The following is a 69389-nucleotide window of genomic DNA, read 5'->3' on the forward strand; positions in this document are numbered from 1 at the left end:
GATGGGGTGAGGGAAGTTGCAAATAGTTCAAGGCAAAATCAGATGTAAGCAAAGTCAAATCAAATGAGCTTGGATATAGCTAGGCAAAACAAAATGTAAAGCCAATGTAAAAAAAATAAATGATAGCGCCCAATGATCTCATGACTTGGGGCTCTATTCAGTCTGTATGGCTGAAGTGTTGCAGATTCCTCAATAGAAATGTAAAGGTTGTTTCAGATTGAGCCAACATATGCAACTTTTACCGTGAATGTAGTCTCCACTAAAGCGAGAACATTGCCTTAAAATTTGAATCACGCTGTAAAGCAGAAATCCTGCAATGCAGATTGAATAGAGCCCCTGGTCTCTTCACATGACGCAGACTTGTATGAATGACAAGCTCAGGAATATTGGCCAGTAGCATATTGTCCTGCAATAAGGTTAGAGCACAGCATCTTTTGCAGGTGTCATGGCGTATGAATCATCACAAACTTTTGCCAGTTGTAGTATTCCAGAGATATAGTGTCACGCTGATATAAATGATTTGGGAGACAGGCGCAGGAATGCGTAATAGTTTTTTTTATTACGCACCAAATTACGGCGTGCTGTGTAAAGGCACGGAACGAAGACCAAACAAGCAAGTAACAAAACCACAAGGTTGAAACCCAAACAAAAGAGAGAGGAGCACCTTGAATAGATAACACTGGCGCACAATGATTATCACACGGGACGAGACCTGTAATCATCTGCGCAATCCACAATGGCACGAAAGCCCAAACACACAGCACAGGTACTCACACGCACCAACGGACATTGTAACAATAATTGACAGCACCATGGTAAACAAAGGACATATATAAACTCAGCAAAAAAAGAAGCTTCCTCTCACTGTCAACTGCGTTTATTTTCAGCAAACTTAACATGTGTAAACATTTGTATGAACATAACAAGATTCAACAACTGAGACATAAACTGAACAAGTTCCATAGACATGTGACTAACAGAAATTGAATAATGTGTCCCTGAACAAAGGGGGGGGGGGTCAAAATCAAAAGTAACAGTCGGTATCTGGTGTGGCCACCAGCTGCATTAAGTACTGCAGTGATTCTCCTCCTCATGGACTGCACCAGATTTGCCAGTTCTTGCTGTGAGATGTTACCCCACTCTTCCACCAAGGCACCAGCAAGATCCGGTACATTTCTGGGGGGAATGGCCCTAGCCCTCACCCTCCGATCCGCCAGATCCCAGAGATCCAGGCTCTTCGCTGGCCATGGCAGAACACTGACATTCCTGTCTTGCAGGAAATCAAGCACAGAATGAGCAGTATAGCTGGTGGCATTCTCATGCTGGAGGGTCATGTCAGGATCAGCCTGCAGGGAGGGTACCACATGAGGGAGGAGGATTTCTTCCCTGTAACGTACAGCATTGAGATTGACTGCAATGACAACAAGCTCAGTCCAACGAAGCTGTGACACACCGCCCCAGACCATGATGGACCCTCCACCTCCAAATTGATCCCGCTCCCAGAGTACAGGCCTCGGTGTCACGCTCAGTCCTTGACGATAAAACCAGAATCTGACCATCGCCCCTGGTGAGACAAAACCGCGACTTGTCAGTGAAGAGCACACCTGCCTTACAACAGGCCTACAAGCCCTCAGTACAGCCTCTCTAAACCTATTGCGGACAGTCTGAGCACTGACGGAGGGATTGTGCGATCCTGGTGTAACTCGGGCAGTTCTTGTTGCCATCCTGTGCCTGTCCCACAGGTGTCATGTCTCCTTGCAGCATGCCTAAGGCATGTTCATGCAGATAAGCAGGGACCCTGGGCATCAGTCAGTAGAAAGGCCTCTTTAGTGTCCTAAGTTTTCATAACTGTGACCTTAATTGCCTACCGTCTCTAAGCTGTTAGTGTCTTAATGACCGTTCCATAGGTGCATGTTCATTAATTGTTTATGATTCATTGAACAAACATGGGAAACAGGGTTTAAACCCTTTACAATGAAGATCTGTGATGTTATTTGGATTTATTTGGAAAACAAGGTCCTGAAAAAAGGTATGTTTATTTTTTTCCTGAGTTTACAAATACAATCAGTGGGAATAAGGGCAAGGTGTGCGCAATGAAAGTTCCAGAGGATCCGTGACATGTAGGCTCTCCCATGAAGCATCTCTTCACTCCTAAGGCACAACACCTTGTTGTGGTCCTTCCAATTCTGGAAGGCAAATATATGCAAATCAAAGGCAGACCCAGAGAGCAGGAGCTTTGCATGGTTCCCACAACATGAGCTCTTTACCCAGAATGCCTGTTGGCAGGACATCTGTCTCACTCCCATCATGCAGTGTGGTAAAATGAAATAGCTTGAGTTGGACTGGAGCACCAATGTGGAAACAGCATTAGAGTATAATTTAAAAGGAGAAATGTGCAACATATGCTGCAGTATTCTTTGAGGTGGTATAAGTCAATATGGCTACATGGCAAGGAGAGGTCTCTGGCAGAACATAGATGGAGTCGTATATTGGGTTTGGACACACGTTGTTAGCACCAGATAAAGATTTGTTGCTATGTAATACTTTATTACATTATATAGCATGGATTGCTTAAATGTTTTGACAATTCTGACTCTTCATGTTTGAGAAAACACATGAAAGACAGAGTTCTTGGAACATCAGTCACAAGGAGATCACAGACACCAGTTGGATAAACCCCCACGTTTTTCAGATTGTTTTTCACCCCAAGAAAATGTAATGTTTGAGTGAAAATGATGGAACTGAGCCAAGAACGCTACATTTAAGTTCTTAGGCTGCTCTGAACAGAACCATAACACCGTCTGAGACAGACAGACCAGACCACCGTGTGTGTGTTGCTGAGAGGGCGTGATCGGCTCTGCCTCTGTTATTTCTAGACACAGTCCGTGACTAACTGTTCACAGCCGAGTGGAATCAGGAAGAGGCACTTGTGTTGTAGACATTCTTCATCTTCCTTTTTCTGGCTCATAATTTATATTCACTGAACCCTAATGTTAATTGGGGGTAACACCAGCCTGATCTCATAGACTAAACGTAAAATAGTAAATGTAAATTTGGGTTACTCAAATTAATATGATATGTTATGTTTGGTATTGTAACATAATACAGAAGGTTACTTAAGGCAAAAACAAAAGGAGATTGGTCATGGTGGATGGTTGGGCGTATAACGCGAATGTCTAGCAACCCAAAGGTTGCATATTCGAATCTCATCACAGACAACTTTAGCTAGTTAACAACTTTGCAACTACTTACTAATTTTTACCTACTTTGCAACTACTTAGCTAACCCTTCCCTAATGATAACCTTAACCCTTTAACGTAACTCCTACCCTAATCTTAATTCTAACCTTAAAGGGTAGTATGAATGACATCAATGTAACAACACAGTGTGCTCAAAGACTTAGTAACTTAGTTGTAGCCATGATCTGGTTACCTATACAAACATAGTTACATTTTTGGGTTATTACATATTTATTAATTTGTTTCTGGATATCTTCTTAAATACCCACAATTAACTATTTCTCAACGTCATATGGAGGATCTACTCAGTGCTACCGTTTGTATGCTAAGCGGTAGCTAGCTCAAGCTCGCTAACGTTACCCACATCTCATGCTGTTCACAGACTTTGTGGATGTTTTATCTAGTGGGAACCCGTTAGCACGGCAGGCTCTGGTGTCATCTTGCTGTGGGCTCAAAACGAAATAGAAAATCATACATGCTGGCTCTATTTGTGTGGTACCGTGCCTGTTCTCCTTTTTGTTTTGTCAACTTTTCGGCATGTTCTCTGTGAAGTAGGCTATGGGAGTTTTGTAACTTTTTCCACCTTAGCAGAATCTATTTGCTTTTGATTTTTCTCTTTATATAGCTATTGGATGTCCCTGATTCTCCTCGGCCTGGTGAAGCGCCAACCTCCCCTCGCTTGATATCTAACTCAGCCTGCACTCTTTTAAACATTTTACCATCGAATGGGCCTGAGCCATCAATCTGTAAATCTCTGCTCTCTCTTCGCTTTTAATCTGCGATTATATTTTAGTTGTGTTGTGTTAGTTGTGTTCAAGCTGGTCTACTGTAGTTGGGCTCTAGCTTGCAGACCATAACCGTGGTTGGCTAGGCTGGCTAGGCTAATAGCAAGTTGGCTAAATAGCTAACATTGGCTAGCTTTCTGGTTAAGATAACTGCATGTAGCTAATATTCTTTGATAACTGGTTAGTATCAGGTATCAAGGTAAGACCCAAGTGCAGACTTTGTGAAGTAACCATGTTTATTGTAACCACAGGGGCAGGCAAACGACAGGACGGCAGGTAGGCTCAGGGTCAGGGACAGACAAGGGTGAAAAACCAGGAGGATGAGAAAATGAGAGACTGGGAAAAACAGGAGTAGACAGAAAAAACGCTGATAAGCTTGACAAACAAGACGAACTGGCAACGAACAGACAGAGAACACAGGTGTAAATACACAGGGAATAATTGGGAAGATGGGCGACATGTGGAGGGAAGTGGAGACAAGCACAAGGACAGATGAAACAGCTCCGGGTGTGACAGTTAGATGGCACTATATATTTACAAAACGTTGGTTTACTTTAATGTAGCTGCAAGCTAGGTGTTGAAAGCAACTGGGTGACTCATTCAGTGCTAATGTAACATTTGCAGGCTAGTAGGACTAATGTTAGCAGGCTGGTAGGTCTAATGTTAGCAGCCTGGTAGTGCTAATGTTAGCAGGCTAGTAGGACTAATGTTAGCAGGCTGGTAGGGCTAATGTTAGCAGGCCAGTAGGACAAATGTTAGCAGGCTGGTAGGGCTAATGTTAGCAGGCTAGTAGGACTAATGTTAGCAGGCTGGTAGGGCTAATGTTAGCAGGCTAGTAGGACAAATGTTAGCAGGCTAGTGGGTTAGTAACCTTGCAAGTTGATTCAGTGTAAACGTAACATTAGCACGCTGGTAGGTCTAAAGTTAGCAGGCTAGTTGGCTTGTAACCTTGCAAGTTGATTTGTCAAAATAAATTAATAAACTATTTGCTTGTAAATTGGCTGAAGATTTTATTGAAACGAGTAGGTAGTCATGAGTGCAAACTATTTGGTTTAATTTGAAGTTGTATAGTTGAAGTTATTTCTGTTTATATTATAGGGAATAGGCCTGCTTGCCAGATCCTCCATATTACATCACACCCCAGAAAAACCATTTCCGACATGACTACGGCATTTTTCGGAATTCTGAACGGTTTTATGTAATAACTGTTTTTACAGTGATGCGTAACTTGGCATTGGAACTTTTGATGTGTATACTAATGCAAATCCACATGTTACATGTGGTTACGTTTATGCTACCTACCCTTTAACCGTAACCGCAAGACTAGCTAACGACAGCCACCTAGGTTAGCCACAATAAATTGGAATTTGTAACATATCATATAAAATCGATTATTGACATCCACAAATGAATACATACCATACGAAATGTAACATATCATACTTAATGGAGGGAGACAGATTTACCTTTACTATGTTACGTCTACCCATGAACAAAGAAACTTCCCTTTAAAGGACCCTGTCTTTCAAAGATAATTCATAAAAAGCCAAATAACTTCACAGATCTTCTTTGTAAAGGGTTTAAACCCTGTTTCCCATGCTTGTTCAATGAACCATAAACAATTAATGAACATGCACCTGTGGAACGGTTGTTAAGAAACTAACAGCTTACAGACGGAAGGCAATTAAGGTAACAGTTCTGAAAAGTTAGGACACTAAAGAGGCCTTTCTACTGACACCAAAAGAAAGATGCCCAGGGTCCCTGCTCATCTGCATGAACGTGCCTTAAGCATGCTGCAAGGAGGCATGAGGACTGCAGATGTGGCCAAGGCAATAAATTGCAATGTCCGTACTGTGAGACGCCTAAGACAGCGCTACAGGGAGACAGGATGGACAGCTGACCATCCTCACAGTGGCAGACCATGTATAACAACACCTGCACAGGATCGGTACATCCGAACATCACACCTGTGGGACAGGTACAGGATGGCAACAACAACTGCCGAGTTACATCAGGAACGCACAATCCCTCCGTCAGTGCTCAGACTGTCCGCAATAGGCTGAGAGAGGCTGGACTGAGGGCTTGTAGGCCTGTTGTAAGGCAGGTCCTCACCAGACATCACCGGCAACAATGTCGCCTATGGGCACAAACCCACCGTCGCTGGACCAGACAGCACTGACAAGTCGCGGTTTTGTCTCACCGGGTGTGATGGTCGGATTCGCGTTTATCGTCAAAGGAATGAGCATTACACTGAGGCCTGTACTCTGGAGCGGGATCGATTTGGAGGTGGAGGGTCGGTTATGGTTTGTGGCGATGTGTCACAGCTTCATCGGACTGAGCTTGTCATCATTACAGGCAATCTCAATGCTGTGCGTTACAGGGAAGAAATCCTCTTCCCTCATGTGGTACCCTCGCTGAAGGCTCATCCTGACATGACCCTCCAGCATGACAATGCCACCAGCCATACTGCTCGTTTTGTGTGTGATTTCCTGCAAGACAGGAATGTCAGTGTTCTGCCATGGCCAGCGAAGAGCCCGGACCTCAATTCTATTGAGCACATCTGGGACCTGTTGGATCGGAGGTTGAGGGCTAGGGCCATTCTCCCTGAAATGTCCGGGAACTTGCTGGTGCCTTGGTGGAAGAGTGGGGTAACATCTCACAGCAAGAACGGGCAAATCTGGTGCGGAGAATCTTGAGGAGGAGAATCACTGCAGTACTTAATGCAGCTGGTGGCCACACCAGATAATGACTGTTACTTTGGATTTTGACCCCCGCTTTGTTCGGGGACACATTATTCAATTTCTGTTAGTCACATGTCTGTGGAACTTGTTCAGTTTATGTCTCAGTTGTTGAATCTGGTTATGTTCATACAAATATTTACACATGTTAAGTTTGCTGAAAATAAACACAGTTGACAGTGAGAGGACGTTTCTTTTTTTTTGCTGAGTTGATATATATTTTTTCAATATATATATATTTTTTATTGAACTTTTATTTAACTAGGCAAGTCAGTTAATTAACTTCTTGGTGACTGGGGGGCAGTATTGAGTAGCTTGGATGAATAAGGTGCCCAGAGTAAACTGCCTGCTACTCAGCCATAAAAGCAAGAATATGCATATAATATAATATATATGCATATATATTTGGATAGGAAACACTGAAGTTTCTAAAACTGTTTGAATGATGTCTATGAGTATAACAGAACTCATATGGCAGGGGAAAACCTGAGAAAAATCCAACCAGGAAGTGGGAAATCTGAGGTTTGTAGGTTTTCAACTCATAGCCTATCGAAGATACAGTGGGATATCGGTCATATTGCACTTCCTCAGGCTTCCACTAAATGCCAACTATCTTTAGAACTTTGTTTGATGCTTCTACTGTGAAGGGGGGCCGAATGAGAGGGGATTGAGCCAGGTGTCTGGCAGATTGCCACAAGCTCGTGACGCACAGTCATGTGAAAGTTAGCTTGCTTTTCTACAGACAAAGGAATTTTCCGGTTGGACCATTATTGAAGATTTCTGATAAAAACATCCTAAAGATTGATTCTATACTTTGTTTGACATGTTTCTACGACCTGTAATATAACTTTTTGGATTTTTCGTCCGACCTTTCGGCTGGATTTGCATGCGCGTTTGGATTTGATATGAACTTTATCGAACAAATCAAACATTTATTGTGGAACTGGGATTCCTGGGAGTGCATTCTGATGAAGATCATCAACGGTAAGTGAATATTTATAATGCTATTTCTGACTAATGTTGACTCCACAACATGGCGGATATCTCTTTGGCTGTTTTGGTCTCTGAGCGCCGTACTCAGATTATTGCATGGTATGTTTATTTGAAATCTGACACAGCGATTGCATTAAGGAGTAGTGTATCTATAATTTCATGCATGATAGTTGTATCTTTTATCAATGTTTATTATGAGTATTTCTGTAAATTGATGTGGCTCTCTGCAAAATCACCGCATGTTTTGGAACTACTGAACATTACACGCCAATGTAAAATGAGATTTTTGGATATAAATATGCACTTTATCGAACAAAACATACATGTATTGTGTAACATGAAGTTCTATGAGTGTCATCTGATGAAGATCATCAAAGGTTAGTGATTCATTTTATCTATATTTCTGCTTTTTGTGACTCCTCTCTTTGGCTGGATAAATGGCTGTGCTTTTCTGTGACTTGGTGGTGACCTAACATAATCATTTGTGGTGCTTTCGCTGTAAAACCTTTTGAAATCAGACACTGTGGCTGGATTAACGAGAATTTTATCTTTAAAATGGTGTAAAATACTTGTATGCTTGAGGAATTTTAATTCTGAGATTTTTGTTGTTTTGAATTTGGCGCCCTGCACTTTCACAGGCTGTTGGCGGGGTGGGACGCTACCCTCCCGAATATCCCAGAGAGGTTAAGAACAAATTCTTATTTACAATGACGGCCTACAATGACGGTAACACGTGTGCTCAACAAATACCTCAATGATGCTTGAGGTGACCATGAGATGCTTTTCTTCCTCAATGTGTAAGTCAATGCAGAGTGTCGCTTATAAAATCATATACACCCATTAGACTCATGGTGACAGCAAGCTTCTTCTTGTCTGTTGCGCTGTTGGATGAAGTGTTGACATCTGAAGTGTGACTGTAGTTAGTCATGGAGCAGAGCAGCGTCAGTCCTAATTTGAGGTGGCAGAGGGACCTCTCTCATGTGTTTAATGAGCAGGGCTTGGCGTGGAGGCCACAGGGGCCTGCTGCCCTCTGGGAGGGATTCTGCCCGATGGAGTGTCAGGATCTCCACAGACCGAGAGAGAGAGAGAGAGAGAGAGAGAGACAGAGACAGAGAGAGAAAGAGAGAGACAGCGAGGGAGAGAGAGAGAGAGAGAGAGAGAGAGAGAGAGAGAGACAGAGACAGAGAGAGAGAGACAGAGAGAAAGAGAGAGACAGAGAGAGAAAGAGAGAGAGACAGCGAGAGAGAGAGAGAGAGAGAGACAGAGACAGAGAGAGAAAGAGAGAGACAGCGAGGGAGAGACAGAGAGAAAGAGAGAGACAGCGAGAGAAAGAGAGAGAGACAGCGAGAGAGAGAGACAGAGAGAAAGAGAGAGACAGCGAGAGAGAGAGCATGAGAGACAGAGAGTGCGCGAGTGTTGAGAAAGAGAGACAGAGAGAGAGCAAGAGAATGAGAGAGAGAGAACAAAATACAGAAAGAGAGAGAGAGAGAGGCAGAGCGAGAGAAAGACGGTAATATTTATGCATATTTAAGTGTGCATTGGATGTATTCTATTCTCACAGTAGACTTCTCTCAGCTGTGTTCTGGCTTCTTCATTTCTGTGGTGTATTTTTGTGTCTCATTGAAAATCACTGTCAGGATCTCTCACCCAGTTTTAAGGAGGTGTCATCATCTCTGTACTGTCTTTAGTAGTGACAACACAGGAGGATGATAACACACAGTCCATTATGCTGTAGGCCCAGCTCTCTGTCTGTGTCGGACTAGCAGGCAGCTCCCGCCACATGGTGTGAGGTACACACATGCATGGAATCATTCCTGTTTGTGTGTGTGTGTGTGTGCGTGTGTGTGTGTGTGTGTGTGTGTGTGTGTGCATGTACATACAGTTTCTACAGACTGGCAGAGAGTGTGAGTGAAGTTTCAAATGCTCTTGAACAGATTTGGTCAAAAATGAATAGAAAGTCAATCCTCCATTTCTTTTGTTTAGCACAATTTATTAAAATGGAACCCTGAGGGAGCAGGATTTAAACCTCTTGAGTCTGTACAATGCCTTCTCCATTCCCATCTAGTAATCCACCTAGCTCATACTCTGCTATTGTATTCCTATGGTACAATCTTCATCTCATCCATAATGCACAAGAATTATGGTGTTGTAAATAGCTGGGGGACAATCATTGTAGTTGCTGAGTAACTTTCCTCTATTCCTCTTGGTATTTAAGGCTGTTTTGGTGCCAGACCCACATTTGGTGAACAAAATTGGAATGGAAACTGAAAATATGACAACATAACATGTCATACATAAAACGAAGGAAGACATTTCACCTTACAGAAATAAGAAAACAGTCATGATTGAATGTTATGCGTTTGTGTGTGACCATGTGTTGCCAATATTGGCTGGATTTCACAACTTGTGGCCACAGATCCTGTATCCTGGTCCTGTATGGCTCAGGTGGTAGAGCATGCTGCTTGTACTGCCATACCTGAGGGTTCGATTCCAGGGGCCACCCATACATAAAAACTGTCTGCCAAATGGCATATATTATATTATTATTATATCCCAGAATGCATTGCCAGCTGTAGAAGAGGGTAAATTGACTTGGTGTTTGATGGATTATTAAGGTTGGAGTTGGTGTGACCAAGCATTTCACACAACATGTGGTATGGTTGTCAGAACAAGTAGGCTGACATTCACATTGTCAACTAGAAAATATGAAACATCCTTATTTACATTATCAAAGTATTTCAATGGGAATAGTTTTATTTCCTTGTACAGCCATATTATCTTTGGCATAGCTTGAAGATGGTATTATTGCTGCCATAAAAACAATGCTTGGATCAATCACTTCCTACCTCAGCATTTCCTATGAAAACCAGCCCTATATTCCAGTAGGGTATTCTTCTGAATGGACATACAAAAATCATTTTATTACAATTCTCAGGCTAGGTTTTGACTTTAAAAAGCAAACATTCAATGTGGAACACTGGTTGTCTGAATTAGGCTGATTGTTATAATTGCACAAGTGGTTATGTCTCAAGTACTTTGACAGTCCAGAAGTGATGAACTTCAGTGCAAAGCAAAGCCACTTCCGTCTCCATCATAATGCAACGCAATAAGAAAATACAGCAACATCCTTTGAGATGATTCAAACTGCTCCGAGTATGTACAGTGCATCGGCGGTCATATCAATGTTTTCAGGATTGCACATAGTCAGGTTTTGTGTTCAGCCTCACACAATATAGTACTTCATCCCAGATAAAACGAAATAACAACAACAATAATAGACGTACTAGTAAAAATATTGTTTATGGCCTACTCAGTTAAATGTTTCCTGTTGTGTTCTTTCTAACATACCTTTCTCACCTCACCCTCTTTTATGTCCATATCCAACTTCAACGTTAATGATTTTTGACTTCTGTTATTGGGTTGTGGTTGTTGGTTGAACAAACAGAGTAACACTACAATATGCAGAGTTTCCAGTTGAGCATTCTAAGAGCCTGAACGTTCTAGAATGCCCCGGCCATTTCTTCTCTAAAGCGTGCCTTAAATCATCCTACAAAAGCATTTTAAACAAATAAAAAACACAAACAATGATAACAACATAATCATAACACTGTTTTTGTTGTCTGTCTGACAGTCCAGAGCGAACCATTTCCACAGCACTGTGCAAACACATAACATATGTAGCTACTGACTATAAAACAAGGCGGGGTGCTCTGGAGAGACGCACTGGATGTTTGATCAGGCGAGTCCATCGGCCGCTTCTCTCTCTCTCTCTCTCTCATTGTGGTTGTGTGTGTTCGTGCTACGTTGCATAGCTCTCTTCTCTGCCATAAACCCCATAAGTCCTTAAGTAGGACAGGGAGGTCAGAGGTCAAGCATTAGCATCACTGTTAGCTAGCCGGAGGGATGCATTCATCAACAGCATTGTTTACACACATTGTACCTTTGAGAAGCTCAGATTTTCATAGAGTAGCGAGTTGAGTGACTGTCTTAGGTATCAAGGCGTTGGAACGATGCAGCCTGTATGTTTCTAGAAACACTAGATTGTCCTCACAAATATGTAGAACAGAATGAAAAGCCACATTAGACACATCTGTTCTCTCCAGTTTCCACCAGTTTCATCCTCTTGTTTTACATATTTACAGCCTTATAGTGCAATTCTGTTATTATTACTATTTTAGCAAATCACTTACAAGTGGTTCCTCTCCTCAATACTGCATCTGACCTCTATGTCATGCCTCCCACTCATACCAGACACACACAGACGCCATCCCGGCTCCATGGCTCTACGGTAGCATGATCATCACCACTCACACCAGACACACACAGACGCCATCCCGGCTCCATGGCTCTACAGTAGCATGATAATCACCACTCACACCAGACACACACAGACGCCATCCCGGCTCCATGGCTCTACAGTAGTATGATAATCACCACTCACACCAGACACACACAGACGCCATCCCGGCTCCATGGCTCTACAGTAGCATGATAAACACCACTCACACCAGACACACACAGACGCCATCCCGGCTCCATGGCTCTACAGTAGCATGATAATCACCACTCCCACCAGACACACACAGACGCCATCCCGGCTCCATGGCTCTACAGTAGCATGATAATCACCACTCACACCAGACACACACAGACGCCATCCCGGCTCCATGGCTCTACAGTAGCATGATCATCACCACTCACACCAGACACACACAGACGCCATCCCGGCTCCATGGCTCTAGAGCAGCATGAGAATCAATGGCTGCAGTGGCAACTGGCTGAAGACAACTGGCTGTCGGCCTACAGGAAAGGAACAGCCCTTTCCTAGTATGTACCATCTAGTAACAACACAACCCAGACAGACGTCCTCCATTTTGACTGTATCATATGGCTCATGGAACAGACAGAAACACCCTATGGAACGCCAGTGAGTTCTGACTATGTGAACTGGTTCCCCTCGTCCCTGTGAATCATAATGGACCAGCAGAGATGAGGAGTCCACTGAGCTCCATTCCCAGAGCAGCAGAGGGAGGAGGGAGAATGCTGTACTGTACGGTGGGCTGCTGTTGGTTTTAGAGTGGTGGTCGTTGGGAATCTGGCTCAGACCAACCTTCCAGTGTGTTGTGTAACAGAAAAAGGAAAACATTGACATTCCCAACATACGGGCTGGTCTGGACACCATGTTTCCCTTCCTGTAATCTGAGTCATCCTCAACCACTGTGTGTCTGTCCCTGGAGAGCAGAGCCCTTCTGATTCCCCGCCCAAACCTTGCAACATTCCCTCTTTGACAACCAACGCAGAGGAAAACAACACCCGACACTGCAGTATCACAAGGTCTTTCATCAGCATGTCAATACAGAGAGACTCCCTGGCCAACATGTACCTGAGTCCCTAGATTGGCCCCTTCCCTTTGCCCCTCACACCCTTCATCAAGCAGACATGTAAGGGCACAGTGGTCAAGAAAAGGGGACGTCGTTGGGCAACTGTATGCCCTCACTTTGTCACAGCATCAATAAAGTGACAGAACACAGAAGGAGAGAAACAGACATATTTAACAATATTGTGGCTTTGCATGTTGAGTTGTTTTTTTGCTCAGGGATTCATAGTCCAGTCTGTGTTGAGTTCTCTGACGGTCACATCATGCTCTTCCTGTAGTCAGTCTGCTTGCCACTGTTGGAGGGTGTGAGGGGTGAGAGGGAGGCAGGGGTGGTGGGCAGCGAGTCCAGCTGACGGTAGAGCGCCCTCAGCTCCTTCACCTCCTCTAGAACATCCTTGGCTTGACCCCATGTGGATGCTGCCTCCTTCAGCAGCCTCTCTGCCTCCGCCCGGGCCCCGTCCGAGGAACCCTTGGAGCCCTTGGAACCTGGCGAGTCCTTCCCTTTCCCCTTCCCCCGCTCCACCTCCTCCCCCTTCGCCCCCTGCACCTGCATCAGCAGCTCCTGAGTTCTCTCCAGCTTCTGAGCGATTAGGTCCTGCAGCTGGCTGATGGGTGGCAGGTTGCCCGGGGGGGCAGAGGTGGCAGAGCGGGGGATGGATGTCCTGGGTTTGGTGGCCTGCGTCCCGGAGTGTGAGAGGATCTCGTCCATGGAGGCGCAGCGGCTTTTCTCGGCCGGTGTGAGCCTCTTGCCTGGCTGAGGAGTGCAGGACTTCCCCATCGGGCTCTGAAGTTGCTGTTTATCGTCCCAGGTGACCCCGGTAACGCGCGGCAGGCTTTGGGACTTCCCAGTGACCTCTGTGGGAGGCGTTAGACAGATGCTACTGATGGCACCCTCTGTTTTGGACCTGAGGCAGTCGAGCTGAGTGGATTTGTCCAGGTTGGCCCGGAAGCTCTTGTCACAGGTGTCCTGGCCGTCTGTGCTGGGGCTGTCCTCCTCCTGGATCAGGTCAAGGGTCAACATGCCGTCAGAGGTAGAAGTGGAGGCCTGGATACGGAGCAAGGAGAAACAGTCTGTTAGTGATATTAGACACCGTAAGAAACACTGATATCAGGGTAAGGCCCATTGTGATTTGGTTAAGTTAGGAAATTAATTGGATTAAACTAATGAAAAATTCCAGTTGAAAGTAGTTTGATCATCACTATGTCCAACTGACTCATTGAATTAAAGCTCAATTGACAGAGTTGGAATTGTCTCCAACCAGCCGTTGTGGTAATATGGAGGGCTAAGACAAGAAATGCCAGGAGAAGCAGGATACCTACCACAGCCATGATGTGTCCTCGTGTAGGCAGGCGCCGTGTGTGAGGGATCTTAGCCCTGTCCCGTGTGAGATGGGACAGAAGATTTTCATCCTCAACCATGACCTGAAAGAAAGCAAGAAAAAAAGAAAGATGAAAGAGAGAGAGGGAGAGAGATAAAGGAGAGAGGAAGATAAAGGAGAAATAGAGAGCGAGAGAGAGAGAGAGAGAGAGAGAGAGAGAGAGAGAGAGAGAGAGAGAGAGAGAGAGAGATAAAGGAGAGAGAGGAAGATAAAGGAAAATAGAGGGAGCGAGAGAGAGAGAGAGAGAGAGAGGGAGAGAGATAAAGGAGAGAGAGGAAGATAAAGGAGAAATAGAGGGGGCGAGAGAGAGAGAGAGAGAGAGGGAGAGAGATAAAGGAGAGAGAGGAAGATAAAGGAGAAATAGAGGGAGCAAGAGAGAGAGAGAGAGAGAGGGAGAGAGATAATGGAACAGTCACATGTGGAGTGAGGGGATTGACATGCTTTCACATTAGCCTGAGGGCTGTGTTTGTGTCGGAGTGGGTTGGGTAGTTTATTGATCAGTATTATAGACCTAATCATGGATTGATTATCTACAGACATGAGATTCACTGGGCCAAATGGGCCACAACAATTTGCATAAGGCCTTGGGAAACAGGCTACTAACCTATAGATAACCTATAGCTAACCTATAGCTACACTGACAACCAAAACATCTGCACTGTTAACTAGTGATAACACTGTCTCCACTGATGAAGTGAGTTCAGCCCTATAGCTAACCTATAGCTAACCTATAGCTAACCTATAGCTACACTGATGACCAACACGTCTGCACTGTCATCTGGTGATAACACCGTCTCCACTGATGAAGTGAGTTCAGCCCTATAGCTAACCTATAGCTAACCTATAGCTAACCTATAGCTAACCTATAGCTACACTGATGACCAACACGTCTGCACTGTCATCTGGTGATAACACCGTCTCCACTGATGAAGTGAGTTCAGCCCTATAGCTAACCTATAGCTAACCTATAGCTAACCTATAGCTAACCTATAGCTAACCTATAGCTACACTGATGACCAACACGTCTGCACTGTCATCTGGTGATAACACCGTCTCCACTGATGAAGTGAGTTCAGCCCTATAGCTAACCTATAGCTAACCTATAGCTAACCTATAGCTAACCTATAGCTACACTGATGACCAACACGTCTGCACTGTCATCTGGTGATAACACCGTCTCCACTGATGAAGTGAGTTCAGCCCTATAGCTAACCTATAGCTAACCTATAGCTAACCTATAGCTAACCTATAGCTACACTGATGACCAACACGTCTGCACTGTCATCTGGTGATAACACCGTCTCCACTGATGAAGTGAGTTCAGCCCTATAGCTAACCTATAGCTAACCTATAGCTAACCTATAGCTAACATATAGCTACACTGATGACCAACACGTCTGCACTGTTAACTAGTGATAACACCGTCTCCACTGATGAAGTGAGTTCAGCTGGAGTGTAGTTTATTCACTGGCTAGTGGGACTAAGCAACATGTCATATTTTATCCGCTGGGATTTTATGTCTAATATCAATGTCATAATTGTCAATTGGATCTGAAAGCTTTAAACCATTACATTATCAGGTGGAACGAGAAAAGATGGAGATGACCAGCATATGTGTGTAGTTAAGAGCACTAGGTTAGCTATCCAGGCTGCATCACAACCAGCTGTGATTGAGAGTCCCATAGGGCGGTGCACAATTGGCCCAGCGTCGTCCGGATTTGGCCGGTGTAGGCCGTCATTGTAAATAAACTCCCAGTTCTGTACTGCCAATGACTGGAACGAATTTCAAAAATCACTGAAGCTGGAGACTCAAATCTCCCTCACTAACTTTAAGCATCAGCTGTCAGAGCAGCTCACAGATCATTGCACCTGTACACAGCCCATCTGTAAATAGCCCATCCAACTACCGCATCCCCATATTGTTGTTTATTTGTGCTCCTTTGCACCCCAGTATCTGTACTTGCACATTCATCTTCTGCACATCTATCACTCCAGTGTTTAATTGCTAAATTGTAATTATTTCACCACTACGGCCTATTTATTGCCTTACCTCTCTAATCTTACTACATTTGCATACACTGTGTATAGATTTTTTCTATTGTGTTATTGACTGTGCATTTGTTTATTCCATGTATAACTCTGTGTTGTTGTTTGTGTCACACTGCTTTGCTTTATCTTGGCCAGGTCGCAATTGTAAATGAGAACTTGTTCTCAACTGGCCTACCTGGTAAAATAAAGGTAAAATAAAAAAATAAACAAATGTTCTTAACTGATTTGCCTAGTTAAATAAAGATGAAATTAATTTGCTTGCCAACATTATCCATCTCAGGTGTTTGCCAACATTATCCACCTCGTATGTTTGCCAACATTATCCATCTCAGGTGTTTACCAACATTATCCATCCCGGGGGTTTGCCTACATTATCCATTATCAATCTCAGGTGTTTGCCTACATTATCTATCTCCGGTGTTTGACAACATTATCCATCTTGGTGTTTTCCAACATTATCCATCTCCGGTGTTTGCCAACATTATCCATCTCGGGTGTTTGTCAACATTATCCATCTCGGTGTTTGCCAACATTATCCATCTCCGGTGTTTGCCAACATTATCAATCTCCGGTGTTTGCCAACATTATCCATCTCGGTGTTTGCCTACATTATCCATCTCGGTGTTTGCCGAAATTATCCATCTTGGGTGTTTGCCAACATTATCCATCTCCGGTGTTTGCCAACATGATCCATCTCCGGTGTTTGCCAACATTATCCATCTCCTGTGTTTGACAACATTATCCATCTCAGGTGTTTGCCAACATTATCCATCTCCGGTGTTTGCCAACATTATCCATCTCCGGTGTTTGCCAACATTATCCATCTCGGGTGTTTGCCAACATTATCCATCTCGGGTGTTTGCCAACATTATCCATCTCGGGTGTTTGCCTACATTATCCACCTCGGGTGTTTGTCAACATTATCCATCTCCGGTGTTTGCCAACTTTATCCATCTCGGTGTTGGACATAACACAGAGTGGGTTTAAATGGTGATTATATGATGGGTGCAACTTTTATGTTCTGCTAAACATACTGTTGTGTTATTTTGTAAGCTTGTCGCTCCATAATCATGTAATGTATGCAGTTACAGCTATTACCTGCCTTCTTTCTGACATGACAACCAATGACTAAACCCAAACTCAACCAGATGTATTTATCCATCATCCTTTGACAAAAACCTTGGATCAGCAATTGTCCCACATCCAATTGTCAACATGTATCTAGTTAATCTATTGTAAAACAATATTCTGGAGTCAATCTAGTATTTCTATGTGATACAGCCAACCAGGAGGAATCCACAGATTGAATAGAATTTTTGAGGATGTTTTAAAACGCCATCCAATCATGTGACTGTCTTGTCAGGGTACTATGTTCAGTATAAATGGCCCTGAACAAGGCAGTTAATCCACTGTTCCTAGGCCGTCATTGTAAATAAGAATTTGTTCTTAACTGACTTGCCTAGTTAAATAAAGGTTCAACTAAAATTAAAATTAAAATAAGGGTGTATTTAAGGGCGCTAGGTTTGCTTTTATACACATACATTATGTGTATTAAACACTTTCAACCAATGTTGCATTGCAATTCAATGCAGGTTTATCAACATAGATCTACAATACGTGTGTACCATCATGTAGGACTCCACCTGCGATAACCCTACAGTCGAGAGCAATGAAACACCATCCTGGTGAAAGAGTGAATCCCATCTCTGATGTCATCAGGCCATTGAGCAGCAGAGACACTGGAGCCCTGGAGGTAATTGATATCTCTCACAGTGCTGGTGCTGTTGTTCCGAGTCCATCCACACGCCTGACCAGTCGTCCTCTAAATGTATTTTATTTTATGTGAAAGTAGCTCAATGTTTTATTCGTTCTGTTTCTTTAACAGTGATGACATGGTTTGGATAGTCATTGTGAGAGTGCTTCTGCTTCTCCCATCTATAGCTGTGTGATAGGGACCTGTACAGTTTGGGCCATCTATAGCTGTGTGATAAGGACCTGTACAGTTTGGGCCATCTATAGCTGTGTGATAGGGACCTGTACAGTTTGGGCCATCTATAGCTGTGTGATAGGGACCTGTACAGTTTGGGCCATCTATAGCTGTGTGATAGGGACCTGTACAGTTTGGGCCATCTATAGCTGTGTGATAGGGACCTGTACAGTTTGGGCCATCTATAGCTGTGTGATAGGGACCTGTACAGTTTGGGCCATCTATAGCTGTGTGATAGGGACCTGTACAGTTTGGGCCATCTATAGCTGTGTGATAGGGACCTGTACAGTTTGGGCCATCTATAGCTGTGTGATAGGGACCTGTACAGTTTGGGCCATCTATAGCTGTGTGATAGGGACCTGTACAGTTTGGGCCATCTATAGCTGTGTGATAGGGACCTGTACAGTTTGGGCCATCTATAGCTGTGTGATAGGGACCTGTACAGTTTGGGCCATCTATAGCTGTGTGATAGGGACCTGTACAGTTTGGGCCATCTATAGCTGTGTGATAGGGACCTGTACAGTTTGGGCCATCTATAGCTGTGTGATAGGGACCTGTACAGTTTGGGCCATCTATAGCTGTGTGATAGGGACCTGTACAGTTTGGGCCATCTATAGCTGTGTGATAGGGTCCGTGTGTGTGTGTGTGTGTGTGCTTGGGTGGGTGTGCTTTCGTTCATCAGTGTGTGTGTGCATGTGTCCATCCATGTGTGTGTGTGTTGGGGACTATGTGAAATGTGTGTGTTGTGGCCTTATATAAGGGTGGTGTTGACACGATGCGTTAAGTGCATAAAAGCTCAGAAGTGTGTGTGTGTGTGTATGTATATGTGTGTTTTAGTGTGTGTACATGTTATTTCACATCAAGCTGCTCCCCTACCGCCTGTCTATTGATGTCATCAGGGCGATTGACCTGCAGTGAGAAGGAGGGATGAAGGATCCATCCCATCATCCCCAAACAGAGAGGAATCCTTTGATCAGCTGCCTCAGCTAGAAGACTGTCACAGCTGTCACCACCTGTCTCTCTTCTTTATAGAGGTCATTTCATCTACACTACACTAGACTGAAACCCAGAAAATGCCCTCATCAGGAAACCAGTTTAAGATAGAATGTAAGATACTATAACAGTTCCTTCTATTTCTGAAGCACTTTATACATGGATTCCATTCCTCAAAAGTGCTTTCAGTAAGATATCCTCTTGCAATTGGCCATGTGACTGATGAAGTGTTGTTTATAAGAGAGAGAGAGAGGAGAAGGAGAGTGGAGGTGTGCCTCACCTCATCCAGGATGCTGTTCTTGGATCTGGTGATTGCTCCATTTAAGGCGTTTATCCAGGACTCCTTCTCCTCTGGACTAACAGCCAGGAACACCAGGTTTGGGACCTGACAGACACAAACAAGAGACAGGGAATGTAAGAAGCCAGGGCCTTGCACAATATTGTGTAACTGAGCATGAAGGGAGCGTTGAAAATCCTAACATGCATATTTCTCAGTCAACCATCTGTAAGGGATACCTTTCATATAGGTACCATTCCAGAAACCCATATCACTCACGCACACATTCACACACAGATATGACCATATGGTGCTCTTTCTCCCACTGAGGCTACAGGAAACTGCAGCTGTGTGGAGACTCTGAGAATCTCTCTCAGTCTGTGTCTGTCTGTGTGCTGAAACACAAGCTTCCTCCCCTGACAACCCAACATGATACCCTATCCTCCTGCTGCTCTGAGGGTTCTGGGAGATCCTGCAGATGGTGTATGTCTGCGTGTGTATGAGTGTGTGTGCGCCTCTTTGTGAGTGTATGTGTGTGTTAGGGATGGGTATGAGTAATGGAGTACTGGAACGGAAGTCAATGCACCTTTATCACTGCCTCACCAGAAGAGCCTTTCCATGTTTCAAAGGTGAACTGGACTGGCAAACTGTCAGATTTCAAATGGTCTACAAGCATTGGGAATTTGACACTTTCACTCTGTTTCTCCAGTTAGTCTGTCCATCAGCGTTGGTGATCATATACTGGGTGTAGGAGTTGGAGGTGTGGCGAGTCTGGAACACAATGTCCCTGTGAAAGGGAGGGAACAGAAGGAGGGAGGGAACAGGGGAGGGAGGGAACAGACAGAGGGAGGGAGGACAGTGTCTCTGGGCAGAGACAGAGGTGGGAGGAGCTAAGTAGAGTCAAAGGGGATCATGGCTAATGACCAAGGACAGGGTGTACAGGGTGGTGGCTCCGTCTGGCGAGCCGAGTCAGGCGAGTGTCAATCAGCCTGTCAATCAATCTGGCTGCTGTGACTGATCTGACTATGTTAATGTCTGGCTACAGTACCGTGAAACTCATCTCAACAGTGAGTTTAAGATGTAAGTATTGATTGTGTTGCTATTGTGGTACAGTACTTTGAGGTACAGGTTTGCTCTTTCCAAGGTTCTAGATCTGGGTTCTTGTGGACACTTCCTGTGGACCCACCGTGTTGCCTGGGGTTCTGGAGCGCAGCAGGGTGAACTTGCTGTGGTTCTTCTTGCTGCGGCTCTTGGCCTTGCGGAGCTCCTCAGAACGCTCGTAATCCGTCAGGTCAACCACCTCCTGGATCTTCTTCTCATCCTTCACCTGCAGATAGACACAATGGACAGATGTTTCAGATGTTTGAGATAGACACAATGGACAGATGTTTCAGATAGACACAATGGACAGATGGCGATGTTTCAGATAGACACAATAGACAGATGCTTCAGATAGACACAATAGACAGGTGTTTCAGGTAGACACAATGGACAGATGTTTCAGATGACACAATAGACAGATGTTTCAGATGACACAATAGACAGATGTTTCAGATATACACAATGGACAGATGGAGATTTTTCAGATAGACACAATAGACAGATAGAGATGTTTCAGATAGACAAAATGGACAGATGGAGATGTTTCAGATAGACACAATGGACAGATGTTTCAGATAGACACAATAGAAGATGTTTCAGATAGACACAATAGACAGATTGAGATGTTCCAGATAGACACAATGGAGAGATGGAGATGTTTCAGATAGACACAGTAGATAGATGGAAATGTTTCAGATAGACAATAGATAGATGGAGATGTTTCAGATAGACACAGTAGATAGATGGAAATGTTTCAGATAGACAATAGATAGATGAAGATGTTTCAGATAGACAATAGATAGATGGAGATGTTTCAGATAGACACAGTGGATAGATGGAAATGTTTCAGATAGACAATAGACAGATGGAGAGGTTTCAGATAGACACAGTAGATAGATGAAGATGTTTCAGATAGACAATAGATAGATGGAGATGTTTCAGATAGACAATAGATAGATGGAGATGTTTCAGATAGACACAGTAGATAGATGGAGATGTTTCAGATAGACAATAGATAGATGGAGATGTTTCAGATAGACAATAGATAGATGGAGATGTTTCAGATAGACAATAGATAGATGGAGATGTTTCAGATAGACACAGTAGATAGATGGAGATGTTTCAGATAGACAATAGATAGATGGAGATGTTTCAGATAGACAATAGATAGATGGAGATGTTTCAGATAGACACAGTAGATAGATGGAGATGTTTCAGATAGACACAGTAGATAGATGGAGATGTTTCAGATAGACAATAGATAGATGGAGATGTTTCAGATAGACAATAGATAGATGGAGATGTTTCAGATAGACAATAGATAGATGGAGATGTTTCAGATAGACAATAGATAGATGGAGATGTTTCAGATAGACACAGTAGATAGATGGAGATGTTGAACAGAAAGCTAAGACTCCAATACAGATGTCAACTTCAACAGAATGAACTGTATGAACTGTAATAGTGTATTCTGTGTCCCTGAAAACTGTGAGAGAGATACAAAGGATGTCCCCCATGTGATGTGTGAGGCTGTATGGTGTAAAGGCGGAGCAAGCAGGCACGAAGTCACTAAAATAGAAACAAAGGCAGTCATCCAATAATGCTGCAGGGCGCAGATAGGGCAGGAGGCCATCAATTCTTGAAGGACACAACCGGTCCGGAACATGCTGGACTAATCACAATGTGCACAATAAGCCCCAACCCCAAACCCTTCCTAGACACAAACTCCCTCATGTTCCGGGTTGTTAATAACTTGTGTTATTAATCTGACGTCCCCCCCCCCCCCCCACCACCAAACACATCCCAGGACAAAGGCAATAGACTGAACAGGCAGCACCCAGTGACAACACAACAGCTAATTGGATTAAGGTCAGACACGGCTTTGTGTCTGTCCACAACAATGCTAAAACCACACCAGGAGACCACTTATGAGGTCTGGGAAAAATTTGAGAAGATTAGATTTAGATTTATGGATATTGTTACCCTTTAATTCAAGTGTACACCTAGCAAGAGGCTGTTGTTTAGTGTGTTTGTAGCACACATATGATGGTAGAGTTTGCTAAACAAATAACCACTGGATTTATGGAAATAATAATTAAATCGTTCTGCCAGGTCAGAATAGGCTACTTTGTAGTTAACATTTAATTGAGAAGTTTTTTGGGAAAGCCTTTCCATCTACCAGAAGACTGTTTTCATTAGCATCATCGCTAACCGCTAGGTAGATGTGCTCACCTCACATACGCAGACAGGGGGATTTCTCGTTGCCTATTCAGGAAGTTGCAAGAAATATGAATCACTGATGCAGTCTGTTCATTTCTATCCTACTAAGTTCAATAAATGTTTGAACATCATTGAATTATGTTTAAATCTCTGGATTCGGTGATTCCGTCCACTTTCTCCGCATCACAGATTTCATATGGCCCTAGGTTTGTAAGAGGTCACCAGTAAAGTGTCACCATCTTCACCCTCCCCAGGTGGCATGGTGGCACTGTGAGTTCAGGTCCGGGGCAGCCAGTTGCTAAATGGGGCACAGCTGTGGGCCTATGACACAACCCCCACGGGACCGTCTATCGTGGGACAGTGTGACGGCATGACAGCCATCCTCCCCATAAAGTTAAACGTTTCATTGGGCGTACAAAAGACTAAATTAAAATATTGTTAAACTTTCGTACATAAATGTGCCTCAGTGAGTCAACATACCGCTCGCTGCCTCTCGTGATTTTAGTTTTCTGAACCTTGGTGGAGCCATACACACTCCTTAGAACAGGGTTTCCCCAACTGGGTCCTGGGGACCCCCAGGGGGGCACGTTTTGGTTTCTGAACCTTGGTAGAGCCATACACACTCCTTAGAGCAGGGTTTCCCCAACTGGGTCCTGGGGACCCCCAGGGGGGCACGTTTTGGTTTCTGCCCTAACACTACACAGCTGATTGATGATCAAATAATCAACTTTTACCCTAGTAAAACTGACTATCCTACCGATCCTCGACTTCGGCGATGTCATCTACAAAATTGCTTCCAACACTCTTCTCAGCAAACTGGATGCAGTTTATCACAGTGCCATCCGTTTTGTCACTAAAGCACCTTATACTACCCACCACTGCGACTTGTATGCTCTAGTCGGCTGGCCCTCGCTACATATTCGTTGCAAGACCCACTGGCTCCAGGTCGTCTACAAGGCCATGCTAGGTAAAGCTCCGCCTTATCTCAGTTCACTGGTCACGATGGCAACACCCATCCGTAGCACGCACTCCAGCAGGTGTATCTCACTGATCATCCCTAAAGCCAACACCTCATTCGGCCGCCTTTCGTTCCAGTACTCTGCTGCCTGTGACTGGAACGAATTGCAAAAATCGCTGAAGTTGGAGACCTTTATCTCCCTCACCAACTTCAAACATCAGCTATCTGAGCAGCTAACCGATCGCTGCAGCTGTACATAGTCTATCGGTAAATAGCCCACCCATTTTCACCTACCTCATCCCCAGTTTTTATTTATTTACTTTTCTGCTCTTTTGCACACCAATATCTCTACCTGTACATGATCATTTATCAATCCAGTGTTAATCTGCAATATTGTAATTATTCGCCTACCTCCTCATGCCTTTAGCACACATTGTATATAGACTCCCCTTTTTTTTCCTACTGTGTTATTGACTTGTTAATTGTTTACTCCATGTGTAACTCTGTGTTGTCTGTTCACACTGCTATGCTTTATCTTGGCCAGGTCGCAGTTGTAAATGAGAACTTGTTCTCAACTAGCCTACCTGGTTAAATAAAGGTGAAAAAAAAAATAATAATAAATAAATAAATAATCATCAAGCTTTGATCACTTGAATAGGAGCAAAAACTAAAACGTGCAGCCCTGGGGCTCCCGAGAACCGAGTTTGAGAAACGCTGCCGTAGAACAATCAAAAGGCCTGTTTGCATTGAGACAAGGCAGATATCTGTTCGTTATCTAGCTGGTAAACTAATGGTCAGACATCCAGTCAGGAAAAAGATTAATACATGTATTTAGAAAATGGGTTTATAAGAATACTTATTTGTGCTTTCAGACAGGAATAACAATTCAAAAACAGAAATGGTTGTTTCATAAACATAATACATTTGGGTGATTTAAAGTGTTTACAAAGGATTAGATTTCAGCTATACGGCACCGCTGTTGGGAGATGTGTTATGGCCCTGGGTGGGTGAGTGAGTTGGGCTGTGGGTTTAGGATTGAAAGAGTAGATGGCACCCGACAGAAGGTTTTGGAGATATCATAACCCTCGGCCACCTCCCTCCCTCCCAACACATGTCCCCCTCAGCGCTGACACTCACTTTGGTTTTAATCCCCCCCCCCCCACACACACACACTTTGTCACTCCTCATCAGGGAGGGGGTTGGCCCTGAGCCAATGTGATGTTGGAGCTCAGAGCCACAAAGCCAGACTTGAGTCTGTCTTCCTCTTTCTCTGTGACAGTGTCTGGGACTGATAACCACAGACTGTATGCATCATACTGTCTATCCACCACACTGTCTATCCACCACACTGTCTATCCACCATACTGTCTATCCACCATACTGTCTATCCACCACACTGTCTATCCACCATACTGTCTATCCACCACACTGTCTATCCACCACACTGTCTATCCACCATACTGTCTATCCACCATACTGTCTATCCACCATACTGTCTATCCACCATACTGTCTATCCACCATACTGTCTATCCACCATACTGTCTATCCACCACACTGTCTATCCACCATACTGTCTATCCACCATACTGTCTATCCACCATACTGTCTATCCACAACACTGTCTATCCACCATACTGTCTATCCACCATACTGTCTATCCACCACACTGTCTATCCACCATACTGTCTATCCACCGTACTGTCTATCCACAACACTGTCTATCCACCATACTGTCTATCCACCACACTGTCTATCCACCGTACTGTCTATCCACCGTACTGTCTATCCACCACACTGTCTATCCACCACACTGTCTATCCACCACACTGTCAATCCACCATACTGTCTATCCACCATACTGTCTATCCACCATACTGTCTATCCACCATACTGTCTATCCACCACACTGTCTATCCACCATACTGTCTATCCACCATACTGTCTATCCACCACACTGTCTATCCACCATACTGTCTATCCACCATACTGTCTATCCACCATACTGTCTATCTATAACACTGTCTATCCACCATACTGTCTATCCACCACACTGTCTATCCACCATACTGTCTATCCACCATACTGTCTATCCACCACACTGTCTATCCACCATACTGTCTATCCACCATACTGTCTATCCACCATACTGTCTATCCACCATACTGTCTATCCACAACACTGTCTATCCACCATACTGTCTATCCACCACACTGTCTATCCACCGTACTGTCTATCCACCGTACTGTCTATCCACCATACTGTCTATCCACCACACTGTCTATCCACCACACTGTCAATCCACCATACTGTCTATCCACCATACTGTCTATCCACCATACTGTCTATCCACCATACTGTCTATCCACCACACTGTCTATCCACCATACTGTCTATCCACCATACTGTCTATCCACCACACTGTCTATCCACCATACTGTCTATCCACCATACTGTCTATCCACCATACTGTCTATCCACAACACTGTCTATCCACCATACTGTCTATCCACCACACTGTCTATCCACCATACTGTCTATCCACCATACTGTCTATCCACCACACTGTCTATCCACCATACTGTCTATCCACCATACTGTCTATCCACCATACTGTCTATCCACCATACTGTCTATCCACAACACTGTCTATCCACCACACTGTCTATCCACCATACTGTCTATCCACCATACTGTCTATCCGCAGACACCAGTTCTTTCCTCTCTCTTCTACTGACGAAAAAGCAAATCTTGTCACATTCATTCTGACACCTTTAAGTCACAGGACTCTGTCACCTTGTCATCTTCTATGACTTCCTGTGGTTGAGTGGAGAGACACCCTGTACTGTCCACTGTATGATTTCAGAAGGGAGAAGACCAGACATGGTGTGACCGTGCTTTGCCTCAAACACCACCCTGGTTGGTTTACTGTCAGAAAGCCTCTCTCTCAACTGGTTCCCAGCGCACAGCAGGACCTGCGCTGACGTCACTTGACCGCTCAGCACAACTAGGCCCTCGCTAAGTGGCAATCAATTTCCATTAGTGGAGCAGGATAGAGACTGACCAAACTGTGCAGAAGCTGTAGGACACACGCATGGCTGGATGCAAGGCTGGACCTGGGTGACAGTAGGACAAGATAGGCAGCAGGGCAATGCCAACGCTAGTCCAGTCAACTGACTCTACACTCTTCTTCCCTCTCAGAGGTGCCTCCAGAACGCAGTGGTCAGGCCAACATCGTTACTCTTAGAACTCAAAGGCAGCATATTGCAAGTCAGCAATGTCTGAACCTACTGGATAGAATGGGAGAGAGGAGGGAGTGTCACATGATACTGTTTCAGTTGGGTTTAGTGGTCAGGACAGGAGATATATTAATACTGTTTCAGTTGGGTTTAGTGGTCAGGACAGGAGATACCTGTATATTAATACTGTTTCAGTTGGGTTTAGTGGTCAGGACAGGAGATACCTGTATATTAATACTGTTTCAGTTGGGTTTAGTGATCAGGGCAGGAGATATATTAATACTGTTTCAGTTGGGTTTAGTGGTCAGGACAGGAGATACCTGTATATTAATACTGTTTCAGTTGGGTTTAGTGGTCAGGACAGGAGATACCTGTATATTAATACTGTTTCAGTTGGGTTTAGTGGTCAGGACAGGAGATACCTGTATATTAATACTGTTTCAGTTGGGTTTAGTGATCAGGGCAGGAGATATATTAATACTGTTTCAGTTGGGTTTAGTGGTCAGGACAGGAGATACCTGTATATTAATACTGTTTCAGTTGGGTTTAGTGATCAGGGCAGGAGATATATTAATACTGTTTCAGTTGGGTTTAGTGGTCAGGACAGGAGATATATTAATACTGTTTCAGTTGGGTTTAGTGGTCAGAACAGGAGATATATTAATACTGTTTCAGTTGGTTTTAGTGATCAGGGCAGGAGATATATTAATACTGTTTCAGTTGGGTTTAGTGGTCAGGACAGGAGATACCTGTATATTAATACTGTTTCAGTTGGGTTTAGTGGTCAGGACAGGAGATACCTGTATATTAATACTGTTTCAGTTGGGTTTAGTGATCAGGGCAGGAGATACATTAATACTGTTTCAGTTGGGTTTAGTGGTCAGGACAGGAGATATATTAATACTGTTTCAGTTGGGTTTAGTGGTCAGGACAGGAGATATATTAATACTGTTTCAGTTGGGTTTAGTGGTCAGGACAGGAGATATATTAATACTGTTTCAGTTGGGTTTAGTGGTCAGGACAGGAGATATATTAATACTGTTTCAGTTGGGTTTAGTGGTCAGGACAGGAGATATATTAATACTGTTTCAGTTGGGTTTAGTGATCAGGACAGGAGATACCTGTATATTAATACTGTTTCAGTTGGGTTTAGTGGTCAGGACAGGAGATACCTGTATATTAATACTGTTTCAGTTGGGTTTAGTGATCAGGGCAGGAGATACATTAATACTGTTTCAGTTGGGTTTAGTGGTCAGGACAGGAGATATATTAATACTGTTTCAGTTGGGTTTAGTGGTCAGGACAGGAGATATATTAATACTGTTTCAGTTGGGTTTAGTGGTCAGGACAGGAGATATATTAATACTGTTTCAGTTGGGTTTAGTGATCAGGGCAGGAGATACCTGTATATTAATACTGTTTCAGTTGGGTTTAGTGATCAGGGCAGGAGATATATTAATACTGTTTCAGTTGGGTTTAGTGGTCAGGGCAGGAGATATATTAATACTGTTTCAGTTGGGTTTAGTGATCAGGGCAGGAGATACCTGTATATTAATACTGTTTCAGTTGGGTTTAGTGATCAGGGCAGGAGATATATTAATACTGTTTCAGTTGGGTTTAGTGGTCAGGACAGGAGATACCTGTATATTAATACTGTTTCAGTTGGGTTTAGTGGTCAGGACAGGAGATATATTAATACTGTTTCAGATGGGTTTAGTGGTCAGGACAGGAGATATATTAATACTGTTTCAGTTGGGTTTAGTGGTCAGGGCAGGAGATATATTAATACTGTTTCAGTTGGGTTTAGTGGTCAGGACAGGAGATATATTAATACTGTTTCAGTTGGGTTTAGTGATCAGGGCAGGAGATACATTAATACTGTTTCAGTTGGGTTTAGTGGTCAGGACAGGAGATATATTAATACTGTTTCAGTTGGGTTTAGTGATCAGGGCAGGAGATATATTAATACTGTTTCAGTTGGGTTTAGTGATCAGAACAGGAGATACCTGTATATTAATACTGTTTCAGTTGGGTTTAGTGGTCAGGGCAGGAGATATATTAATACTGTTTCAGTTGGGTTTAGTGATCAGGGCAGGAGATACCTGTATATTAATACTGTTTCAGTTGGGTTTAGTGGTCAGGACAGGAGATATATTAATACTGTTTCAGTTGGGTTTAGTGGTCAGGACAGGAGATATATTAATACTGTTTCAGTTGGGTTTAGTGGTCAGGACAGGAGATATATTAATACTGTTTCAGTTGGGTTTAGTGGTCAGGACAGGAGATATATTAATACTGTTTCAGTTGGGTTTAGTGGTCAGGACAGGAGATATATTAATACTGTTTCAGTTGGGTTTAGTGGTCAGGACAGGAGATATATTAATACTGTTTCAGTTGGGTTTAGTGATCAGGGCAGGAGATATATTAATACTGTTTCAGTTGGGTTTAGTGGTCAGGACAGGAGATATATTAATACTGTTTCAGTTGGGTTTAGTGGTCAGGACAGGAGATACCTGTATATTAATACTGTTTCAGTTGGGTTTAGTGATCAGGGCAGGAGATATATTAATACTGTTTCAGTTGGGTTTAGTGATCAGGGCAGGAGATACCTGTATATTAATACTGTTTCAGTTGGGTTTAGTGGTCAGGACAGGAGACACCTGTATATTAATACTGTTTCAGTTGGGTTTAGTGATCAGGGCAGGAGATACCTGTATATTAATACTGTTTCAGTTGGGTTTAGTGATCAGGGCAGGAGATATATTAATACTGTTTCAGTTGGGTTTAGTGGTCAGGGCAGGAGATATATTAATACTGTTTCAGTTGGGTTTAGTGATCAGGGCAGGAGATACTTGTATATTAATACTGTTTCAGTTGGGTTTAGTGATCAGGGCAGGAGATATATTAATACTGTTTCAGTTGGGTTTAGTGGTCAGGACAGGAGATACCTGTATATTAATACTGTTTCAGTTGGGTTTAGTGGTCAGGACAGGAGATATATTAATACTGTTTCAGATGGGTTTAGTGGTCAGGACAGGAGATACCTGTATATTAATACTGTTTCAGTTGGGTTTAGTGGTCAGGACAGGAGATACCTGTATATTAATACTGTTTCAGTTGGGTTTAGTGGTCAGGACAGGAGATACCTGTATATTAATACTGTTTCAGTTGGGTTTAGTGGTCAGGGCAGGAGATATATTAATACTGTTTCAGTTGGGTTTAGTGGTCAGGACAGGAGATATATTAATACTGTTTCAGTTGGGTTTAGTGATCAGGGCAGGAGATACCTGTATATTAATACTGTTTCAGTTGGGTTTAGTGGTCAGAACAGGAGATATATTAATACTGTTTCAGTTGGGTTTAGTGGTCAGGACAGGAGATATATTAATACTGTTTCAGTTGGGTTTAGTGGTCAGGACAGGAGATATATTAATACTGTTTCAGTTGGGTTTAGTGGTCAGAACAGGAGATACCAGTATATTAATACTGTTTCAGTTGGGTTTAGTGGTCAGGACAGGAGATATATTAATACTGTTTCAGTTGGGTTTAGTGGTCAGGACAGGAGATACCTGTATATTAATACTGTTTCAGTTGGGTTTAGTGGTCAGGACAGGAGATATATTAATACTGTTTCAGTTGGGTTTAGTGATCAGGACAGGAGATATATTAATACTGTTTCAGTTGGGTTTAGTGGTCAGGACAGGAGATATATTAATACTGTTTCAGTTGGGTTTAGTGGTCAGGACAGGAGATATATTAATACTGTTTCAGTTGGGTTTAGTGGTCAGGGCAGGAGATACCTGTATATTAATACTGTTTCAGTTGGGTTTAGTGGTCAGGGCAGGAGATACCTGTACATTAATACTGTTTCAGTTGGGTTTAGTGGTCAGGACAGGAGATACCTGTATATTAATACTGTTTCAGTTGGGTTTAGTGGTCAGGACAGGAGATATATTAATACTGTTTCAGTTGGGTTTAGGGGTCAGGACAGGAGATACCTGTATATTAATACTGTTTCAGTTGGGTTTAGTGGTCAGGACAGGAGATATATTAATACTGTTTCAGTTGGGTTTAGTGGTCAGGACAGGAGATATATTAATACTGTTTCAGTTGGGTTTAGTGGTCAGAACAGGAGATACCTGTATATTAATACTGTTTCAGTTGGGTTTAGTGGTCAAGACAGGAGATACCTGTATATTAATACTGTTTCAGTTGGGTTTAGTGGTCAAGACAGGAGATACCTGTATATTAATAATGTTTCAGTTGGGTTTAGTGGTCAGGACAGGAGATATATTAATACTGTTTCAGTTGGGTTTAGTGGTCAGGACAGGAGATATATTAATACTGTTTCAGTTGGGTTTAGTGGTCAGGACAGGAGATATATTAATACTGTTTCAGTTGGGTTTAGTGGTCAGGACAGGAGATATATTAATACTGTTTCAGTTGGGTTTAGTGGTCAGGACAGGAGATATATTAATACTGTTTCAGTTGGGTTTAGTGGTCAGGACAGGAGATATATTAATACTGTTTCAGTTGGGTTTAGGGGTCAGGACAGGAGATACCGGGATATTAATACTGTTTCAGTTGGGTTTAGTGGTCAGGGCAGGAGATATATTAATACTGTTTCAGTTGGGTTTAGTGGTCAGGACGGGAGATACCTGTATATTAATACTGTTTCAGTTGGGTTTAGTGGTCAGGACAGGAGATATATTAATACTGTTTCAGTTGGGTTTAGTGATCAGGGCAGGAGATACCTGTATATTAATACTGTTTCAGTTGGGTTTAGTGGTCAGGACAGGAGATATATTAATACTGTTTCAGTTGGGTTTAGTGGTCAGGACAGGAGATATATTAATACTGTTTCAGTTGGGTTTAGTGATCAGGACAGGAGATATATTAATACTGTTTCAGTTGGGTTTAGTGGTCAGGACAGGAGATATATTAATACTGTTTCAGTTGGGTTTAGTGGTCAGGGCAGGAGATACCTGTATATTAATACTGTTTCAGTTGGGTTTAGTGGTCAGGACAGGAGATATATTAATACTGTTTCAGTTGGGTTTAGTGGTCAGGACAGGAGATATATTAATACTGTTTCAGTTGGGTTTAGTGGTCAGGACAGGAGATATATTAATACTGTTTCAGTTGGGTTTAGTGGTCAGGACAGGAGATACCTGTATATTAATACTGTTTCAGTTGGGTTTAGTGGTCAGGACAGGAGATATATTAATACTGTTTCAGTTGGGTTTAGTGGTCAGGACAGGAGATATATTAATACTGTTTCAGTTGGGTTTAGTGGTCAGGACAGGAGATACCTGTATATTAATACTGTTTCAGTTGGGTTTAGTGGTCAGGGCAGGAGATACCTGTATATTAATACTGTTTCAGTTGGGTTTAGTGGTCAGGACAGAAGATACCTGTATATTAATACTGTTTCAGTTGGGTTTAGTGGTCAGGACAGGAGATACCTGTATATTAATACTGTTTCAGTTGGGTTTAGTGGTCAGGACAGGAGATACCTGTATATTAATACTGTTTCAGTTGGGTTTAGTGGTCAGGACAGGAGATACCTGTATATTAATACTGTTTCAGTTGGGTTTAGTGGTCAGGACAGGAGATATATTAATACTGTTTCAGTTGGGTTTAGTGGTCAGGACAGGAGATACCTGTATATTAATACTGTTTCAGTTGGGTTTAGTGGTCAGGGCAGGAGATACCTGTATATTAATACTGTTTCAGTTGGGTTTAGTGGTCAGGACAGGAGATACCTGTATATTAATACTGTTTCAGTTGGGTTTAGTGGTCAGGACAGGAGATACCTGTATATTAATACTGTTTCAGTTGGGTTTAGTGGTCAGGACAGGAGATACCTGTATATTAATACTGTTTCAGTTGGGTTTAGTGGTCAGGACAGGAGATATATTAATACTGTTTCAGTTGGGTTTGGGGATCAGGACAGGAGGAGACTCATTAAGGCTAGGTGACCTCGGCTAGCGTCAAGACAGACCAGGTATCCTCTGAGGAGAAGCCTATCTGATGTATCCTCAACAGAGCCAGAACCTGAGCTGGACTCTGCTCACGTGACACGTCACAAGTAGGCGATAACAAAACAGTGTGTTTGTTAAGCTTGGAGCCCCTATCTGCTCGCCAAGGAACATGGAGAACACATTGTCCCCTCGTCAAGCTTGGTTTGGACTCTTTTGTGAAGGAGGCCCTGTTTCAAGACCAGCCATTAAACTCCAGAGGTGGAAAAACAACAAGCACTGTGTTCGGTGGCCCTGATACCTGCCTAGGAAGAAACGGATATCAAAACGCCATCTTGTCCGGCTTTGTTGGTGGCTCTTTGTAGCATTCAGCTATTCCAAGGCTTGGCCCTGGCTATACATAGACCCTCAACGAGAAGGAGAAACCCAAGTGCTCGCCACACAAAAGATTCCGGTGCTAATTTTGGCTGAGGACGTGCTGTGCCGACAAAACTACGGGGGACTTTTTCCGTTACGGATTGGGGGGGTGTGGGGAATAATTAACAACTCTTATGTATTGCATTGAGATTAAAGGAGGGGCATCCCTTTTCAAGGTAACACTTTCCAAAACAATGAGGCCCCTCCAAAATATCCCCCAATGATACTGATGAATAAAAACAGCATATTGTGGATCTCTCTTCTACCACTCATGATCATATATGTTTCCCAGTGGTATAAAGTGTATCTGTGAGGTCACAAGCAGGCCTGAAACACATCACATTATGTATCATGTAACCACTAATCACCATGCCTAGTTTCACCAAAGTGCAGCCAATACCCTATAATCACTCATAGGGTGAGTTCCCTTCAGGTTAAAGGGCCAGTGTTTGGGTTGAAAAACTGAATTCCCTGCATCTTGACTGTACATGATGGAATCATGCATTTTCCCTCTGTGTATTTACAAGCATTATTCCACATAATGTATAACAATATATGCCACTGAGCAGAAGCTTTTATGCAGAGTGACTTACAGATGGCCCCAAGAAAGGAACCCACGCGCCTGGTGTTACAAGCTACTGATAGTGTTACAGAAGATCACCTCATGGTACTGGGTGGAGGTGGAGCCTATGAGGCTAGCCCTGTAATTGGTGCATTCATCTCCCCAGGGGAACATTATAGTCCCCTGTATAGGTGTTGTTGTATTTTTTATATTCTAATCCCAAGAGAATCCTGACTTCAACCAACACCTGATGAAGACTAATCGTGACTGAAAGAGTGATCAATCGAGGATGATGACAGTGACGATGTGCATTCATGGTATCATGGCCTCTAAAAGGTAGGGACCCTTCAAGCTCTCTGGCCCAGTGTCTATGTAAATCATGGTTTATGAGGACACACACATGGATTCTGTTTCACACCAGCTGCCTCCAGGGGAGATTCTCTAGAACAGGTTTCCCCAAACTGGGGTATGCAATGCTGTCGGGGGTACGCCAAATAAAACTGTGATTCACATTTTAAAAAGTATATTTATGTGATTCACATTTTAAAAAGTATATTAACCTCTTGAAACTCTAGGGGCGCTATTTCATTTTTGGATGAAAAACGTTCCCGTTTTAAACAAGATATTTTGTCACAAAAAGATGCTCGACTATGCATATAATTGATAGCTTTTCGAAAGAAAACACTGAATTTTCCAGAACTGCAAAGATATTGTCTGTGGGTGCCCTAGAACGGGAGCTAGAGGCAAAACCAAGATGAAACGGCAACCATTTACATTACATTTAAGTCATTTAGCAGACGCTCTTATCCAGAGCGACTTACAAATTGGTGAATTCACCTTCTGACATCCAGTGGAACAGCCACTTTACAATAGTGCATCTAAATCATTAAGGGGGGGGGGGGGTGGTGAGAAGGATTACTTATCCTATCCTATCTTATCCTAACCAGGAAACCAGCAGGATTTTTGAGGCTCCGTTTTCCATTGTCTCCTTATATGGCTGTGAATGTCTCCTTATATGGCTATGAGCCTGCCCTTTCTGTCGTTTCCCCAAGGTGTCTGCAGCATTGTGACGTATTTGTAGGCATATCATTGGAAGATTGACCATAAGAGACTACATTTTCCAGGTGTCCGCCCGGTGTCCTCCGTCGAAATTGGTGCGTCTTTTTCAGCTGCTGGTATTTTTCCATGCGATTCTGAGGGGAAAGCAAGCTTCCACGAACTGCATATCAATGAAGAGATATGTGAAAAAACACCTTGAGGATTGATTCTAAACAACGTTTGCCATGTTTCGGTCGATATTATGGAGTTAATTCGGAAAAAGTTTGACATTTTGGTGACTGAATTTTCGGTTCGTTTCGGTAGCCAAATGTGATGTACAAAACGGAGCGATTTCTCCTACACAAAGATTCTTTCAGGAAAAACTGAACATTTGCTATGCAACTGAGAGTCTCCTCATTGAAAACATCCGAAGCTCTTCAAAGGTAAATGATTTTATTTATTTGGTTATCTGGTTTTTGTGAAAATGTTGCGTGCTAAATGCTACTCAAAATGCTAAGCTAGCTTAGCATACTCTTACACAAATTAGTGATTTGCTATGGTTCAAAAGCATATTTTGAAAATCTGAGATGACAGTGTTGTTAAGAAAAGGCTAAGCTTGAGAGCAGGTGCATTATTTTCATTTTATTTGCGATTTTCAGAAATCGTTAACGTTGCGTTATGCTAATGAGCCTGAGGCTTTATTCACGATCCCGGATCCGGGGTGGGGAGTATCAAGAGGTTAACGTGATTCACATTTTCAAACAGTCCATTTATATTTTCCAATGGGGCTATATATTTAGGTGAGGTTTTTTTTCTTGCCTGAGTGGCCTCGTTTCACTGCCAAAAATACAATTAAACCATCTAGTGTTCAGCGAAATAACAACACAATGTCAAAGACAGGTAGCCTAGTCAAATAATGAACATCCAATCACATTAACCGTTACTCTCTCATGGGGATTCCACTAACGGTCCGTATCTAGCCAAACGCTGCTCATTCCGTTTGCTCCAAAAATGGATATATGGTTAAAAAAAGTAAGGCCCGTGTCCATAGAGACACATAGCAGCTCTACTGGTAGTACTGCTACTACCAGCAGTACTACACCTGCACCTGTCGACAACACAAGTTATTCTGCTTCCACAAGCACATCCAACACTAGCATCAGTAATTCTAGGGACAGGGACGTTGGACCATCGAAGAGGCACAAATATGATGAGAACTACATTGATTTGGGGTTCACTTATATTGGGAGAAGTGCCTTTCCTCAGCCACAGTGTGTTATATGTGCAAAAGTACCATCTCACAACTCGATGACACCTTACCTCTTGCGCAGACATATAGAAACAAAACATGCCAATTTGAAAAATAAGCTACAGGAGTTTTTTGAGCGAGAATTAAGACGACTTTCGAGTAGTAAGACATGACAGACTTCCGGCGCCGACAGAGATGGCCGCCTCGCTTCGCGTTCCTAGGAAACTATGCAGTTTTTTGTTTTTTTTACATGTTATTTCCTACATTGGTACCCCAGGTCATCTTAAGTTTCATTACATACAGTCGAGAATAACTATTTTATCTACTGCATCTTGCCTATGCCGCTCTGTACCATCACTCATTCATATTTCTTTATGTACATATTCTTTATCCCTTTACACTTGTGTGTATAAGGTAGTAGTTTTGGAATTGTTAGTTAGATTACTCGTTGGTTATTACTGCATTGTCGGAACTAGAAGCACAAGCATTTCGCTACACTCACATTAACATCTGCTAAACATGTGTATGTGACAAATCAATTGGATTTGATTAGATTTTTTTGATTTATATAAAGCCAGTGAATTCTATGCATTATAGCTCGATGTGTCAACAGATGTGGCGGGCTCCTGGTATATGTCCGTTACTTTTATGTTTACGTTTCAATTAACTTCTTCGATATAGGTGGCGCTCTTTTAATTTTTGGATAAAAAAACGTTCCCGTTTTAAACAAGATATTTTGTCATGAAAAAATGCTCGACTATGCATATAATTGACAGCTTTGGAAAGATAACACTCTGAAGTTTCCATAACTGCAAAGATATTGTCTGTGAGTGCCACAGAACTAATGTTACAGGTGAAACCAAGATGAAATTTCATACAGGAAGTGTCCCAAATTTTGAATACGCTGTGTTCCAATGTCTCCTTATATGGCTGTGAATGTGCCAAGAATGAGCCTACACTTTCTGTCGTTTCCCCAAGGTGTCTGCAGCATTGTGACGTATTTGTAGGCATATCATTGGAAGATTGACCATAAGAGACTACATTTACCAGGTGTCCGCTTGGTGTCCTCCGCCGAAATTATTGCGCGATCTCCAGCTGCGTGCACTTTTCCATTTGGTTCAGAGGAGAAAGGCAACTGCCACGAATGATTTATCATCGAATAGATATGTGAAAACACCTTGAGGATTGATTCTAAACAATGTTTGCCATGTTTCTGTCGATATTATGGAGTTAATTTGGAAAAAAGTTTGGCGTTGCAATGACTGAATTTTCGTTTTTTTCTTAGCCAAACGTGATGAACAAAACAGAGCGATTTCTCCTACACAAATAATCTTTTTGGAAAAACTGAACATTTGCTATCTAACTGAGAGTCTCCTCATTGAAAACATCCGAAGTTCTTCAAAGGTAAAATATTTTATTTGAATGCTTTTCTTGTTTTTGTGAAAATGTTGCCTGCTGAATGCTAGGCTAATGCTATGCTAGCTATCAATACCTCTTACACAAATGCTTGTGTAGCGATGGTTGAAAAGCATATTTTGAAAATCTGAGATGACAGTGTTGTTAACAAAAGGCTAAGCTTGTGAGTGAATATATTTCTTTCATTTCATTTGCGATTTTCATGAATAGTTAACATTGTGTTATGCTAATGAGCTTGAGGCTATGATTACGCTCCCGGATACGGGATTGCTCGACGCTAGAGGTTAAGGAAAACATCCTCTTCTGCAAACCACTGGAAACCAGGACAACAGGAAATTATATTTCTAAAGTACTGGACAGCTTTGTGACATCAAATGGACTTTGGTGGTCAAGATGTGTTGGTATCTGTACTGATGGTGCAAAAGCCATGACAGGGAGACATAGTGGAGTGGTAACGCATGTGCAAGCATTTGCTCCCGACCCCACTTGGGTACTCTGCAGCATCCACCGAGAGGCTCTTGAGTACACTGCAGCATCCACCGAGAGGCTCTTGCTGCCATAGGAATGCCTGACAGCTTGAAAGATGTTTTGGACACTTACAGTGAAAATGGTTAACTTTGTTAAAGCAAGGCCCCTGTATTTTATGCACTATACAATGATATGGGAAGTGACCATGTAACGTTTTTACAACATACAGAAGTGCGCTGGTTATGAAGGGGCAAAGTATTGACAAGTTTTTTTGAACTGAGAGACGAGCTTAAAGTTTTCTTTACTGACCATCATTTTCACTTGTCTGACCGCTTGCATGACGAAAGTTTCTCACACGACTGGCCTATCTGGGGGATGTTTTTTCTAGGCTGAATGATCTGAATCTAGGATTACAGGAACTCTCAGAAACTATATTCAATGTGTGAGACAAAATTGAGGCTGTGATTAAGAAGTTGGTGCTCTTCTCTGTCTGCATTAACAAGGACAACACACAGGTTATATAGCGAAGCACCTGAGTGAGTTGGGTGCGCAATTCCGCAGATACTTTCCTGAAATGGATGACACAAACAACTGGATTCGTTACCCCTTTCATGCCCTGCCTCCAGTTCACTTACTGATATCTGAACAAGAGAGCCTCATCGAAATTCCAACAAGCGGTTCTGTGAAAAATGAATTGAATCAGAAGCCACTGCCAGATTCCTTTCAAGCATACCTTTCTCATTAACCTGTGGTGAGATATTCACCATTTCCGATGAACAAATAAGGTTTTATATGTAAGCTGGTTAAATAAAGAGCAACATTATTGATTCTTATTATTATTTGTGCCCTGGTCCTATACGAGCTCTTTGTCACTTCCCATGAACCGTGTTGTGACAGAAATTCACAATCATTCTTTGTTTAATAAATGTATTGTATAGTGTGTGTGTGGCAGGGTTACAATGATGGCAAAAAACAACATTTGAGAGTGTGCTGACCCTGGTGCTAGAGGGAGTACAGCTGGAGGTTGAACGTTTGAAGGGGTACGGGAGTATAAAACGTTTGGGAACCACTGCTCTATAACATCCAAAAGGTTTCAGACACATCTGTACATATCAAAATGCCCACCGGATTCAGCGTGCATCTCAAACTAATACATGAATAAATTATGAGCATTCAGGCACTATAACGTGAATCCACACACTCTCAATCTCCCTTCTCCAGAAAGGTCAGATGACCCAGGGAAGGTATACAGTATGGGCACATGTCATTAGAGTTGCATGGAGTAACATTGGGAGGCTATCAGGGTAGTGGGAGGGATGGGAGCATGGAGTAGCGTTGGGAGGCTATCAGTGAGGTGGGAGGGATGGGAGCATGGAGTAGCGTTGGGAGGCTATCAGTGAGGTGGGAGGGATGGGAGCATGGAGTAGCGTTGGGAGGCTATCAGTGAGATGGGAGGGATGGGAGCATGGAGTAGCGTTGGGAGGCTATCAGTGAGGTGGGAGGGATGGGAGCATGGAGTAGCGTTGGGAGGCTATCAGTGAGGTGGGAGGGATTGGAGCATGGAGTAGCATTGGGAGGCTATCAGTGAGATGGGAGGGTTGGGAGCATGGAGTAGCGTTGGGAGGCTATCAGTGAGATGGGAGGGATGGGAGCATGGAGTAGCGTTGGGAGGCTATCAGTGAGGTGGGAGGGATGGGAGCATGGAGTAGCATTGGGAGGCCATCAGTGAGGTGGGAGGGATGGGAGTATGGAGTAGCGTTGGGAGGCTATCAGTGAGATGGGAGGGATGGGAGCATGGAGTAGCGTTGGGAGGCTATCAGTGAGATGGGAGGGATGGGAGCATGGAGTAGCGTTGGGAGGCTATCAGTGAGATGGGAGGGATGGGAGCATGGAGTAGCGTTGGGAGGCTATCAGTGAGGTGGGAGGGATGGGAGCATGGAGTAGCGTTGGGAGGCTATCAGTGAGATGGGAGGGATGGGAGCATGGAGTAGCGTTGGGAGGCTATCAGTGAGGTGGGAGGGATGGGAGAATGGCAACATGCACTGGTGATATCAAAGATACAGAAATAGCCTCAGTAACACCCCCTGTGCCCCCTCCCATGCACCCATAGCCACGACTTGGCAGCGGTCTCTGGCTCTGGTTCGACAGGGGAACAGGTGAGGACAGGGAGGGAGGCAGAGGGCGGGAGAGTCAACCGTTGACTGTGGTTTTGAAGAGAAAAACACAGCTGCTCCAGAAAAAAACTTGTTTGGAGAACTCCCTTGTTTCAGAGGCAGAATGGAATGAGACGCCACGTGAGCACAGAGAAACGAACAGCGTGACAGATTAGTTTCCCCAGTGCTTGAAAAGGAAAAGCAGTATAGAACCCACGAGGCTGACTTCCATCTCTCTTTATCTCCCTCACTCTCTCTTTCGTTCTCCTTTGTCAGGTTAGGATATTGACCAATGCCCACTCCCAGCTCTTACTGAGTTTAGGACAAAGTAAAGGAATGAAGGCAACAAAAAATAGCTTTTCAGCTCTCTGTCCATGTTGTGTGGTGTTCTGTATTCACTGTGTTAGGAACAAACCTAATTCTGCCTTAAAAAATTAAGAGAATTTTCAACACACTTTCATAATGTTCAATTGTTAATAACTCCCAACACCTCAGTTTCTAATATGCAGTATGTCTATATAAATACACTGAGAATTGTGCCAGCACAATCCATTCTGTGTCTACATTATGTGAGAAAACAAATGTCATCCTATATCAGCAGTATGAGTCACCGTGTTCATGTGAGTCACAGCCCCTCTCCATCAGTGTAGATCAACTGAGTGATGGCTTCTCAGACACGGTGCTCATACCAGGTGAGGTTCCTAAAGTCATGCCTGGACTGAAAACAGCCACTAGCCTCGTCGACCCCATCACATCAGTGTTTGCAGTGATGAAGGTAGTGGGTAAAAGCAATAGAAGGAAAACTCCCCTGGGCCTATTGAGATGCTATATGGAACCATCTCTATACAGCTTCGCCCATCCAGTCCATGCAGATCTTTACCACATAATAGAAGGAAAACTCCCCTGGGCCTATTGAGATGCTAGATGGAACCATCTCTATACAGCTTCACCCATCCAGTCCATGCAGATCTTTACCACATAATAGAAGGAAAACTCCCCTGGGCCTATTGAGATGCTAGATGGAACCATCTCTATACAGCTTCACCCATCCAGTCCATGCAGATCTTTACCACATAATAGAAGGAAAACTCCCCTGGGCCTATTGAGATGCTAGATGGAACCATCTCTATACAGCTTCACCCATCCAGTCCATGCAGATCTTTACCACATAATAGAAGGAAAACTCCCCTGGGCCTATTGAGATGCTAGATGGAACCATCTCTATACAGCTTCACCCATCCAGTCCATGCAGATCTTTACCACATAATAGAAGGAAAACTCCCCTGGGCCTATTGAGATGCTAGATGGAACCATCTCTATACAGCTTCACCCATCCAGTCCATGCAGATCTTTACCACATAATAGAAGGAAAACTCCCCTGAGCCTATTGAGATGCTAGATGGAACCATCTCTATACAGCTTCACCCATCCAGTCCATGCAGATCTTTACCACATAATAGAAGGAAAACTCCCCTGGGCCTATTGAGATGCTAGATGGAACCATCTCTATACAGCTTCACCCATCCAGTCCATGCAGATCTTTACCACATAATAGAAGGAAAACTCCCTGGGCCTATTGAGATGCTAGATGGAACCATCTCTATACAGCTTCACCCATCCAGTCCATGCAGATCTTTACCACATAATAGAAGGAAAACTCCCCTGGGCCTATTGAGATGCTAGATGGAACCATCTCTATACAGCTTCACCCATCCAGTCCATGCAGATCTTTACCACATAATAGAAGGAAAACTCCCCTGGGCCTATTGAGATGCTAGATGGAACCATCTCTATACAGCTTCACCCATCCAGTCCATGCAGATCTTTACCACATAATAGAAGGAAAACTCCCCTGGGCCTATTGAGATGCTAGATGGAACCATCTCTATACAGCTTCACCCATCCAGTCCATGCAGATCTTTACCACATAATAGAAGGAAAACTCCCCTGGGCCTATTGAGATGCTAGATGGAACCATCTCTATACAGCTTCACCCATCCAGTCCATGCAGATCTTTACCACATAATAGAAGGAAAACTCCCCTGGGCCTATTGAGATGCTAGATGGAACCATCTCTATACAGCTTCACCCATCCAGTCCATGCAGATCTTTACCACATAATAGAAGTAGATAATTGTCCGTGTCAATCCACAGCCAAGTGACACCAACGTGTAGCAACAGGTAACACATTCACAAACATAGAGGAAGTGTATTCTCACATGTAGACGGACATAACAAGCCCTTGTCTCTACGGTTGACTCTTGTACTACTTCCTTTAAAAAACAGTGGTTGAGTGCATTCTACTAGGTGGTAGAGGATCTTGGTCTCCCCACATAACACTGTTTTGTCACTTCAGTCGCGTAGGTCTCAGGAGAACTCAGCCAGTTAGTGACAGTTACAGCCACAGACAGGGTGAGGAAGGTTCAAAGGATTATTGTGTCAACCACAGACAGGGTGATGAAGGTTCAAATGATTATGGTGTCAAAAGCCAAAAACACTCTCTGAATGAATTGTTTATAATTCATAAATCACCTCAACCTTTATTTCAGTTGGGTGCTACTAACACCGAAGGGAGTGAGTAGTAGATTAGGCTACTGATCATGGTGAAAACCTGACCCTCTGACTGTAACCCTAATTATGAGTCTTAATGCAAATAGTGAGGTGAGATTTGGTCCCGTAGTCTCACCATGAGGAAGTGGAATGGACACATAGGGTGCCGTTGCCGTGGTTCTAGAACTAGACGTTAACATCTTTTTATTGATTTGTTCATTCAAAGTGTGAAGCCTGTCTGAACCAAGCCATGCAAATGACCTGTGTCATATTTAGAGAGCAACTTCAGTGGAACGCACCAGCTCCTCTTTGGCTAAACTCAGTTGGAGATTACAATAGCAGGTAATGATGGTCCTCTCCAAACGCAACCCTTCTCACCCACACAGGAACACACTGTTTGATGTGCCATTGTGATAAATCTGGTCATACACTGACATACATGAGGAAACAATTGGCCAATGGCAATGCTGATAAACCCTTGGGTTGGTTCCATTGATTCACTGCTGTATAGTAGTGAAATGTATAAGTGGTGCTGTTCAATAGGAGGACCTGCAGGGACTAACAGGGTCCCTTACAGGGATGAGTCAGACGCAGCTGACAGGGAGTCATAACATACTGGAAGTATTTCTACTGTACGTGTGAGATCATTCTGATATCATCTAATGCTGGGCCTCTAATCCGACCTGTTCCAATCCTTTCTTCTAATCATCATCATCCCACACTTCCCATCAATCCGAAATTGAAATTCACTTTACAAGCTTTTTTCTGTTTGTCTCATTACTCTGGCCTTGCTTATCCATTACCTACTGCACCAGCCTGTTGTGGTGGGACCAACGGAGGCCCGCCTCAGTAATGGTGTGGGAAACATCGCTCTTACTCTGGCCATGCTTATCCATTACCTACTGCACCAGCCTGTTGTGTTGGGACCAACGGAGGCCCGCCTCAGTAATGGTGTGGGAAACACCGCTCTTACTCTGGCCATGCTTATCCATTACCTACTGCACCAGCCTGTTGTGGTGGGACCAACGGAGGCCCGCCTCAGTAATGGTGTGGGAAACACCGCTCTTACTCTGGCCATGCTTATCCATTACCTACTGCACCAGCCTGTTGTGTTGGGACCAACGGAGGCCCACCTCAGTAATGGTGTGGGAAACACAGCTCTTACTCTGGCCTTGCTTATCCATTACCTACTGCACCAGCCTGTTGTGTTGGGACCAACGGAGGCCCGCCTCAGTAATGGTGTGGGAAACACCGCTCTTACTCTGGCCATGCTTATCCATTACCTACTGCACCAGCCTGTTGTGGTGGGACCAACGGAGGCCCGCCTCAGTAATGGTGTGGGAAACACCGCTCTTACTCTGGCCATGCTTATCCATTACCTACTGCACCAGCCTGTTGTGTTGGGACCAACGGAGGCCCGCCTCAGTAATGGTGTGGGAAACACCGCTCTTACTCTGGCCATGCTTATCCATTACCTACTGCACCAGCCTGTTGTGTTGGGACCAACGGAGGCCCGCCTCAGTAATGGTGTGGGAAACACCGCTCTTACTCTGGCCATGCTTATCCATTACCTACTGCACCAGCCTGTTGTGTTGGGACCAACGGAGGCCCGCCTCAGTAATGGTGTGGGAAACACCGCTCTTACTCTGGCCATGCTTATCCATTACCTACTGCACCAGCCTGTTGTGTTGGGACCAACGGAGGCCCGCCTCAGTAATGGTGTGGGAAACACCGCTCTTACTCTGGCCATGCTTATCCATTACCTACTCCACCAGCCTGTTGTGTTGGGACCAACGGAGGCCCGCCTCAGTAATGGTGTGGGAAACACCGCTCTTACTCTGGCCATGCTTATCCATTACCTACTGCACCAGCCTGTTGTGTTGGGACCAACGGAGGCCCGCCTCAGTAATGGTGTGGGAAACACCGCTCTTACTCTGGCCTACTTTATATCATTACCGTTTCTGCAGCAAAACATTCTGAGCTACAACTATTTATCTCCCATCCAACCTCGTTTTGATCTTGACAACAACATTCTGAGTGTATATGTGAGATGTGTCCCATCTAGGCAAGGAGCCTTCAAACTCTTCTCCATATTCCAACCCCCCACAAACCCTTTTTCATTGAAAGATAATTTAGTCTTGTCACATTGCTCTTACCACAACTCCCCCAGTCAGTGGATAACATGTGAGTTGACATAGCATTTCTGGCAAGGCTGGAGTGGGACCGAAATACATTCAAATGAGAAAAAGAGTACTGAGCGTTTCCAGACGTTTGACTCCATCATCATCCTCCCTGAGTTGAATGGCCCTGATGCAAACGCTAAAAGTCCAGCAGCACTGGAATCAGGCCGTTTGGACCAGTGCTTTAATGGGTCATGCCCCCCTCCACCCTGTCTTCTAGAACACGTGGAACACCTAGGCATTGAGGTGTCACTATAAACTAGCCTTTGCTATCCACTTTTAAAATGGAAGGCTCCTCATTTGTGTTCATCTTTGACTCAATACTAGTCCCCTAAACAGTCTGCTGGATTCAACAACCCTGTATCTGTGTAACAAGGGGTGAGTCCAAAATGCACAAGCAGCACAACCATAGCATACGCATCTGGGCGGCAGGCAGCCTAGCGATTACAGCGTTGGGGCAATAAGAAAAGTCCCGGGTTTGAATCCCTGAGCCGATGAGGTGAAAAATCTGTTGATGTTCCCTTAAGCAAGGCACTTAACCCTAATTGCTCCAAAGGTCACCGCTGATAATGGCTGACCTTGGCCGTGACCCCACTCTCCGAGGGTGTCTCAGGGGAGGTGGGATATGCAAAAAATACACTTCCAATTCCCACAGGTATATAATACCCACTTGGACATGTGTGAAATAGGACACATACAAGCCCCCACCAAACTATTATTATTACCAGACACAGAGGGGTTTCTGTTCATCTCATTCACACCTTGAGTCCAGCTCATGATTACATTCAGCATGGCATCTTTCCGGAGGGAGGATGAGGACTTATGGTCTGCCCCGTGCCAGGCTTTGGAGACATTCTATAGGTTGGCATGGAAACTAGCAGCCCATCCTCATCTAACCCACTACTCCCCTCACCCTCCTGATGGGCAGCTGGAGGCTCACTAGCACAGACCCACCACTCCCATTCAGAACACAGAGGGAGAGAGGGGAGGTAGAGGTAGACAGAGAGGGAAGGGAGGTAGAGGTAGACAGAGAGGGAAGGGAGGTAGAGGTAGACAGAGAGGGAAGGGAGGTAGAGGTAGACAGAGGGAAGGGAGGTAGAGGTAGACAGAGAGGGAAGGGAGATAGAGGTAAGAGAGGGAAGGCAGAGAGAGAGCAGAGATAGAGAGATAGCAGAGAGATAGCAGAGAGAAAGCAGAGATAGAGAGAGCAGAGATAGAGAGAGCAGAGATAGAGAGCGCAGAGAGCGCAGAGAGAGCAGAGATAGGGAGAGCAGAGAGAGCGAGAGTAGAGATAAAGAGAGCAGAGAGAGAGAGCAGAGATAGAGAGAGCAGAGATAGAGAAAGAAAGCAGAGAGAGCAGAGAGAGAGAGAAAGCAGAGAGAGAGCAGAGATAGAGAGAGCAGAGATAGAGAGCGCAGAGAGCGCAGAGAGAGCAGAGATAGGGAGCGCAGAGAGCGCAGAGAGCAGAGATAGGGAGAGCAGAGAGAGCGAGAGCAGAGATAAAGCGAGCAGAGAGAGAGCAGAGATAGTGAGAGCAGAGATAGAGAGAGAAAGCAGAGAGAAGCAGAGATAGAGAGAGAAAGCAGAGAGAAGCAGCGATAGAGAGAGAAAGCAGAGAGAGCAGAGAGAGAACAGAGAGAGAGCAGAGATAGAGAGATGGCAGAGAGAGAGCAGAGATAGAGAGAGCAGAGGGAGAGCAGAGATATAGAGAGAGAGAGCAGAGAGAGCAGAGAGAGAGCAGAGAAAAAGAGAGAGAAAGAGAGAGAGGCCTGGGGATTAAACAATCATCCAGATTGAATTACCTCTGTCCAATCTAAGAGAGAGAGACAGAGAGAGAAATGGAGAAGAAGACAAACAGATGTCAATAGACAATGTTGGCTTTACTCACTAACATGAGAAAGACACTTGCATGGTTTTACTCCCTAACATGACAAAGACACTTGCATGGTTTGCGCTGTGTGTTTGTGTGCATGTTGTTTGTGTCATTGCTATGCTATAACACTAAAAGGCCCACTCCCAAAGACACACTTTCCCCAGTGTGCTATAGCCTGGCATGAGAACCCAGAGCTGACCCCCAGTGTGCTATAGCCTGGCATGAGAAGCCAGAGCTGACCCCCAGTGTGCTATAGCCTGGCATGAGAACCCAGAGCTGACCCCCAGTGTGCTATAGCCTGGCATGAGAAGCCAGAGCTGACCCCCAGTGTGCTATAGCCTGGCATGAGAACCCAGAGCTGACCCCCAGCGTGCTATAGCCTGGCATGAGAAGCCAGAGCTGACCCCCAATGTGCTATAGCCTGGCATGAGATGCCAGAGCTGACCCCCAGCGTGCCATAGCCTGGCATGAGAAGTCAGAGCTGACCCCCAGCGTGCTATAGCCTGGCATGAGAAGCCAGAGCTGACCCCCAGTGTGCTATAGCCTGGCATGAGAAGCCAGAGCTGATCCCCAGCGTGCTATAGCCTGGCATGAGATGCCAGAGCTGACCCCCAGCGTGCTATAGCCTGGCATGAGAAGCCAGAGCTGACCCCCAGCGTGCTATAGCCTGGCATGAGATGCCAGAGCTGACCCCCAGCGTGCTATAGCCTGGCATGAGATGCCAGAGCTGACCCCCAGCGTGCTATAGCCTGGCATGAGAAGCCAGAGCTGACCCCCAGCGTGCTATAGCCTGGCATGAGAAGCCAGTTGGCAGAAGTGCATTTCAAAAAGAAGTGTGCTTTGTTCTGTCTCTGTTCTTTTTTCGATCCTGTCTCCCTTTCTTCTCCACTTTCTCCTGCTTTCTCTCTCTTCCAACCCCCCCCCCCTCCTTCGTCCCTCCCTCCCTCCTCCATTGCATCATTCCCTTTAGACAAACAGAAAACATCTCCTCCCCTTCAGGACAAAGCCAAGGCAAACGGACTGCTTGGGGTAAGCCATGTTTTAATTCAAATGTAAGGAGCTAAATCTTGATGTGCCTCAACACTGAATGAATCACTGAGCAGGTTGCTAGAATGGTTTCATTGAAGAAAGGCTGTGGTTGTGAAGTGAAATCCCCCCGTTCTGGGACTGATCAGGCTCTAAAATTCAAACAGACGATCGTTGTCACGCTACTTTCCCTCATACCATCCCCTTGACCGACTCAATAAGAACAGGTCCAGAAAGAGAAACTAGTGCAAATAAACACTGCATTCTTTAGTTAGGAAGTCTGATGATACCAATGAGGAAGCGGAAAGTATAGTGTGGGGCTGTGGGCTGAAAACGCTCTCAAAACGGATCTAGTGCTTAGCAGTGTTGAGAAGACAAACTGGATGGCAGCCTGTAGCACATGCTCCCCTTCAAAGATAGCAAATCATGTGCAGAGCGTTTCAGAAACCCCCTGGGCAATGAGGTTATCGGCTTAAGTGAAAGCACACTGCCAGACATGACTTGATAACTCACAAATCAAACAAAAGCGGTGTGTGTGCAACCCAATGGACTAAGACCTAATCAACCCAATGGACTAAGACCTCATCAAGCCAATAGAATAAGACCTCATCAACCCAATGGACTAAGACCTCATCAACCCAATGGACTAAGACCTCGTCAACCCAATGGACTAAGACCTCATCAACCTAATAGAATAAGACCTCATCAACCCAATAGAATAAGACCTCATCAACCCAATGGACTAAGACCTCATCAACCCAATGGACTAAGACCTCATCAACTCAATGGACTAAGACCTCATCAACCCAATGGACTAAGACCTCATCAACCCAATGGACTAAGACCTCATCAACCCAATGGACTAAGACCTCATCAACCCAATGGACTAAGACCTCATCAACCCAATAGAATAAGACCTCATCAACCCAATAGAATAAGACCTCATCAACCCAATGGACTAAGACCTCATCAACCCAATGGACTAAGACCTCATCAACCCAATGGACTAATACCTCATCAACCCAATGGACTAAGACCTCATCAAGCCAATGGACTAAGACCTCACCAACCCAATGGACTAAGACCTCATCAACCCAATAGACTAAGACCTCATCAACCCAATGGACTAAGACCTCATCAACCCAATGGACTAAGACCTCATCAACCCAATGGACTAAGACCTCATCAACCTAATAGAATAAGACCTCATCAACCCAATAGAATAAGACCTCATCAACCCAATGGACTAAGACCTCATCAACCCAATGGACTAAGACCTCATCAACCCAATGGACTAATACCTCATCAACCCAATGGACTAAGACCTCATCAAGCCAATGGACTAAGACATCACCAACCCAATGGACTAAGACCTCATCAACCCAATAGACTAAGACCTCATCAACCCAATGGACTAAGACCTCATCAACCCAATGGACTAAGACCTCATCAACCCAATAGAATAAGACCTCATCAACCCAATGGACTAAGACCTCATCAAGCCAATAGGATAAGACCTCATCAAGCCAATAGAATAAGACCTCATCAACCCAATAGAACAAGACCTCATCAAGCCAATAGAATAAGACCTCATCAACCCAATGGACTAAGACCTCATCAACCCAATAGAATAAGACCTCATCAAGCCAATAGAATAAGACCTCATCAACCCAATAGAATAAGACCTCATCAAGCCAATAGAATAAGACCTCATCAAGCCAATAGAATACAACCTCATCAACCCAATAGAATAAGACCTCATCAAGCCAATAGAATAAGACCTCATCAAGCCAATAGAATAAGACCTCATCAAGCTAATAGAATAAGACCTCATCAAGCCAATAGAATAAGACCTCATCAAGCTAATAGAATAAGACTTCATCAAGCCAATAGAACAAGACCTCATACATTTACATTTAAGTCATTTAGCAGACGCTCTTATCCAGAGCGACCTCATCAAGCCAATAGAATAAGACCTCATACATTTACATTTACATTTAAGTCATTTAGCAGACGCTCTTATCCAGAGCGACCTCATCAAGCCAATAGAATAAGACCTCATCAAGCCAATAGAATAAGACCTCATCAAGCCAATAGAATAAGACCTCATCAGGCCAATAGAATAAGACCTCATCAAGCCAATAGAATAAGACCTCATCAAGCTAATAGAATAAGACCTCATCAAGCCAATAGAATAAGACCTCATCAAGCCAATAGAATAAGACCTCATCAAGCCAATAGAATAAGACCTCATCAAGCCAATAGAATAAGACCTCATCAAGCTAATAGAATAAGACCTCATCAAGCCAATAGTTGTTGTGTTGTTTGATGCAAGAAACCATAATGCATCATTATTCACATACCATTATTACGGAGAATCAGACAAATTATGCTCCCCTCTGCCTAATGGCCACAACACTGCCCCTTTAAGACAAAAAAAAGATCCTTTCCTGACTCGCTTTTCAAAATGCAAAAGCTTTTGTGCTTTTGTAGGAAGCAATAACTCCCCCCATTGATGACTACAAATGATCTAAAACTGGACTATTAACTCACTAACTAGCCAAATGTGCACACGTCTGTAGATGTAGCTCTCGCTTTGATCTCAAAACAAGCTCATCTACTGATGACCGCTCATGCTGTAAAAACAGTCCAGTTCAATGTGAATGGCGCAGATCCTTATATGGATTGATCTATTTGCATATAGGCCTACTGCAGCTCTGATTGGTTTTGGGGCACCGGTGTGTGTAGAGTACGGGCCTGAGTCGTGCTTGTCAATGCAATGGAATCCTACTCTGATGCGTTCTGCCTACAACAAAATCTCTTGCATAGTTAGTTTTGCATACTAAATCTTGCATTGTTCATGTTTCGGTATGTTGCATTGAAAGTGGCTAATATTGTGTTGATTCGATCACAATTCCCACAGTAAATGGAAACATTGACAGTGTTATCTCTAGAAAGTTGAGTGAAGTTCAATTTTATGCTTCTCTGCGCAGGCTGATATTTCTTCAACGCAGCAGCCCTAGGGGAGCTGCTAGAGGGAACATTGCTAAGGACCTATCATGGTCCAAACACACCAACACTGTCGTGAAGAGGACACAACAACGCCTATTCTGTCTCAGGAGGCTGAAAAGACTTGGCATGGGAGCACAGATCCTCAGAAAGTTCTACAGCTGCACCAACAAGAGCATCCATCGCCGCTGGTATGGTAACTGCTCTGCATCCGACTACAAGGCACTAAAGAGGGTAGTGCGTACGGCCCAGTACATCACTGGGGCCGAGGTCCCTGCCATCCAGGACCTCTACACCAGGCGGTATCAGAGGAAGGCCCTACAAATGGTCAAAGTCCCGAGCCACCCAAGTCATAGACTGTTCTCTCCGCTACCACACGGCGCCAAGTCTAGGTCTAAGAGGCTTCTAAACAGCGTCTACCCCCAAGCCATAAGACTGCTGAACAGTTAATAAAATGGCCACCCGGACTATTACATTTACCGCCTTTTATTATTGTTTATTCACATGTTTTGCACTGAATCTTTTGCACAGGCTCCATGTACACTCACAGGCTCCATGTACACTCACAGGCTCCATGTACACTCACAGGCTCCATGTACACTCACAGGCTCCATGTACACCCACAGGCTCCATGTACACCCACAGGCTCCATGTACACCCACAGGCTCCATGTACACTCACAGGCTCCATGTACACTCACAGGCTCCATGTACACTCACAGGCTCCATGTACACTCACAGGCCCCATGTACACTCACAGGCTCCATGTACACTCACAGGCTCCATGTACACTCACAGGCTCCATGTACACTCACAGGCTCCATGTACACTCACAGGCCCCATGTACACTCACAGGCTCCATGTACACTCACAGGCTCCATGTACACTCACAGGCTCCATGTACACTCACAGGCTCCATGTACACTCACAGGCTCCATGTACACTCACAGGCCCCATGTACACTCACAGGCTCCATGTACACTCACAGGCTCCATGTACACTCACAGGCTCCATGTACACTCACAGGCTCCATGTACACTCACAGGCCCCATGTACACTCACAGGCCCCATGTACACTCACAGGCCCCATGTACACTCACAGGCTCCATGTACACTCACAGGCTCCATGTACACTCACAGGCTCCATGTACACTCACAGGCTCCATGTACACTCACAGGCTCCATGTACACCCACAGGCTCCATGTACACTCACAGGCTCCATGTACACTCACAGGCTCCATGTACACTCACAGGCTCCATGTACACTCACAGGCTCCATGTACACTCACAGGCTCCATGTACACTCACAGGCTCCATGTACACTCACAGGCTCCATGTACACTAACCACACACTCACACACACTACACTGACACTCCAACACACACACACACACACACCCACACACACAAAACACATACACACATGCATATTGACGCCACACATACACATACACTGCTGTTACTCTCTGTTTATTTTCTATGCATAGTCACTTTCTCCTACCTACATGAACATATTACCTCAATGACCTTGACTAACTAACACATTGACTCTGTACCAGTACCCCTTTCTATATAGCCACTTCATTGTTCTTTTATTGTGTTACTCCTTTTCATTTAGTTATTTTGCACATTTTTCTTACTTACTTTTTGAAAACTTTGAATTGTTGGCTTGTAAGTAAGCATTTCGTGGTTGTATTCGATGTGACAAATAACATTTGATTTGATAAACATGGACTAAAGTTTATTGTTGTGTGCTGGTGTTACCTAGGCTATTGTCTTTTGCACAAGTGCTCTTAAAATCCCTCCAAGTCTTGTAGAAGGTTATGCGGTCAGTTTCTGAGAGGAAGTACTGTTTGGTGCTCTGACCAATAACCCACTAACACACAAAGCAGAACAGAGACAAAGACAGTTTCAAAATACCCCACAGGGAAGAAACATCTTCCTTATTTGGGTAAAGAACAACACTCAGAAGAAGGAACTAATTCAGTCAATATGTCCATGGCTCATATCTGCCAGTTAGTTGTCTCTTTGGTTGAGGACAGTATAAGCATCATAGTGAATTGGGAAACGGGAATGTGGTTAGTATGTAAAAAGTGTAGTGAAACACACCAGACATCATAGTGAAAGTGGACAGAGACTGAATCAGGACATGACAGATGTCAGGCTGGAACAGCTTGGTCAGCAAGGTGAAATCAGAGCTCTCCCACTCACTCCTCACAGCTGTCCCAACTACAGGGAGGCTTTTCCTCTCAGATCTCCATGAAACCTGACCTCATGCCCGCACTGTCTTGACAAATAATGCTGGGTTGACATTTGTCCCTAAAACCCACTTGAAAAGTCGAGGAAGGCACTTTCTTCGTTGACCATAGACTTTAGACCTGCCTGCTGGCCACTTGATATGGACCCAAGCTACTTGTTGCACAGGGTCATCAGTTACAGATCTGAAAGAATAGGGTTTGGCAAACCTGTTGGCTGCATAGAGTTCCAGCCATATTGTTGACAGCCATCAGTCTATAAAGACCCTTGGAAAGGTGCCGGGAAAGGGGGCTAGCAGGTTGATTACAGACGGGACCTGTGACTCATGCTCCCTCCATGGTAAACATCTCCCTCAGGGCTGCTGACACTTAATGACAGTCAACTCAAGTGGAGGCTTGGTGGGTGAATATAAGAGCTGCACTGACGTCATCCACCTTAACATGCCACATGACAGAATGTCAATGGGAAGTGATCATGAATTCACCATTTTATCTGACAATGATAAAAGCTAATGTTCTATCTGGTGGGGTTTCCAAAGGGAAGCTTTCCTTTGTCTTTGTCTCCTAAGGTTAGTTATTTTGGGGCACTTAGCTCTGGGTGGTCTTATTTATCATTCTGTGACAAATGACTGAAAATGGCACTACATTGATAAGCTTGGTGACCTCTTCAAGTGACCAAAACCCTGGAAGGCATTTCTTTGCCACATATGCATTGATATTCAACTCTCAAAGGTTAGTTTCCCTCAAAGCTGTGATCATGTTAGGATTGATTAGATCACAGTTTGGAATCTTCAGTGTCTGTCAGATTCCACTGTGATCCCTGGAGTTCTGTTTACAATTGGAGTAAGGTGTTAAAGTGGTCCCTTAGAAGCTGCCAACACATCCTCCTGTAAGCTTCAGCTGAGCTTGGCAGAATACTAATACCCTGCAACTCTAAAGCAAGCCCAGCAAGAGAACTGTGAGTGCCCGATCGCAGTCAGTGTGTGTGTGTGTGTGTGTGTGTGTGTGTGTGTGTGTGTGTGTCCGTGCGTACATGTGCGTTTGTATTAAATTCCCTGTAACTCTCAGCTAAGCGGTTTAAAACTGCCTCTGCCTTGTATCAAGCACCACATTGACTCTGACTATGTGGCTCATTATTGCTTCTGTTTAATATCTGGAACAATCACCCTGACACATCACAGGCTGGCTCTGTCACTATGGTTACCACAACATTCATTAAGGCCTTAATATTGCAACACCACAACCATGCGGGTGCTGTTGTGCTATCTCGTAGCTATACCTGGAGCACACTCTGTTCTCAGTGAGCCTGAGCACAGCAGTTACTGCGCGCCTTATTACCATCTAGGGTTATCTCTCCGACAACTCCTTCTGTCATAAGGCTAGACCGATGTGCTTAGAGGTCTCTGGAGACTTCCTACCTCTATTAATAAACACTCTATGAGCGCAGATTTGAGATGGGGATACTTTCTAATCTTCTGTCAAGCTGTTTTGCTGTGGACAACTAACAGGAGTAATGAATCAGACTTCAGCCATTTAGAGCACTCTAACTGACGTCTGACTGCAATGATAACAGACACTGTAGGTCAAAGAAGTATAGTGTAGAGCAGACATACAGTGGAGGTTTTTCATCTATAATGTTGGGTATCCAGTGAGGTGGAAGGTGTACTGCAGCTCAGGTTTGTTGCTGACAGGGAGAGAGAGAGAGACTCAGAGAGAGAGAGAGAGAGAGAGAGAGAAGGAGAGAGACAGAGAGAGAGAGAGACTCATAGAGAGACAGAGAGAGAGAGAGACAGAGAGACAGAGAGAGAGACTCATAGAGACAGAGAGAGAGAAGGAGAGAGAGACTCATAGAGAGACCGAGAGAGAGAAGGAGAGAGAGACAGAGACAGAGAGCAAGAGAGACTCAGAGAGACAGAGAGAGAGAGAGAGACAGAGAGACAGAGAGAGAGACTCATAGAGAGACAGAGAGAGAGAGAGAGAGAGAGAGAGAGAGAGAGGAGAGAGAGAGAGAGAGACAGAGAGACAGAGAGAGAGAGAGAGAGAGAGAGGAGAGAGAGAGACAGAGAGAGAGACTCATAGAGAGACACAGAGAGAGAGAGAGAGAGAGAGAGAGAGAGAGAGAGAGAGAGAGAGAGAGAGGAGAGAGACAGAGAGAGAGAAGGAGAGGAAGAGAGACAGACAGACAGACAGACAGACAGACAGACAGACAGACAGACAGACAGACAGACAGACAGACAGACAGACAGACAGACAGACAGAAAAACAGACAGAAAAACAGACAGACAGACAGACAGACAGACAGACGAACGGACGGACGGACAGACGGACAGACAGGGTGAGGGAGAGGGAATGAGAGAGAGGAAAAAAGACAGAACTCGTTGGCTCACCAGCCCCAGAGGGATGATAGATGAGGCTTGGCGGGAGGATACAGAGATTTATGTGAAGCCTTAAGTGAACCTGAACACACACACACAAATACACACACAAAGCTTTTGGAGCTGCTGATTTGGTCCATCAGTCTGAGTGGATCCAGAACAGAGGAGAGCATGTCTAGGGTATCTCTTGAGACTGCTACATGGCCACATGGTTAAACACATCCATATAGTTACTGTATGCTGTCACTGGAAATACTGTCATTTATAAACCACGGTATGATGTCATAAAGTAGTAAGTCGCTCTGGATAAGAGCGTCTGCTAAATGACTTAAATGTAAATGTAATGTAAATGTAGCCTATATTTCACAGTGTTGATGCTCAACAAGGACTATTACAATGTACCCCAAAATTAGTGTATAAGATGTGCTGGTTCTGTTTGCATTTGAAAAGTTTAAAATACCTGTTCAATGCTCCAAAAAATGTCAAGGTGTGTAAATGTCAGCTGTTCAATGAAGAGGCGTCACTTACCTCTTTCTCTGAGATGTAAAGTTGGTCCCCTTTGAGTATTACAAAACGATTTTTCCAGATCTCCCTAAATATCCCTTTGCCACAGAACTTGCGAATCCAACCGATTTTGTCTGGCTGCGTATTGTGCTGGTTTGTGTCCTGCGGGCCCTGCATATTCAACGAAAGCAACAAAGTAGCAGTTAAGACATGAAATTGCCAGAGCACCTCGTTTAGATTCGAAAGGGGGACTGAACAGACAAGAAAAAGAGGAGAGTCTTTTTGTGAGGCGACTCAGCCCCCTGTCATTTCCTTTGTCATGTAGATGCTGTCACATTCCTTGCGCGCACCGTTTTTCTTGGGCTCGTGTTTTTGTCACCATCTTATGATCTCAGTTCGGCTTCACCGATCACGTTAGATAATAGCATTCCAAAAATAAAGCTCGTTTTAAAATGATTCCGTTATACACAAAAAGAGCACTCCCTAAAAACGTTTGTCTTTCACAGCATCCACAACAAGCATTACATCAACACTTTTAAACTCTACATTGCTAGATCTCTTGTCAAATATAATTGTGTTAATCAAGTTAAGATAGTGGGGGACATTCTCCAGTTAGACAATGAATAAATAAAGCAAATCAGCATGCCTAACAAATGCATCACTTTGGAGTTTGGACTGAGACTTGGCTATAAAGTAACTGAGTCGGTAACATATCAAGTAGCATTGACGTGTTTATTAAATCCAACACTCGTTACATTGTAGCTTTTTGTTACATTCTCTGGAATAGCAGCTAACCAGAAACCCGTTATTACATTGTAGCTGAAGTGATCATCACTTGATTCGTTTCGAAACCTTACCCGTTTAGCTGAATTGTTTTTCTTCATTGTGAAGGACAGGACTGTCGATGACTATCCCCGAATTCACTCAGTTATAAATCCGCAATTTTGTACAACAGGCTGATGCCAAGAATGGCCGTAAATTCTGGACACGGGGTGTATATGCCCGTGACGCTCGAAAGCCGCCAGTAGGCTATGTCTTGCTCCTTTCCTCGCCGCCTCCCTAGGCTGGAACACTTCAATTGTCTCCCTCTCTATTCCTTTGTAGATATAACTGAATGCGGTTGGTCGAGCTTCGCTCTCGCATGCTCTGAACACTGAACTGGACTGGTAGTGTCTAGTTACGCGGATGAGTCCGTTTCATTGCCTCCCTATTGAGTCCCCCTCCCTCTCCCTCTCCTCTCTTCTCCGAGGCTTTGGTTATTAGAGAGCATGCAGCTGGGAGACTGGATAGCCTTCTCCCCCGCTCTGTAACTCGATGGCTCAATCTCTCTAAAGCCCAAGCTGCAGGGCTACGGAGTCATGATATCATCACGGAAAACAAAGAATGAAGGCACGAGGTTCGTGTGAAAGACGCAAATATGGAAATTATAGGCTGTAGAAAGTGGGGGTGTGTGGGAGGGGGTGTTAGTCTACAAGTACAGTGATGTCTAGAAAATGTTAAATTGCAAACTCTAACTTTTGTATAATTTCAGCCGGAAGTGATGCTCAAGAGCCAAAAGTGGTCCCCTTTTGTGTGTACAATGTCATCAAATCAAATCAAATGTATTATACAGCCCTTCGTACATCAGCTGATATCTCAAAGTGCTGTACAGAAACCCAGCCTAAAACCCCAAACAGCAAGCAATGCAGGTGTAGAAGCACGGTGGCTAGGAAAAACTCCTGAGAAAGGCCAAAACCTAGGAAGAAACCTAGAGAGGAACCAGGCTATGTGGGGTGGCCAGTCCTCTTCTGGCTGTGCCGGGTGGAGATTATAACAGAACATGGCCAAGATGTTCAAATGTTCATAAATGACCAGCATGGTTGAATAATAATAAGGCAGAACAGTTGAAACTGGAGCAGCAGCACGGCCAGGTGGACTGAGGACAGCAAGGAGTCATCATGTCAGGTAGTCCTGAGGCATGGTCCTAGGGCTCAGGTCCTCTGAGAGAGAGAAAGAGAGAATTAGAGAGAGCACACTTAAATTCACACAGGACACCGAATAGGACAGGAGAAGTACTCCAGATATTACAGACTCAGACTCCCTGTTGGTTAGAGCCTGTAAGTAAGCATTTCACTGTATCGTCTACTTCACCTGTTGTATTCGGCGCACGTGATAAATAAACTGATTTGGTTTGATTTGATGGCGGTGAATAGCATGACATGATCATGGGCCTCATGATCTCGTCCCAGTATCTCTGTCCATTCAAATTGCCATTGATAAAATGCAAATGTGTTCATTGTACGTAATTTTTGCCTGCCCATACCATAACCCCACCGCCACCATGGGGCACTCTGTTCACAACGTTGATATCAGCAAACCGCTCGCCCACATGACGCCATACACGCTGTCTGCCATGTGCCCGGTACAGTTGAAACCGGCATTCGTCTGTGTAGAGAACACTTCTCCAGCGTGCCAGTGGCTATCAAAGGTGAGCGTTTTCCCACAGAAGTCGGTTATGACGCCGAACTGCAGTCAGGTCAAGACCCCCGTGAGGACGATGAGCATGCAGATGAGCTTTCCTGAGGCAGTTTCTGACAGTTTGTGCAGAAATTATTTGGTTGTGCAAACCTACAGTTGCGTCAGCTGGTGGCTGGTGGCTGGTCTCATACAATCCAGCAGGTGAAGAAGTGGATGTGGAGGTCCTGGGCTGGCGTGGTTAAACATGGTCTGCGGTTGTGAGGCCGGTTGGAAGTATTGCCCAATTCTCTAAAACAATGTTGGAGATTGCTTATGGAAGATTAACATAAAATTATTTGACAACAGCTCTGGTGGACATTCCTGCAGTCAGCCAATTGCATGCTCCCTCAAAACCTGAGTGACACAACTGCACATTTTAGACTGGCTTTTTATTGTCCCCAGCACAAGGTGCACCTGTGTAATGATCACGCTGTTTAATCAGCTTCTTGATATGCCACACGTGGGTAGATCATCTTGGCAAAGGAGAAATGCTAACTAACAGGGATGTAAACAAATGTGTGCATATGGAACATTTCTGGGATCTTTGATTTCAGCTCATGAAACATGGGACCAACACTTTATATGTTTTTTGTGTAGATTTGTTTACAGCTGGACGTGTGCTGAACCTGTCAAGTGTTGTCAAGCCCTGGCCATAGAGAGACTTTTATTCTCTATTTTGGTTAGGCCAGGGTGTGGCCAGGGTGTGACTAGGTTGGGCATTCTATGTTCAGTTTCTATGTTTTGTATTTCATTGTTGTTTGGCCCGGGTGTGGTTCTCAATCAGAGGCAGCTGTCTATCTGGTAGCTTTTTCCCACATGGGTTTTGTGGGTAGTTGATTTCTGTTTAGTGTTTTTTCACTTTTCAGGACTGTTTCGGTTATTCATTGTGTTATTTTTGTATTTCGTGTTCACTGTCAATAAACTAACATGAACATGTACCACGCTGCGCTTTGGTCCTCGCCTTCTTCATACAACGACCGTTACAGGTGTAGACGTTCCTTCTTCTCTCCTTGCTCTTTCTCAGGACAGACTCTCACTATTCAATGCACTGTCTCTTTATTCTCAGACAGAGGGTAGTGAGTCTACCGTCTCAAGATTCCCCCGATCTCTTTCTCCCGCTGTCTCCTCTCACTATCTCCTATCATGGTTGATGAAAAAAGGAAATCCGGATGGAGTAATAGGATGGAGTAATCCCAGAATATTCCCAGCAGCATGACTTCTGCTAATCCCACCCAGCAGTAGTGTTAAAATGCACTCCTGGCCTGGTATAACACAAGGCTATTGAGCAACTACACTGGAAATCAGCTTATAGGCTATAGCATGACCTCACTTCACGGGGGCCATAGGAGGCGTGTGTGTGTGTGTGTGTGTGTGTAGACCAGTGAGTGAATGGTCTAGTTTACAACAGGCTGTAACCCTTTGTTAGACCAAACCCACTTCAACAGTTCACTCTGACTTCACTTTCTCCTCTTTGTCTCACTCTCCCTGTTTCTCTTGCTCTCCCCTATTTTTCTCACATGCCTGTAGATTATCAATCCATGATTAGGTCTATAATACTGATCAATAAACTACCCAACCCACTCCGACACAAACACAGCCCTCAGGCTAATGTGAAAGCATGTCAATCCCCTCACTCCACATGTGACTGTTCCATTATCTCTCTCTCTCTATCTCTCTATCTCTCTCTCTCTCTCTCTCTCTCTCTCTCTCTCTCTCTGTGTCTGAGAGGGACGAAGGGGGAATAGAGTTGGAAGAGGGAGAAAGTGGAGAAGAAAGGGAGACAGGATAGAAAAAAGAACAAAGCACACTTCTTTTTGAAATGCACTTCTTTGTGTAATGCTCGCTAGTGTTTGCCAACTGGCTTCTCATGCCAGGCTATAGCACGCTGGGGGTCAGCTCTGGCATCTCATGCCAGGCTATAGCATGCAGGGGGTCAGCTCGGGCTTCTCATGCCAGGCTATAGCACACTGGGGTCAGCTCTGGCTTCTCATGCCAGGCTATAGCACGCTGGGGGTCAGCTCTGACTTCTCATGCCAGGCTATAGCACACTGGGGGTCAGCTCTGGGTTCTCATGCCAGGCTATAGCACGCTGGGGGTCAGCTCTGGCTTCTCATGCCAGGCTATAGCACGCTGGGGGTCAGCTCTGGGTTCTCATGCCAGGCTATAGCACGCTGGGGGTTAGCTCTGGCTTCTCATGCAAGGCTATAGCACGCTGGGGGTCAGCTCTGGGTTCTCATGCCAGGCTATAGCACGCTGGGGGTCAGCTCTGGGTTCTCATGCCAGGCTATAGCACGCTTGGGGGTCAGCTCTGGGTTCTCATGCCAGGCTATAGCACGCTGGGGGTCAGCTCTGGGTTCTCATGCCAGGCTATTACACGTTGGGGGTCAGCTCTCGGTTCTCATGCCAGGCTATAGCACACTGGGGGTCAGCTCTGGGCTCTCATGCCAGGCAATAGCACACTGGGGAAAGTGTGTCTTTGGGAGTGGGCCTTTTAGTGTTATAGCATAGCAATGACACAAACAACATGCACACAAACACACAATGCAAACCATGCAAGTGTCTTTGTCATGTTAGGGAGTAAAACCAACACTGTCTATTGATGTCTGTTTGTCTTCCTCTCCATGTCTCAATCTCTCTCTCTCTTTATCCCCAGACCTCACTCTCTCTCTCTCCCCTCTCTCTCTGCTTTCTCTCTCTCTCTCCCTCTCTGATCTCTCTCTCTCCCCTCTCTCTCTCTGCTTTCTCTCTCCCTCTCTGATCTCTCTCTCTCTCCCCTCTCTATACTTTCTCTCTCTCTGCACTCTCTCTCTGCTTTCTCTCTCCCTCTCTGATCTCGCTCTCTCTTATCAATTCAAAGGGTTTTTATTGGTATGGGAATCATATGTTTACATTGCCAAGCAAGTGAAATAGATTAACAAAATTGAAATTAACAATCAGAAATTAACAGTAAACATTACACACAAAGGAGTAGAAACATTTCAAATGTCAAATTATGGCTATTTATAATGTTGTAATGATATACAAATATATACAAATAGTTAAGTACAAAAGGGGAAATAAATAAACATAAATATGGGTTGTATTTACAATGGTGTTTGTTCTTCACTGGTTTCCATTTGCAACAGGTCACAAATCTTGCTGCTGTGATGTCACACTGTTGCAACTCACCTAATATAATTTTCTAATTCTTTGTGGGTCTGTGTAATCTGAGGGAAATATGTGTCTCTGATAAGGTCCTACTTTTGGCAGGAGGTTATGAAGTGCAGCTCAGTTTCCACCTCATTTCGTGGGCAGTGTGCCCATAGCCTGTCTCAGTAGCAAGGCTATGCTCATTGAGTCTGTACATAGTCAAAGCTTTCCTTAATTTTGGGTCAGTCACAGTGGTCATGTATTCTGCCACTGTGTACTCTCTTTTTAGGGCAAAATACCATTCCAGTTTGTTGTGTTGGTTAATTCTTTCCAATGTGTCAAGTAATCATTTTTTATTTCTCATAATTTGGTTGGGTCTTATTGTGTTGCTGTCCTGGGTCCTCTGTGGGGTCTGTTTGTGTTTGTGAACAGAGCCCCAGGACCAGCTTGCTTATGGGACTCTTCTCTAGGTTCATGTCTCTGTTGGTGATGGCTTTGTTATGGAAGGTTTGGGAATTTCTTCCTTTTAGGTGGTTGTAAAATTTAACGTCTCTTTTCTGGATTTTGATAATTAACGGTTAACGGTCTCTCTTTCTCTCTCTCTCTCTGCTCTCTCTTTCTCTCTCTCCCTCTTTCCTCTCTCTCGCCTTCAAGGACTAATCACAACCCTCTTCACCCCCAATGGCATCCTCTGCCATCCTCCCCCACTGATAAGATCAGAGCCTCACATCAAGTGTTCACCTTCAGACGCTTATTGTTGTTTCTCCAAAGGTCATCCCTATAAATAGAGATCACTCTTCACCTTATCAAGTGTGTGTGTGTGTGCGTGCGTGTGTGTGCGTGCGTGTGTGCGTATGTGCGTGCGTGTGTGCGTGCGTGCGTGCGTGCGTGTGTGTGTGTGTGTGTGTGTGTGCGTGTGTGCGTGTGTGCGTGCGTGCGTGCGCGCGTGTGCGTGTGTGTGTGTGTGTGTGTGTGTGTGTGCGTGCGTGCGTGCGTGTGTGCATGCGTGTGTGTGCACATGTTTACTTTTGTGTATCTTTGAAGGCTAATCAAGGCTATTGTCTTGAAGGACCATGACTGCAGAAAACTTAAAAATGTGGCCCTTCTTTACACAGCACAGAGAATGGAGAGCACTGGTTAGCTAGTGTGATGTTAAAGGTCATCTCACTGACTGGATTTCCTCAGAACACAATAAAGCCTTAAAGTGATGCTCCAAAGGTTCTGTATAATTTTAGCCAGTAGTTTTGAAAAGTAGCGCTCACGAGCCAAAAACGGTTCCCAGAAAATGTCATCCATTTCATATGATGTGTTACAAATTTGTAAATGCTTAAGATCCCGAACTGCATCTTTAACTACCCCAAACAGGTAACACTCCTGGAAGAGCAGATGTGAACACAAAGCTTGTGTGATGGCATAGTAAATATCTTTATTAGCAACAAACACAGATGTCTCTTAAAAGTGAAGCATTATCAACCAAATGCCATTTTTTATCCAAAGCCTTTAGAGGAACAACTTGGTATGTGTCTTAGTGGGATTGAGCTGCTCCACTACTGGATCCTGTGGACTGGATTAGGTGAGAAGGGGAGAGATTAGGGCCCAAGCATGGTAGGAGCAGTTTTTGTGGGCGCTAGACAGGGGCGCAGATGGCCTGGGTTTATAAACCAGCAATGTAGGGCAGTGGGGCTGGGACATGACAGACGGGTGGCCAGGGGAATTGGATGGGGCTTGTGTGACTGGGGACTCAACATGGGGGCTGGTGTGACTGGGGACTCAACATGGGGGCTGGTGTGACTGGGGACTCAACATAGGACTGGTGTGACTGGGGAGTCAACATGGGGGCTGGTGTGACTGGGGACTCAACATAAGACTGGTGTGACTGGGGAGTCAACATGGGGGCTGGTGTGACTGGGGACTCAACATAGGACTGGTGTGACTGGGGAGTCAACATGGGGGCTGGTGTGACTGAGTACTCAACATAAGACTGGTGTGACTGGGGAGTCAACTTGGGGGCTGGTGTGACTGGGGACTCAACATATGGGGGCTGGTGTGACTGAGTACTCAACATAAGACTGGTGTGACTGGGGAGTCAACTTGGGGGCTGGTGTGACTGGGGACTCAACATATGGGGGCTGGTGTGACTGAGTACTCAACATAAGACTGGTGTGACTGGGGAGTCAACATAGGACTGGTGTGACTGGGAACACAACATAGGACTGGTGTGACTGAGTACTCAACATAAGACTGGTGTGACTGGGGACTCAACATAAGACTGGTGTGACTGGAGACTCAACATAGGACTGGTGTGACTGGGGACTCAACATGGGGGGTGGTGTGACTGAGTACTCAACATAAGACTGGTGTGACTGGGGAGTCAACTTGGGGGCTGGTGTGACTGGGGACTCAACATATGGGGGCTGGTGTGACTGAGTACTCAACATAAGACTGGTGTGACTGGGGAGTCAACTTGGGGGCTGGTGTGACTGGGGACTCAACATATGGGGGCTGGTGTGACTGAGTACTCAACATAAGACTGGTGTGACTGGGGAGTCAACATAGGACTGATGTGACTGGGAACACAACATAGGACTGGTGTGACTGAGTACTCAACATAAGACTGGTGTGACTGGGGACTCAACATAAGACGGGTGTGACTGGAGACTCAACATAGGACTGGTGTGACTGGGGACTCAACATGGGGGGTGGTGTGACTGGGGACTCAACATAAGACTGGTGTGACTGGGGAGTCAACATGGGGGCTGGTGTGACTGGGGACTCAACATGGGGACAGGTGTGACTGGGGACTCAACATAAGACTGGTGTGACTGGGGACTCAACATAAGACTGGTGTGACTGGGGACTCAACATGGGGGCTGGTGTGACTGGGGACTCAACATAAGACTGGTGTGACTGGGGAGTCAACATAGGACTGGTGTGCCTGGGGACTCAACATAGGACTGGTGTGACTGGGGACTCAACATAGGACTGGTGTGACTGGGGACTCAACATAAGACTGGTGTGACTGGGGAGTCAACATGGGGGCTAGTGTGACTGGGGACTCAACATAGGACTGGTGTGACTGGGGACTCAACATGGGGACTGGTGTGACTGGGGACTCAACATGGGGGCTGGTGTGACTGGGGACTCAACATAAGACTGGTGTGACTGGGGAGTCAACATGGGGGCTAGTGTGACTGGGGACTCAACATAGGACTGGTGTGACTGGGGACTCAACATGGGGACTGGTGTGACTGGGGACTCAACATGGGGGCTGGTGTGACTGGGGACTCAACATATGACTGGTGTGACTGGTGACTCAACATAGGACTGGTGTGACTGGGGACTCAACATAGGACTGGTGTGACTGGGGACTCAACATAGGACTGGTGTGACTGGGGACTCAACATGGGGGCTGGTGTGACTGGGGACTCAACATAGGACTGGTGTGACTGGGGACTCAACATAGGACTGGTGTGACTGGGGACTCAACATAGAACTGGTGTGACTGGGGACTCAACATGGGGGCTGGTGTGACTGGGGACTCAACATAAGACTGGTGTGACTGGGGAGTCAACATGGGGGCTGGTGTGACTGGGGACTCAACATAGAACTGGTGTGCCTGGGGACTCAACATAAGACTGGTGTGACTGGGGACTCAACATAGGACTGGTGTGACTGGGGACTCAACATGGGGGCTGGTGTGACTGGGGACTCAACATAAGACTGGTGTGACTGGGGAGTCAACATGGGGGCTGGTGTGACTGGGGACTCAACATAGAACTGGTGTGCCTGGGGACTCAACATAAGACTGGTGTGACTGGGGACTCAACATAGGACTGGTGTGATTGGGGACTCAACATGGGGGCTGGTGTGACTGGGGACTCAACATAAGACTGGTGTGACTGGGGAGTCAACATGGGGGCTGGTGTGACTGGGGACTCAACATAGAACTGGTGTGCCTGGGGACTCAACATAAGACTGGTGTGACTGGGGACTCAACATAGGACTGGTGTGACTGGGGACTCAACATGGGGACTGGTGTGACTGGGGGGAGGGTTTTGTTCCTTGGTCTGGGATTTGGGAGTCCAGATCAGGATGTCCCAATGGGATTAGACTGGTAAAGCCCCTGGCCCTCCATTCACTCTCTGCCAATAGATTTGATCTTACAGGTCATCAGCAGGGTAAGTTAAATACCAGGATCTTCATCAAGCCCCCACCCCCTGTCCTTCCAAAATGAGGATGAAATAAATCCTACAAACAGTGATGCGTAGATAGATGCCCAGCGATTCTGAGATGTCAAATCTGGTTGAAGTCTTCTCATTCACTCTAATCTTAAGGCGAGGCCTCAGACAGATGTTGAGAGGAAGTTGATCCGCAGGCGCCACGAAACTGATAATTTCATTACCCAATGGAAGGCCAAAAGAAAGGTCTGAAATGGGTCATGGCTCAGGCTCTCACATGTTGGTTAAAACCAGCTTTGGGGTCTATTTGGTTGAGGAATGCCATTTTTGTTTGAGCTGCTGATTTATTTCGATTACGATTTTTATGATTAATGGATTAAACTGCAAGTCATTTTCTTTACTATATTATACAAAATTACAGACCCTAAAGAATGGATCTGAATCAGTTTCTCACAGCAGGAAAATAATCCTGCAGCAACAGGAAATTGGAATTATTGGATTAGAATTAATGGACATTTTAGTAGGGGTGGATACATTTATCGATGGCAAATCAAGTCTGACATTTTAAAGTGGAAATTACAAACTTTAGAAGCCTTTTTAAACCTTGAATACACTACAAGTTTGCATTTCCTGCTATGCACAACATTTCCTGCAACAACAGGATAATCAATTTAAGACGCTTTATGGTGCTACATCTGCTATTAGAATCCCAAGAATAACCTCAGGAAGATGAGTCAAAGCCCCTTTCTTGTGATAAAAGCAACGTGAATAGCAGAAATAGCGGGTAGATATGACACAGTCAGGTGGTTCTGAATGGTCTGCAGTCTGATGGTTGACAGAGGAAGTGAGACAGGGGAAGAGGAAGTCAGATTGGCCACGTCATAGCATGTCTGTGAAGAAATGCCCAGTCTGATTTACCATCAGACTCAACATTGTAAGTGAGATGTTTGACATATCATGACATTACTTGTCCTCCCCTTAAAGGACCAAACTTATCGTTACATTGCACTGTGTATACAGTTCACTATGTGGGTCATCCTGCCCTCCCCCCATAGAGGCACCATATCAGCCACACATTTACATGTCACAGTGCTGATTGGCCAGCGTGGCTCACAGTGTTTTCTAAAACATTCACCAGCACAGTATTTATGACAACCAACCTGTAGTTGTGGCTGTTTGCACAAGCGTGACAACCATACCCTGTCTCCTCTACAAGGCCTGTATCAGTTTTTTGCTCAAAGTACTGAGGTCTTGAGAAGTTAAGAGTTGTTGACCTGTTCTATGCAGACCCAGACAGCCGCCCAGGGCGTCAGAATCCCACAGTCACATTTTTGAGAGGGCTGACTCTGCAACAAGAAGGGAGTCAGTCCGCAACAACAAACCCTTCACCGCCCTACTCCGTTGGCCAATAGCGCTCCACTTCCTCCTTTGTTGATCCACTTCAGAAGAAAAAACAAACAGCCGTCTTCCAGTTAGGCCATTAGACAGGTCAGAGGTTAGGGGGAGAATTGTAACAGCTGTTTCTGTTTACGGCAAGCCTTCATTTTCCATAATACTTACTAGTTTCATTGGGCTTTTTTCATGTATTATGTCATTGTAGATCAAGGAGTCACATGATGAATGGTGAAGTAATTAACCATGCGTCCTATTAGCATAGATGACTGTAATGATGATTGATTCCTTTCTGTTCCATTACACTCCATTCCAGCCATTACACTCCATTTCAGCCTTTACACTCCATTTCAGCCTTTACACTCCATTTCAGCCTTTACACTCAATTTCAGCCATTACACTCCATTCCAGCCATTACACTCCATTCCAGCCATTAAACTCAATTTCAGCCATTACACTCCTTTCCAGCCATTAAACTCAATTTCAGCCATTACACTCCATTTAAAAAATATATATATATATTTTACCTTTAATTAGCCATTACACTCAATTTCAGCCTTTACACTCCATTCCAGCCATTAAACTCAATTTCAGCCATTACACTCCATTTCATCCATTACACTCAATTCCAGCCATTAGACTATATTTCAGCCATTACATTCAATTTCAGCCATTACACTCAATTTCAGCCATTACACTCCATTTCATCCATTACACTCCATTTCATCCATTACACTCAATTCCAGCCATTCGACTCTATTTCAGCCATTCCATTCCAATCCAGCCATTATATTCCATCCCAGCCACTATTATGAGCCGTCCTCCCCCCAGCAGCCTCCACTGATATATACTCTCTCATTTAGTTGTGTTCACATGGTACAGTGAGTATTTCAACGTACATTGTACCACTTTTCCAGCAACCCAAGTGGGCCCTTGAGCTTGTTTAGTTCCCTGCACTCCTTCACAAAACACAGACTGAAATGACCCCTGTACCACTAGTTTTCCCTGACATGTCATTTTAAACACCCCAAATAAACAGCCATGCCAGAGCAACCTTGATGATTTAGAGGAGGGTTTGGATCTGGAATGTGAAGAACGTGTTATGGGAAGAGCTGTGTGGTCTGTCGGTGTGTGTGTGTGTGTGTGTGTGTGTGTGTGTGTGTGTGTGTGTGTGTGTGTGTGTGTGTGTGTGTGTGTGTGTGTGTGTGTGTGTGTGTGTTTGCGCATGTGGATGTGTTTAACTATTCTTGTGGGGACCAGAAGTCCCCACAAGAATAGTAAACAAAAATTTTACCAACTGGGTATATTTTGTTATTCCCCACGAGGTCAAATGCTATTTCTAGGGGGTTTATTGAGACCGTGTCTGCCTCGACCTAGGTTGGGCAAAACTAAGCATGGTGGTGGTCGCCTAAGCAATCTCACTAGGATAAAGACCCCCTCCATTCCTGCCATTATTGAAAGAGATTGTGATACCTCACATCTCAAAATAGGGCTACTTAATGTTAGATCCCTCACTTCCAAGGCAGTTATAGTCAATGAACTAATCACTGATCATAATCTTGATGTGATTGGCCTGACTGAAACATGGCTTAAGCCTGATGAATTTACTGTGTTAAATGAGGCCTCACTTCCTGGTTATACTAGTGACCATATCCCCTGTGCATCCCGCAAAGGCGGAGGTGTTGCTAACATTTACAATAGCAAATTTCATTTTACAAAAAAGAAAATGACATTTTCGTCGTTTGAGCTTCTAGTCATGAAATCCATGCAGCCTACTCAATCACTTTTTATAGCTACTGTTTAC

At 44.5% G+C, this 69389-nt stretch overlaps 1 protein-coding gene across 1 annotated transcript; it reads right to left on the minus strand.

The window, feature by feature from the left end:
* Window positions 1-12826: 12826 nt before the first annotated feature.
* On the minus strand, window positions 12827-57850 carry LOC135528849 (pleckstrin homology domain-containing family O member 1-like). The gene is made up of 6 exons (XM_064957895.1): window positions 57248-57850; window positions 56415-56561; window positions 21004-21144; window positions 19821-19925; window positions 14453-14554; window positions 12827-14177 (listed from the first exon to the last, which is right to left on the minus strand). Exons 1-6 carry the CDS (start codon window positions 57272-57274, stop codon window positions 13389-13391), a joined length of 1311 nt encoding a protein of 436 aa, XP_064813967.1. The 5' UTR covers window positions 57275-57850; the 3' UTR covers window positions 12827-13388.
* Between the last annotated feature and the right edge of the window lie 11539 nt (window positions 57851-69389).

This window comes from Oncorhynchus masou, unplaced genomic scaffold, assembly GCF_036934945.1.
Source record: "Oncorhynchus masou masou isolate Uvic2021 unplaced genomic scaffold, UVic_Omas_1.1 unplaced_scaffold_1048, whole genome shotgun sequence".
Classification (NCBI taxonomy): Eukaryota; Metazoa; Chordata; class Actinopteri; order Salmoniformes; family Salmonidae; genus Oncorhynchus; species Oncorhynchus masou.

Coding starts and splice junctions, on each gene's coding strand:
- LOC135528849 (XM_064957895.1), bottom strand. CDS start 57,274: ATGAAGAAAAACAATTCAGCTAAACGG. Junction 21,145..56,414: donor TTTACATCTCAGAGAAAGAG/GTAAGTGACGCC, acceptor GTCTATCTGCAG/GTGAAGGATGAGAAGAAGAT. Junction 14,555..19,820: donor AGAACAGCATCCTGGATGAG/GTGAGGCACACC, acceptor GCTTTCTTTCAG/GTCATGGTTGAGGATGAAAA.